This window comes from Solanum dulcamara, chromosome 4, assembly GCF_947179165.1.
Source record: "Solanum dulcamara chromosome 4, daSolDulc1.2, whole genome shotgun sequence".
Lineage (NCBI taxonomy): Eukaryota > Viridiplantae > Streptophyta > Magnoliopsida > Solanales > Solanaceae > Solanum > Solanum dulcamara.
Genome location: NC_077240.1, coordinates 58,208,936 through 58,281,024, shown reverse-complemented (window position 1 = coordinate 58,281,024; position 72,089 = coordinate 58,208,936). Strand labels below are relative to the sequence as shown.

General features: G+C 36.2%; 1 pseudogene; it reads left to right on the top strand.

Moving 5' to 3' along the window:
- Window positions 1–46,266: 46,266 nt before the first annotated feature.
- On the top strand, window positions 46,267–56,244 carry LOC129884272 (universal stress protein A-like protein; annotated as a pseudogene).
- Window positions 56,245–72,089: the final 15,845 nt, after the last annotated feature.

Below are 72,089 nucleotides of genomic sequence, written 5' to 3'. Positions count from 1 at the left end.
AGTAAAGAGAAGAGAAAGGTACGGCATATAACACTGAAGGAAGCCACAAATTGCTTCAGGTAAACCATCTCTTCTTTGATTCTGTTAGTTATACAATTGTGTCTACCATGCAAAGAAGGTATCTAGTTCTTCAGCTACATAATTGAGGTCTATCTTACCATATTATCGTATGATAATTCAAGTTTTGGTAAAATTAGTATACATAATTAAATATTAGGTGTATTGTATTATATGAAAATCATTATAGTTATGATATTGGAGGAATTAAGACTTAACCCTAGGCTTGAGTTTTAAGGAATTGATTATAGAGTTGGGTTTGTTGTGGGTTCTAGGATGAACTAGTTTACTTATAAATATTATATATTTGATAAATTGAAAACGGTCTAAGGCTGTGACACCCCAGAAATGTTTTCGCAAAGACTCGAACATTTCTTCACGTGTGGGTAGACTCGGACCGGAGGACTTGTAATTCTACACATGAATTAGGATTAATTCCTAAGTATTTGAAGTGTGTTAGATGTGTTTAGGGGTCATAAGGGATCTCTAACACCAAGTCGAGTCCAAAGAACTCCAATCGATTGAGTTTTCGGATGAGTTAGTATAAGGGTCAACTTCAAACGACCATATCTCCTAGGATATAAAGAACTGGGTGTCCCTCGACCTACCAAATTAAAGGTTTTTTAGTCTTCTTTCCAACGCCACCAAGATTGCAATTTTTGGAGTTTGGAGTGAAAGGTTATGTCCATTTCACTATAGACTAGTACTGCAGGAATTTCAGGCCTGGGCGAAATTTAGGCTTGGCGCTCCAGTGGCGCCACACGCCACTATAGCGCCAGAAAACAGCCTCAGTAGTTTGGGGCTTGACGCGACGCACCACTATTAGATGTGCAGGGTTTTAAGCCTATTTTGGCTTGGCGCTGCAGTGGCGCGACGCGCCACTATAGCGCCAGCAAGGTTTTTGCCCAATTTTTTAGATTTTTGAAGAAGGGCAACTTGGACTTTTTCCTAATTATATATACCCTATCCTTGAACGTTTTAGGACCATTTTTCAGTTCTCCCTCTCTCTAAAAATCCCTAAAATTTTCCCTCTCTTCTTCTTCTTCTTCTTCTCCAAATCCATCTCCAACAAAGGGTGCCTTCAAGAGTTTCAAGGATTCAAGCCTCCCATTGAAGGTCTAACATCAAGGTCTCTTCAAAGTCTTCAAACAAGGTATGTAAGGCTAACCTAAAATATGGATTGAGTTCTTCCATATGCCCATAGATATGTTGGTTAAGAGTTGTGAAAGAGTTGCACCTTCTAGAAAGGTTTTCTTGAAAGTTTTCCCTAAACTATGGAATGTTTTTAGATACTAATGGTTGATTGATGATTTTAATGACTTGAGTTACTAAATAGTTATTTTTCATATTATCGACTACAAATGTACCTTTGTATATAGATTTATAGGTATTGAAGATATTCTTGAGTTGAGTTTTGTTGAGAGTAAGGATTCATGTTTCATTCACATGAACCCAAGATGAGATTTCTTTTGTCATAATTGTCTTGAGGTTGAGATGGATAGTTGTGTGTATATATGTATTGATTGGAACAGAAAGAATGAATTGGATAGTTAAGAATGTCCCTTTGTTTCTATAATTTGAACATAGGACTAAATTGAAGATTGTGGAGTAGATGTTTGATAATGATGTGATGATAATATTTGACAATGATGTGATGATAATATTTGATGGTAATGTGAATGGTGGTGTTTTGATGATGGTGTAATAATGATGCGAGTGACGATGTTTTGATGATGGTGTGAGTGATGATGTGAATAGTGATTATTTAATATGTGTAGAATGATTGATGAAGAGGTATGTTGATGAGGAAGTTATGTGATGAAGTGAATTGGAGTCTAATGTGATTATGTGATATGTGAATTGCATATTTTGAGTCGGTTGGAGTCTTATGAGTATTTTTAAAAATAAAGGATCTTTTGAGAAGGAGTTTTAAGTACATGATTTGTGAGAATTTTTGCATAAACTATTTATACACTATTTTGAGTTTAAGAAATAATTATTTTCATCTATGATTTAAAAAGAGTTTAAGCATGAGTTGAGTTTGAGAAGTCTTTTAATTATTTTTGAACATGAGTATTTTTAGTATAAATGAGTTGAGCATTTTTACATAAAAAGGTCTATTTTGAGATTGTATAAATTTTAAAGAGAAGAGTTTGATGAGTTGAGATGAGTCTATTTGAAAGAAGGTCCAAGTAGGCCAGATTTGATTGAGTTGATTTGAAGGAGTCCAATGAGGTTAAATGAGTATTTTGAGTATGTTACTCACTTGATAGATATGAGCATATTGAGTCTTGGGAGGAGTATCGAACACCGAATTGGATAAGAGTAAAGTCCATACTCAAACCCAATAACTACGTCGCCAAACGTAGGAGGGGATTGAACCGTTAAAGTCGGATGCTTCCCCAAAATGTTTTTCCTGACATTATAGGACTCGATTGGATTGGATCCATGATTGGTTGATGCGTTCATACCCTGGCAAGGTATGAACGGACGCGGCAACAACGTCGGCTTGTAGTACTATCACTCGCTCATATGGTGATGGTTGTCGGTTAGAGAAACTCCCAATTGAATGGATTGTGCTTGATCTGATTACTTTGATTGTGATTGTAGATGATTGAGTTGAATTGTAAGACATTGCATAACTTAATTTGCATATTTATTGAGTTGAGCCCTTTTGAGTTGATTGTGAGTTGATTGCATTGATTGGATTGGATTAGATGAATTGTGATTTGATAGTGTGCGATTGGACTGGATTGGATTAGATGATATGTTGATTGGGTTGAATGGAAGGATATATGAATAGATTGGATCGGATCGTATATGACCGGGTTGAACCGATTGTATATGATTGGATTGAATCGAATGATATATGATTTGATTGAACTGTATTGTGTATGATTGGATTGGATTGTATGATGTGTGATTGGTCTTTGTCTAGAAATGTATTCTTACTTTAGATTTATGACGTCTTATGTGAGTCTCTCTTACCTTTCTGATTTGAGATAGTTGATCCGATGTTATTCTTCCTTGAGGTATGTTTCATTCTGTCATATTACATACTCGTACATTCCATGTACTGACGTCTATTTAGACCTGCATTGTTTCATGATGCAGAGACAGGTTTAAGAGATCGTCAATAGAAGCACCATTGAGGATTTATACACACTCAGCGTATTGGTGAGTCATTTCCTACATTCGGAGGACACCGCTTATGTATTCTTGTATCAAGTTGGCCCTTGTTATTTTAATTTGAGGTAGCCATGAATATGTCATTGGCACCAATTAGATAGTAGTGATAAAGGCTTCATAGACTAGATAGTGATGGGTCGACTGAGTATTTCTTTCCTTGAGTTATTCTGGTCAAACTATTTTTAATGACAATTATTTTAGTTGATTTATTGACCCACGGCCTTTATTCTTTGAGTTGGATGGGTGATTTCAGTTGCCCGCTAAATTATTCTTTATTTTTAAACTTTCCGCTGAATGAATGAAGGAACGGATGTGTGATCAGGCTATGTGGTTCGCTTGGGAGCCAGAAATGGTTTCTGAGTGCTGGTTACGTCTAGGGTACCCTCCCGGGGCGTAACAAAGGCATTGAACAAAGGAGGGACATTGGTGGATTAGCTTGCTTTACTTCGATTCTTCGGTTGAAGTAGGTTATGATTTTATTCTATATCATAAATAGACTCTTAATAGTGATTGCTAGTCATTGAGTAATGCGTAAAGTTTACTATGCATTTCATTGTTGTGGTTTGGATGGTTGGTATGTTGTTGTGATTTGTCTGAAATTCCAAGAACGTGAAATCTATAATCTTGAACTTGCCCTATCAAAAATGGTGACTTGAATAAAGAAGGCTTGAGGAAATATTGTTAATGAAGTGGAATGTAATAATAAAAAATGATAAATTAATTATATTTGGATCAGGTGTCACATTTCGGTACGGTATATTTGGATCGGATGTCACGTTCCGACACGGTAATATTAAAAAAAATAAATTAAAATGACTTAATGCTACCCAATCTTCAATAACTCATTTTTCAAAAGAGCGTGATGTGAAGGCCTGAGTCCTCATGTGTAATCTTGATATTGTTGACTAGTTATGAAATTGCCACATGTTAAGTGCTATTGTTGATTTTCCGCTACTACTTTATGCATATTGATTTCTATTTTGAGTCGGTCGATAATATCTACTCAGTACATGTTGTCCTGTACTGATCCCTACTTGTATTTTTCTTTGTTTTATTTTGTGGAGTGCAGCGAGTGTTCCACCGACTTCGACTAGACGTCAACTCTAGTCATTCTCCAGTTCATAAGATTTCAGGGTGAGCTATCCTTCTAGCTCGTGATGGATTCTCTCGGTCATGGCATAGCATCCTTAGTTTTCAGACACATTTTGTTATTTATTTATTCTGGTGTCTGACATTTTTAGACTTAGTTTTAGAATTTAGATGTCCTTATGTGATGACTTTCAGATTTTGGAAAACGTTACGTAATAGATTTTAGTGACTTTTATTATTTCTTACTTTAATAAGGTTTGAGCTTCCGCATTATTATCGTGGTTTATAAGTTGAATCGTTAATGTAAGTTGGGGTTTGTATCGTTGGTTCTCCCACCTAGGAGGTTAAGTATGGGTGTCACTCATGGCCCATTTTGGATCGTGACAATATATATACACTTCACTTCTTGACTTAGATCACTACTTTGTTAACTGTATTTTGGCTCCTCTAACTAACTAACTACTTTCTGAAAACAATCTAACTTCACTAACTGATTTCTTGAAGTTTAACTAACTTGCTTAGTTGATAGTTGATTTAATCTGCTCAACAATAATATGTCACTTGTAGCTGCATTTGGAAGGACCAAAATAGCCCCTTGAACTGGCTATTTGTGTATCTTTCTTAACAAATTTCTGCAAATATACCAATTGCCAACTTGACCGTGGCCTTTAGGTGTTCAGCTACACGAAGATTGAGTAATGTTTGCCTCTATTAGTAATGTTCACGACACACGCCACAATTTTCTCCAATAAATTTTTCTATAGTTGACATGATCACCAGAATTGACTCTTTTAAGTTTATGCTTGAGAACCTAAGAGGAGTGTCTTTCTACTATGAAACTTTCTCGAGAGGTTCAACGCAAAAGCACAAGAGACCATTTCAAAGCGAAGTAGAAAATAGAAAAGGCAGAGAAATTACTGAAATAATTCATAAACGGTAAATGCAAAACATAAGGAAGTGTATCTTCGCAAACGGATAAATACAGTAATCATTAGGAAGCCTAAGCAGAATTCCTTTGCGCAAATTCTTATGTTTTTAGCTGGATTTTTTTGCGGCTCAAGTTGTTGCATGTTTTGGACAGATTTTAAAGCTGACAATTCATTCGAAAACAAGCAAACAGGAAGTATTGTTACCTTGTGACTAGCATTCTGTGTAGGATGTAGTTCAGCTAAACCTGTCTTTGGGCTTTAGTGCGTGCAAAATGATTGCAGTTTAAACACGTAAACATGATCATACTATTTCCAAATTGGAATCATTCGTAAAATGTCATGCCTTTCAGTCTCCTTTTACTTCCTAAATAATTAATTTTTCTAAATTAAAATTGAGTTAAGAGCTTTGAGTTTATTATGAGTTTTATAGGCTTAAATGCTCATATGAAAGTTAAATGAAGTTACGATAAGATTCTTTAAGTACCTTAAGATCTTTATGAAAATTCTCATGTTTAAATTACCTTTCTAAAGTCAAGATAAGTGTTCAAGTTTATTCGAAAAGTATATGAGGTTCTACAAGGCATTTGCATGTTATAAGAAAGTGATTATGAGAATAAGAGTACCAATGAGCCAAGATTTGCTCAGTTTTTATTACGGCCTACTATTTGCATTCAAAGTTCATATCATACATGTTATGCATGAACTCCGAGCTATAATCAAAGGGAAAAGGGCCTATTTTCCCAGAAGACTTATGTATATTGTACAGATGGCCACAGATTCGTAATATGATGTCGGTTAGCTACCGGAAGAGACCACCATTGCTAGCATTTGATTGGGTATGTCATACATTTGCATCTATATATATATATATATATATATATATATATATATATATATTCACTACATGCGATTACATGAGCATACCATGCATATGTGATTACTATGAGGTCAGATGTCAGCCAAGGAGGCTATCAGTGTTTCAGTTTCAAGTGTTATCTCTATTAGCCTTTACGTCGTAGTTATTTATGATTTCATTTTCCGACTTACTACCATTACATTTTTATTACTACTGACGTCCTATTACCTGAGGACGCTACATTTGTGCTGCAGGTTCATACAAAGGTTCTGATCGGCTTTTGCAATAAGGGTATCGTCTCAGCTGAGGATTGGTAAGCTCCACTCATTCTGGTGTTGTTGGTTGTCTGTAGATTTTGAACCTTTGAGACTTGTCTACAGTTGTTAGAATTGTTGGAGACTCATCCCGATCAGTTGAATTGTAGTATTTGTAGAAACTTGTGGACATATTATGTTGGGTCTTCTCAACTTCCATTTATAGCCTTGTCGGTTTATTATGTATATGATTTCATTTTTCAGCCTTGTCGGCTTTCTAGTTCTTTATCCTTTACATTGGTCTTATCGATCTTTTCATTATGTCATTGATATTATCGTGACCTCACCGGTCCAGTTATCTTGTTTCAACGGTTAATTGTGATGGACTTTCCGAGCCTCGTTGTTTTCTTTTCATTATGGTTTAGGGGCTAGTTCAGTTGAATAAGGAACCAAGGGCCAGTTGTGCCTTACCTTATTTGGGGCGTGAACCGAGCTTTCGGGATAAGGTTGTGGCTTTAGGTGCTTTGTTTGTGAATTCTTTATAAGTGTTGAATTTGGTCGACATTTTGATGGGACGACATCTGTTGGTTGTTTTGTCAATTTTGATGAGTCAGGAATGTCGTTTTGAAGTGATTTGCACTTTTAGTTTGCGCCATTTTAACATTGAGTGAGTTCCGAAGGTTTGTTTGAAGCTGGAGATTTGTGCTCTAACTTTTTATTGCAGCAGTCACTAGTGTCGTCGCTTTTAGCGGTCCTTGGTCGCTTTAGCGGTATCCGCTTAAGCGGCCTAGGCTCCTCAAAAGTGAGGGACATCAGGGGAGGCGGGGTTCTCTTAAACGATCGGCCAGCCATTTTTGCGGCAGGTGCCTTCTAGGCAAGGGTCGCATATGTGACCCTTATTGGCTTTAGCGATGGCCGCTCAAGCTGCCATTTGACCGCTTTTGCGGTTGTCGCAGGGGGATTAAATCCCTTTTTCTTCCGCATTTCTTCAAGAACGAAGAACCTTTACGTTAAGCTCTGTTTGGGGTGATTTGTTCATTTCTTGTCCATTTGAAGTGATTCAAAGACAAATCTCTCCCATTTCACTTTCTTTACGTGATTCTAGCTTCAATTCCTTAATTTATTTTCATTTTCGGCATATTGTTCCTTGATTTCTTTTCTAAAACGTGTGGTATTTGGACCATTTGAGGTCCGAATTAAAATATGTTTTTGCCCAACTTTTGGGCATGTAATCCTTACTTCAAGGAGAACATAATGACAATTTTAGTTTCAAGATTCTGTAACATCGATTTGAGGGTCGATTTTGACCCACTTTCGGTTTGAATTTTATATTTGTAATAAGGATATTGTTGGACCCATTTTGACTTGCTCGTTGTGTTCTTGATAGTGTAGGAGGAGTCTGAGGCTCTATAGAAGGGAAAAGTGCTCAAGTAAAGTTCGATGGGCGATTTTCGGCCTTGAGGTTGGTTATAGCTTCCTTTTCTTTAGACTTGGCTTAGTTAGATTAATTATATTTGAGGTTGTTATAGCTCTCTTTTTTTTAGAATTGGCTTAGTTAGATTAATTATATTTAAGTAGTATTGGATGATTAGGTTGGAACATTAGGTTGTATTAGGAATTAATTATATTTGGTTAGTTATGACCATAGATTGGATTGGTTAGCATAGTTTTAGTCGGAGGGGCCTTAGTTTAGGTGATCCTTGTGATGTGTTAGTACAATATGTAGACCTTGGTCTTTGGTGGCGTGAAGCTTAAGATATCGTGTGCTTTACTTTGATTGCTTTGTTGGTTTTTTGTGTGGTAATTTTGAGCTTTTAATGCTTTATTGATGTTGAACTATTGGAACTGAGGCTGTGAGCCAGGATTGGCGGGAGTTCTATGCTAGTTCATCTACACTGTGACGGGAGATTACTCGAATGTGTGATTGGGTGTTGTGAGTTTTTGTATATATGTTTGATAGTTGTGCTGGTTTCTTGTCACGACCCAAAAACTGAGGTCATGATGGCACACATCTCAAAACCCAATCTGATGTGTAACCCTAAAAATAAAACTCATACAAGACTCCCAAAGGGGAAAGTGATTCCACGATTTAAATAAATAAAAAAAAACAATGAAGAAATTATCCCAAAACCTGGTGTCATAAGTATAAAGAGCATCTAATACAAGGTTCAAATCTGAAGATACAACATAAGTCTCTGAATGGTACAAAAGACTGAAAAATAAAGATAGACTAGTGACGATCCGAATTCTGGGACCTCACCACTAATCTGAGAATACACAATTCGCTAGAATATTAACTGCCACGTGGGGTACCCCGACTAGTATCTGCATCAAAAAGGGACACAGAAGTAGGGGTGAGTACAATTCACATGTACTCAGTAGGTTTTAGCTGACTGAGTATAAGGAATTAATCAAACCTATGAAATAAACTAAGGAACGCTTCCACCTGCATACAGAAAAATCCCACTTCGGCATCGGTGCCGCCAGTTTATATATATAGTGGCACGAGTAAAGTATAATAACAACTCATAATCACAATTAATCAAATAATTCAAGCAGCACAAATGTCAATGCAATGCAATGCAATATGATGATGCAATGATGTGGTGGTACGGTGGAATCAAGACTGTCGCACAGCCTGTCGTATACACCTGCCGAGCTGTGCTACCAAGCAGGACCCATGGGGGTCTCGCAGACCATATACCTCAATCTCATTATCCTTGCCACCTCCTCGTGGTCAAGGGATCACAATGCATCCACTACCCTGTCGGAAAACTGCCTCGGTCAGGGACTCAAGATACAAAGGTTAGGATCACAATGCATCCACTACCCTGCCGGAAAACTGCCTCGATCAGGGACTCAAGATACAAAGGTTGGGATCACAATGCATCCACTACCCTGCCGGAAAACTGCCTCGGTCAGGGACTCAAGATACAAAGGTTTAAAGGTGTTTCATTTTCTTTCTCAAAAAGAATTTCCATATTTCTCAACTTCCCATATTTCATGATGTGATGAATGAGGATGAATGCATCAAAACACATATGCATGGAAGTAATAATCAACTCACATGTGGTATAATGTTCAAAGTTCTCAAAACTTAACCTACACATGATATTCACCCTCAATAAATAGTAACGGGAAGAACACACTTTCATTTAAATATTCACCCCTTTCTCAACAATATTTCAATACTCAAGTATGCTCAAAACCCCCAACTCAATCTCTCAGGCGGCATCACAAGTCAAATAATATACTCAAGCCTCTCTCTTAGGCAAATCATAATTCACATGCTCTCAAAGCAAATAAGATAACAAATAAGGCCCCCACACGGGCTATGTAATACAAATAAACCCCGTCACGGCAACACATTAATAAATAAGTCTCCACACGGACATCATAATATATATAACATTCTCAACTCATACTACAACCCCATCCCAAAGTCTATAACATATGAATGACTAATTACCCCATCTCAATCTCAAAGAAAGATAGCTAAACCTACCTCAATTGCCGAAACCGCACTCGAATACCTCCACCGGACAAGCAACTCTCGAATTCAGCGCCCGTAATGACAACCCACTATCAACAATGAAACATACACGTCACAAGGAGTCCAATGACACCCATATTGATAGGTTTCGGAACCGGGGGTAAAATGGTCCAAAAATTAACTATTTTCGAAAAGGGTCAAATCTGGAAATTTATTGAACAATCCCATTCTATTGGTAATAAGGAACTCATGGTTGAAAAACCCATAAAAATAGAGCTCAAAACGAGTTGGAAATAACAATTTTCCTTAAATTCGGATTAGGGAAGAAACAAAGATTTTTGGGGTTTGAAACTAAAATTTAAGAGTTAAAATCGTCAAAAACTTAATGAAAAAGGAAGGTTTTAGGTCAAAAATCACTTACCCAACACTTTGCCTCGAAAATCTCTTCTCAAATCACCTCAAGGAGTTCAAGAACTCAAACAAATGTTGAAAAAAATATTGAAATGGGAAGAAAGGGGCATTTTCTGCCCAAAAAGTTACTGTTCACGCGTGTTACTGTTCACGCGTGTTACTGTTCACGCGTGTTTTGTACAAATTTACGAAAATCACCCTCAAGGTCATTACAATATCCACCACTAAAAAGGATGTTCGTCCTCGAACATAAGATAAAATAAAGTACCTGGGGTCTCAAAAAGCTGAGGGTATCGAGCCTGCATATCAGACTCTAACTCCCAAGTCGCCTCCTCAGTAGGCCGATGCTGCCACTGCACCTTGACCGAAGCGACCTCCTTGGTCCTGAGTCTACGAAGCCGCCTATCTAGAATAACTGTCGGCTCCTCCTCATAAGTCAAATCCGGACTCAACTCTACCGCATCATAAGAAATCACATGAGACTCATCCGGTATATACTTGCGAAGCATGGAAACATGAAACACCGGATGGACAGCTGACAATTTAGGGGGTAAGGCCAACTTATACGCCACTCCACCTACTCTCCTCAGGATTTCAAACGGGCCAACAAACCTTGGGCTAAGCTTGCCCTTCTTTCCGAACCTCATCACACCCTTCATGGGCGATATTTTAAGCCACACGCAATCACCCACCATGAACTCTAAGGGACGAACCCTCCTATCAGCATAACTCTTCTGACGACTCTGAGCTGTCAATAGTCGACCCTGAATCAAACGTACCCGCTCCACAGCATCCCTAAGTAAGTCAGTATCCAATGCATCAACCGCAACAGAATCAAACCATCCAATGGGTGATCGACACCTACGACCATACAATGCCTCAAATGGTGCCATTTGAATGCTGGAGTGATAACTGTTATTATAGGCAAACTCTGCTAAGGGCAAGTGTTGGTCCCATCGGGCACCAAAATCAATCACACAGGCCCTAAGCATATCCTCCAATACCTGAATAGTCCGTTCAGACTGACCATCGGTTTGGGGATGAAATGCTGAACTCATCTCTAGCCGCGTACCCAAACCACGCTGTAATGCCTTCCAAAAGTGGGAGGTGAACACTGAACCCCGATCTGATACAATAGAGATAGGCACCCCATGCAGCCTAACAATCTCACGAAGATAGATCCTAGCTAACTGATCTGCATTATAGCTAGTCTTTACCGGAAGGAAATGGGCTGATTTGGTCAATCGATCCACAATCACCCAGACAGAGTCATACTTACCCAATGCCATGGGTAATCCAGACACGAAGTTCATAGTGATACGCTCCCATTTCCACTCAGGAATGGGCATCCTTTGCATAGGACCACCCGGTTTCTGATGCTCATACTTCACTTGTTGGCAATTTAGACACTTAGCCACAAAATCAATAATGTCTCTCTTCATGCCACACCACCAATAGTGTTGTTTCAAGTCATGAAACATTTTTGCCACTCCCGGGTGAATCGAATACTTGGAACAATGAGCCTCCTCTAATATCATACGTACCCATTCACTAACCTTGGGCACACAAATGCGACCATTAATCCTCAAAACTCCTTCCAGATCAAGAGAGGCTGATTTTGCTTCACCACTCAACACTTTGTCTCGAATGGCCCTCAACTTTTCATCTTCAAACTGGTGTGTACGAATCTGGTCCATCAAAGTAGACCTAGCCTCCACAAAGGCCAAAATACCATGATGTGTAAAAATATCAAGTCGGACCAACTGTCTAGCCAATGACTGAACCTCCAACGCCAAAGGCCTCTCCACAGCTTTAAGAAAGGCCAAACTACCCATGCTAGATGCTTTGCGACTTAGGGCATCCGCTACCACATTAGCTTTTCCCGGATGATAAAGTATGGTAATGTCATAGTCTTTCAATAACTCTAACCACCTACGCTGCCGCATGTTCAGATTCGGCTGAGAAAAGATATACTTAAGGCTACGGTGGTCAGTATAGACCTCGCAATGCACTCCATAGAGATAATGCCTCCACAACTTCAGAACAAACACCACCGCTGCTAACTATAAGTCGTGGGTAGGATAGTTCTTCTCATGTACCTTCAACTGTCGAGAAGCATAAGCTATAACTCTACCTTTTTGCATCAATACACCACCCAAGCCGACTCCCGAAGCATCACAAAACACAATAAATGCCACGCCCTCCTCGGGTAAGGCTAGTATAGGTGCTGAAGTCAATAATTCCTTGAGCTTTTGAAAACTCGCCTCACACTCATCAGTCCACTAAAATGCCACGGTCTTTTGAGTTAGCCTAGTCAATGGGGCTGCAATAGAAGAGAATCCTTGAACAAACCGACGATAGTAGCCTGCCAACCCAATAAAACTCCGAATCTCGGTAACCGAAGTAGGCCTAACCCAATCACGAACCGCTGCAACTTTGGTTGGATCAACCATAATACCATCCTTGGTCACTATATGACCCAAGAATGTCACGGACTCAAGCCAAAACTCACATTTGGAGAATTTTGCATACAACTTCTCCTCTCTCAATCTCTGAAGGACTGTCCTCAGGTGCCTAACATGATCCGCCTCATTCTTGGAATAAACCAAGATGTCATCAATAAACACGATCACAAACGAGTCCAAATAAGGTCGAAATACCCGGTTCATAAACTCCATAAAAGCAGCCGGGGCATTAGTCAACCCGAAGGACATAACCACAAACTCATAATGCCCATAACGAGTCCTGAATGCAGTCTTCGGGATATCAGATTCCCGAACTCTCAACTGATGGTAACCCGACCTCAAATCAATCTTTGAGAACACCGATGCACCTTGAAGCTGGTCAAATAAATCATCAATGCGAGGGAGAGGATACTTGTTCTTGATAGTGACTTTGTTCAACTGTCGATAGTCAATACACATCCTCATAGTACCATCTTTCTTCTTCACAAATAAAACCGGTGCACCCCACGGTGATACACTAGGTCTAATAAACCCTTTCTTCAATAAATCTTCCAATTGTTCTTTCAACTCTTTCAATTCTGCCGGAGCCATCCGATAAGGAGAAATAGAGATGGGTTTAGTGTCATTCTCCAAATCAATCACAAAATCGATATCACGGTCAGGAGGAACTCCCGGCAAGTCTGTAGGAAATACATCCATAAACTCTCTCACCACCCTCGTAGTCTCTATATGAGATGACTCCGTGGTGAGATCACGTACATGAGCCAAATAAGACAAACAACCCTTATCCATCAAGCGACGAGCACGAATATAAGATATCACCCCCTTAGGATACGAACTCGGATTACCCTTCCATACTAAGCTAGGTAAACCGGGATAAGCTAAGGTCACGGTCTTTGCATAACAATCTAATATAGCATGATAAGGAGATAACCAGTCCATACCCAGTATCACATCAAAATCAAGCATGTCTAATAAAATCAAGTCTGCACGGGTCTCTCTACCCGAAAATATCACCAAACATCCCTTGTATACCCGATCCACTACTAAAGATTCACCTATTGGGGTAGAAATAGTAATAGGCACAATAAGGGACTCACTCACATAATCAATACCCACATCAAAATAAGTCGACACATAAGAATAGGTAGACCCTGGGTTAAATAATACTGAAGCAGAACGATGGCAAACTGGAACAATACCTGTAATAACTGCATCAGAGGCTTCTGCCTCATATCTACCCGGTATAGCATAGCATAACTGACGGTCACCCTTAGCCTGCGAACCACCACGAGCACCACCTCGTACTCTACCCCTAGCAACATGGGTGCCACCTCTAGTATTCTGCGAAGAACCTCGAACAGTTGGAGCATCTATTGAACGAACAACTGGTACCCCAGGCCGTCCATTAGAAAGAGCACGTTTGGGGCAATCTTGGGCCTTATGCCCAAACTCATCACACACATAACAACCTCGAGGACCTGAACTCCGTGGGGAATAACTAGAAGTGTCAAAACGACCTCCAGAGCTCGAAGAACCCTGAATAGCGGCCTGGACTGGTCTTCCCTGATAGCCATGGGTTCCTGGACCCGAATATTCTCTACCCTTGGAGGAATGATCGCTGAATTGACCCTGCCGACGGAACCTCTTGGCCCCGCCCTGTCTAGCACATCGGATACTCTCTATCATCCTGGCATGATCAATAATACTCTGAAACGTACCCCCAGACAGTACAAGAGAGGCTGTAGCCTCCTGGAGATAACCGGCGAATCCCTTCACTAGTTTCCGAATCCGCTCGAACTCAGTGGGAATACTCGACATAGCATAACGAGATAACTCATGGAAGCGAGTCTCGTACTCAGATACAGATAGGGAGCCCTGCTCCAGTCTGTCAAACTCATCCCTACGCTGATCACGAAGGCTATAAGGCACAAATCTCTCAAGGAACACCTCAGTAAACTGTTCCCAACTCATCATAGGAGAACCAATAGGTCTACGAGCAAGAACTGACCTCCACCATTCTTTGGCCACTCCCGCAAATTGATATGAAGTGTAAGCAACTCCATGTGCCTCTAAAATACCTAGGTTGAACAACCTGTCTTGGCACTCAGTCAAAAAGTCATAGGCTTTCTCTCCGGCTTTACCGTCAAACCTTGGAGGTGCCAATCGAACGAACCTCTCGAAACTCTTTTGCTCAGCTACCGACATGGCAGCATTAGCAGAAACTGGCGGAGCTGCAAATCTCGGAGGTGCAATAGAAGGCATTGAAGATGAACCAGGAGTCTGAAATCCTACACTAGGCCCCTGAACTGACGGTGTAGCACCAACTATGATAGGAGAACCTACAGTACCTGAAACAATACCAGAGGTAGGAGCACCATCCAGTCTAGCCAATAATCGAACCAGTAGCTCCTGAAGAATCGGAGCACTATCGGGAACCACAGGAGGCTGGGATGGCCTCTGCTCCTCAGTCTGCTGCTCCAAGTCATCCTCATGCTCATACATGGGCTCAGGTGATAACTCTCTAGCTCGTCCACGAGCAGGCGCCGCTCCCCTGGCTCGGCCTCGTCCTCTGACTTCACCACGTCCTCTACCTCGCCCGCGTACTGGGGCTCGAGCAGCAGGTGCAGCCTCACCCTCAATAATTGTGGCTCTAGTCCTCACCATCTGCGCAGAAGGAATAGATCAGAGGTATATAACACTTGATATGAATAAATCGCACGAAGGAAGTAAAAAAAAAGAAATTCTCCTATTAAGTATCTTGTAGCCTCTCGAAGATAAGTACGGACGTCTACGTACCGATCCGCAAGACTCTACTAGACACCCTGCTCTTTAACTTATAAGACCGGTGAACCTAGTGCTCTGATACCAATTTGTCACGACCCAAAAACTGAGGTCATGATGGCACACATCTCAAAACCCAATCTGATGTGTAACCCTAAAAATAAAACTCATACAAGACTCCCAAAGGGGAAAGTGATTCCACGATTTAAATAAATAAAAAAAAAACAATGAAGAAATTATCCCAAAACCTGGTGTCATAAGTATAAAGAGCATCTAATACAAGGTTCGAATCTGAAGATACAACATAAGTCTCTGAATGGTACAAAAGACTGAAAAATAAAGATAGACTAGTGACGATCCGAATTCTGGGACCTCACCACTAATCTGAGAATACACAATCCGCTAGAATATTAACTGCCACGTGGGGTACCCCGACTAGTATCTGCATCAAAAAGGGACACAGAAGTAGGGGTGAGTACAATTCACATGTACTCAGTAGGTTTTAGCTGACTGAGTATAAGGAATTAATCAAACCTATGAAATAAACTAAGGAACGCTTCCACCTGCATACAGAAAAATCCCACTTCGGCATCGGTGCCGCCAGTTTATATATATAGTGGCACGAGTAAAGTATAATAACAACTCATAATCACAATTAATCAAATAATTCAAGCAGCACAAATGTCAATGCAATGCAATGCAATATGATGATGCAATGATGTGGTGGTACGGTGGAATCAAGACTGTCGCACAGCCTGTCGTATACACCTGCCGAGCTGTGCTACCAAGCAGGACCCATGGGGGTCTCGCAGACCATATACCTCAATCTCATTATCCTTGCCACCTCCTCGTGGTCAAGGGATCACAATGCATCCACTACCCTGTCGGAAAACTGCCTCGGTCAGGGACTCAAGATACAAAGGTTAGGATCACAATGCATCCACTACCCTGCCGGAAAACTGCCTCGGTCAGGGACTCAAGATACAAAGGTTGGGATCACAATGCATCCACTACCCTGCCGGAAAACTGCCTCGGTCAGGGACTCAAGATACAAAGGTTTAAAGGTGTTTCATTTTCTTTCTCAAAAAGAATTTCCATATTTCTCAACTTCCCATATTTCATGATGTGATGAATGAGGATGAATGCATCAAAACACATATGCATGGAAGTAATAATCAACTCACATGTGGTATAATGTTCAAAGTTCTCAAAACTTAACCTACACATGATATTCACCCTCAATAAATAATAACGGGAAGAACACACTTTCATTTAAATATTCACCCCTTTCTCAACAATATTTCAATACTCAAGTATGCTCAAAACCCCCAACTCAATTTCTCAGGCGGCATCACAAGTCAAATAATATACTCAAGCCTCTCTCTTAGGCAAATCATAATTCACATGCTCTCAAAGCAAATAAGATAACAAATAAGGCCCCCACACGGGCTATGTAATACAAATTAACCCCGTCACGGCAACACATTAATAAATAAGTCTCCACACGGACATCATAATATATATAACATTCTCAACTCATACTACAACCCCATCCCAAAGTCTATAACATATGAATGACTAATTACCCCATCTCAATCTCAAAGAAAGATAGCTAAACCTACCTCAATTGCCGAAACCGCACTCGAATACCTCCACCGGACAAGCAACTCTCGAATTCAGCGCCCGGAATGACAACCCACTATCAACAATGAAACATACACGTCACAAGGAGTCCAATGACACCCATATTGATAGGTTTCGGAACCGGGGGTAAAATGGTCCAAAAATTAACTATTTTCGAAAAGGGTCAAATCTGGAAATTTATTGAACAATCCCATTCTATTGGTAATAAGGAACTCATGGTTGAAAAACCCATAAAAATAGAGCTCAAAACGAGTTGGAAATAACAATTTTCCTTAAATTCGGATTAGGGAAGAAACAAAGATTTTTGGGGTTTGAAACTAAAATTTAAGAGTTAAAATCGTCAAAAACTTAATGAAAAAGGAAGGTTTTAGGTCAAAAATCACTTACCCAACACTTTGCCTCGAAAATCTCTTCTCAAATCACCTCAAGGAGTTCAAGAACTCAAACAAATGTTGAAAAAAATATTGAAATGGGAAGAAAGGGGCATTTTCTGCCCAAAAAGTTACTGTTCACGCGTGTTACTGTTCACGCGTGTTACTGTTCACGCGTGTTTTGTACAAATTTACGAAAATCACCCTCAAGGTCATTACATTTCTGCATACATTTTGTTGAGACTTCTCTGATAAGGAATTGAATTGTATTAAATAGGAGTTTAATTAGAAGAATTGATAAGATTTGGGACTTATATGATTTTAAAATGGCAATACTGATAAGTCTGAGTTGTCATTTCGGTCAGCCTGTCAACTTAGTTCCGGGCTACATTATTCTATATATTCTATTGATAAGTTTGAAGTATCTCCGGGCAGTTCGTTTATATATATCTGGGTTACTGTTATTCTATTATAAGTCTGAGGTATCATTTCGGATGACCTGTTGACATACACCCGGGTTTCTAATATTTCACGGTTAAGTCTAGGGCATTCATTCCAGGCGGCTCAAAGGTTCTTTTGAATTTCTTACTTCTCTTCATTTAGCATTTGCATATCATCACTGTGTGACTTGAATATTGAATGTGTTTGTGTGGCTCGTATTTGTGTGTATCATTGTTTCCAGCTATTAGTATTAATGTTTGTTCTTTGTAGTATTATTGTTATCACTTAGATCTTATCCTTATACTTGTATCACTAGTATCATCGTGTTGCTTTTTATACCGCTAGTATCATCGTGTTTCTTTTTATATACTTGATCTTTCTAAGCTCGGTCGGTATATAATGCCTATTGAGAATTCCGTGTTTTAGTACTCATATTACAATTCCGCATCTTTTTCTGATGTAACTCCCAGTATGAGCCACCCTCCGTGAGCGTTGGATCTCCCTTGGCCGTCACATGTTCGGATCGTGGTGAGATCCTAACGTCCAGAGACTTGCTACTTTTCCACTTTTGTACTGACTTGTATTTTTGTATTTTGCTTAGTCAGTTCTCTTGTATATATAGTTTTTCTATACTTAGTAGCTCCTGTATATGTGACATCATGTCCGAAGATTTGATCTTATGTTAGTTTATCTTCTTGGTCACTTTCGAGCTTTTTTTGTATGTTTTGTATCGAACTACAGATTTATGACATGACCTGTTTCTTATATGATATTCCTGTCTGTCGCTTATTGTTATTATTATTATTATAATTTGATTTATTGTCTTCCGCAAGTTGTCTTTTTGAATTTAGGCCTGTCAATTTGGGGGTGTTCCGAATCGTAATGGGCGAAAAAGGAAATAAAGTAATTACAATTACTGTCAATCAAACCTCACGTTAATACTTCATATCGCAACCAATTTTCTCTCTCTAACATCTCTCTAGAAACAAAGCTCTCAACTAAGGGCACTATTGTCATCAAGACGAAAATGGGAGGGGAACCACCTCCCGACGTAGGAAAATTTCGTTCGAAAGATAGGAACGAAGATAACGACGACATGAATGCAACGCAAGTCGTAGCATCGGAAAATTCCACCCGTAGCCCCTCCAAAGTGCAAAATCAGTCGGCGATCACTGTAGCACTGTCGGAGGAGCAACTCGCCTGGGTTCATCACATCAACGATTTGGAGAAAGCTGGGCGGATTCGAATCGAACAAACAATTGGGGAATCATCAGCATTGCAAGAACTACACAATATGCAAAAATCAAATCGGTTGAATCATCCAGGGTCGAGATATTCACTGGCGGCTGAAGAGGCGAAGTTAACTGCGCCGCCGCAGTTTCCATCACTCGTTCAACCTAGTTCCGGCCATGTTCGAGAGGATATGAGCACTGGGGATTGTTCCCCAGACGATGGCGCACATAATGGGACAAGTTTCACCGGCGTAGCTATCGCCGGTGATAATATCGACGCCGGCGCCGGAACTCCGGCAAGCTTAAAGGACCAAACTCAATGTCAAAATACTCAGCTGGACATGGAGCACCTCACAGGCATAAACAACCAGCTCGAATATCAATTTGGAATCTCAAATTTCAATTTGACCACTGACCGCGATTTTGGCACCGGAGCTCAGGCAACAATTTCATCTCAAAATCAATGCCAACTCACTAAGTTGGATAAGGAGAACCTATCAGGTATCCAAAACCAGCTCGAATATCTACCAAAAGCTTCGAATTTTAATTTGAATTCTGAACGTGAAGAGGGCGCCGGAGCTCCGGCGAGACAACTGGTTCAAGGCATAGTTCAACAGGTTCATGACAGTGTTGAGAAGCTTCCTAGCTATGTGGCAAGCCTCGAATCACTACCAATCGAGTCAAATTTGAAAAGTCGTCAAGACGACAACCACAGTGGGGTCGCCGGAGTTCCGGCGAGACAAATGATGAGGGGCCAATATCAAAATGTTCCTAAGGCTGTTGTGAGGCTTCCTACACAAACTACAGACCCCAAATTAGCTCCGAAAAGTTCAAATCCAAAAAGTCGTCAAGACTTGCTTGAGGAAGATAGTCACAGTCACAGTGATGTTAGAACTGAGGAGATTACATTGGCAAATTATCAATCTCAGTACCTTGCCAATGGTATTCAATCCCAAAATAATCAAACGAATCAAATGCCAAAAGGATTGAACCACCCCCACAGCAGCAGCTCAACCACAGGAGCACAAGGTAAGTCCTCTCACTCTCTTGAACTCAATATGCAGGGTCAGTATATGCAAATACAGTCTAAGCATATTGAGAATCCTAATAATCTTGTGCAATGTTTGAATAATAATGTGGTGCCTAATGTTAATGAGTCTATCCATCACATTGGTAAGCATAGTGCAGATGGGCATCCCTCTAATCCTATAATTGTTGATGCTAACTTGTTGAACTCCAGGGGAGCCTGTGCACTCCCTGGTACTGCTCCTAGTATGGTCATGCAGGTTACTGAGCATACAAATCCCCAGCCTAATACCAACTCTCAAAACAGGGCCAACAACATGATGCAAATGCATAAGCCTGTAAGTATTCAAAATAGCTTCCCTAAAGTCTCCTCCAATTTTGATAGGCTTAACCCCATTAACCAGGGGCCCAAACCTGTTAGTAACTAGCCCCAGCCAATAGAAAGCATGACTAAAAATCCCCCAAAGAACCAGTTCCCTAATAGAAAGGAACAGGTCCCTCAGCCAGCCCCATATACAGTCATCCAAACCTTTGCTTCCAAACTGAGGCTGAACCAAGCAAAAAATGATATCCCTCTTAATTTGTCTGCTCCTATTTACACCACCAGACAAGGCCTACCAGCTGTCATTTATGACAAAGAGGATTTCATGGTGAAATTGGCTGAAAAGTGTAAATATACCCTTGTTGGAAAATTCAGCAACACTATGCCTAAGGTGGAGCTAATAAGGAGAAGCTTCATTCTCCAAACTCAATTGGTAGGGGGTGTTAAAATTGCCCATTTCAATGCCAGACATGTGTATATTGACTTGGACAATGAATTGGACTACACAACTGTGTGGACCAAGCAAAGAATGACCATTGAAGGCCAATCCATGAGAATACAAACATGGACTCCAACTTTTAGGCCTGAGGAGGAGACTCCCATTGTCCTAGTCTGGGTTGCCCTTCCTGAACTCCCCTGGCACTGTTATGATAAGGAGTTCCTGACCACTCTCCTTGCTCCTGTGGGGAAAGTACTCTTCATGGATGCAGCCTCTATTCAGAAGACTAGGGGAAGTACTGCTAAGGTAAGAGTGCAGGTCAACCTTACACAAGAAAGACCCCATCATGTATGGCTTGGGCATGACAAAAGTGATCCTACAATAGGAAGATGGCAGGAACTTTTATATGAGAGTGTACCTGAGTACTGCATGTATTGCAAGCATCAGGGGCACAAGGTGCATGTGTGTAATATCAAGAGAAGAGATGAAGAACAAATGAAAAAGAAAAGTTCTGAAAATACAACAAAAAATACAAGTCAAACTCAGGGAGAGAGCAAAGAGCACAACCAACCTCAACCTGACAACTTACAGGTGCACCAAAATCCTTTGACATCCAATATACCACAACAGTCACAGAACAATAAGACTAGCAAGGAGGACAATGCTTGGCAAACTCAGAGAAGGAAACAGAACAAAGGACACATTAATGGCCAGCTGAACCAAGAAATAAGAGCTGCAGGAGTATTAACCAAAGGTAAGTATGTTGCAGTGCAGCAAAGCAAAGTAAATCCAGGTAAAACTACTACTTCTATCTCTATTCCAAATGTTCATGTTGATCTTGCTATGCAAGACCAACCCACTAACCAAATTGCAGGGAACACACACATTCAAAAGAACTCAATAGTGAGGAGTTCATCAACAATGCAGGAAAGCACTCCAAATCAGAGACAAGGTATTGACTTATCTCTCCCACAAACCCCACCCCCCCATATTGAATGCACAAGTACTATCTTAACAGGTATTGCTCAAGGGAACAATGTTGCAAGGAACTCAGGTATTGACTTATCACTCCCAATACCCCTGAACCTCCCAAAGATTAATATTGTTGCTGCTGATCTGGTAGTTGAAGGAGGAAAGGCTGGAAGTGTACAGGAGAACCCCACTAACATGCAGGATGGGGAAACCAATAGGGGAGGGGTACCCCCTCATGCTATGCATGAGAGTATTGTTGAACTTACCATGCAAGCTAGCAAAGGTGCCATGGCCAAAGATCTGGGATCTCATCCCAGTACTAGTGGTAAAAGTACTACTGTTCAGAAGAATAAGCTGAGTAAGAAAATAAGAGAAGCCATCAAAAAGAAAATAAAAGAAATGAACTCAACTGATAAATGTCAAACTCCCAAAATGGACAGTGTGATAGTACAGCAAGGGGAGCAGGGGTGTCAACAAATTGTCTTAGATGATGACCAGGTGGGGATGAATATCATTCCTCTCCAAGCCCACTGCATTCCTACATCTCCCAGAAATCCAGCTGAAATCATCACTGAGAGAGCTACTGATCTACCTCAGCTCACCTACACCCTCAACATACAAGAAGATGAGTATGCTGTGTGTGAGTCTGAGAATGAGGAAGATTCTGATGACCAGCCTCTGGAAGATGAAGAGGACAGTGATTATCAACCAATGACTGACTCTGAGGATGAGGATGCTGTGAGAAGAGACTTATGGGACAAGATGTTGCAGTTCTCCAGTAAGGAGAAGCCTTGGTGCACCATTGGAGACTTCAATGTTATTACAGATGTTGAAGAAAAGATGGGGGGCCAGCCATATAATGTGAACAAGAGCTTTGAGTTTATTAGTGTGATAGAAGCATGTGGACTCACTGATCTGGGGTTCTGTGGGCAGAAGTTCACCTGGTGCAACAATAGGGACAAAGATGCTAGAATTTGGAAAAGACTTGACAGGGCCATGGTTAATGATTCTTGGTTAGAAGTCATGTCTGTAACAACTGTCAGTCACTTAGCCTCCACAGGATCTGACCATTGCCCTCTATTGATGGAAAGCAGGGCAAAACAAGGTAATGTTATCAAGTATTTCAAATTTCTAAACTGCTGGACAGACAATGACAATTTCCTTAGCACTGTAAAAGCATGTTGGGATAATCCTGTGGAAGGAAATCCAATGGGAACCTTCCAACAAAAGCTGAAAAGAGTGTCTAATACTCTTAGTAAGTGGTCAAGAAATGAGTTTGGGGACATCTTTGCTTCAGTAAAAGAATATGAAGAGCAGGTGAGACAAGCTGAAGAGAAAATAATCAGTGACAATACTGAAGAGAACAGGTCCAAGCTACATCAGATCAATGCTCAGTACATCAGATATCTGAAGATGGAGAAGGCTATCTTAAAGCAGAAAAGTCAACTTCATTGGTTCAAAGATGGAGATGCCAATACCAGCTATTTTCATGCTATTATCAGAGGAAGAAGAAGAAGGTTATTCATCCATCAGATTAGTGATGAACAAGGCAATACTATTCAAGGTGAAGACAATATTGCAAGAGCTGCCACAGCACACTTTGAAAAAATATTCACTGGAGAAGAGAGACTGATCAGGGAAGATGTTCTTAAGTGCATTCCAAGGATGGTTACAGAGGAGCAGAATGAGAGCCTGCAAGCCTTACCTACTATGGATGAGCTGAAGAAAGTTGTATTTTCTATGAGCCCTACATCAGCTGCTGGACCAGATGGAATGAATGGGAAATTCTTTCATTCATGCTGGGATATCATCTGTGAAGACCTACTGAGATTAGTCCAGTATTTCTTCAATGGACATGGTATTCCCAAGTTTATTTCTCATGCATGCTTAGCTCTACTTCCTAAGAATGAGCATCCCAACAGCCTATCAGAATACAGGCCTATTTCTCTCAGCAACTTCACTAACAAGATCATTTCTAAGTTGATAAGCATCAGAATTGCTCCTATAGTGCCTCAGCTAATCTCAGATAACCAATCTGGATTTGTTAAAGGTAGGAGTATTGCTGAGAACATAATGTTAGCTCAAGAAATCATCCACAATATTAAGAGACCAAAGGCTGGGGATAATGTGGTGATAAAGCTGGATATGGCCAAGGCCTATGATAGGGTCTCTTGGTCATTCATTTGTAGGGTCATGAGGAAAATGGGGTTTGGAGAAGTGTTGATTGATATGGTTTGGAGGATTATGTCAAACAATTGGTACTCAGTCATCATTAATGGTGCAAGGCATGGCTTCTTCCACTCTACAAGAGGACTCAAGCAAGGAGACCCCCTATCCCCTACCTTATTCATCATTGGAGCTGAAGTTCTGTCTAGGCTTCTCAACAATCTTCATCACCATCATTTATACACAGGTTTCCAGATGGAAAGAAGAGGTCCTCAAGTAAATCACTTGAGCTTTGCAGATGATGTGATCATTTTCACATCTACCAGCAACTTCTCACTTACACTGATTACCAAAACTCTTAAACTGTATGAAGCTATTTCAGGACAACTTATCAATAAAGATAAGAGTCAAATCATGATGCCACTGAATACTCCCTCTGGTGTGGTGGATAGGGTCAGCATGATCACAGGATACAAATGCACTCATGGCCCAATCACTTACCTAGGCTGCCCCCTATATATAGAAAGACAAAGGATCATATACTTCTCTAGTATGGTCTCTAAGGTTCTAAGCAGGATTAGGGGATGGCAGACTAAAATGTTAAGCTATGGAGGTAGAGTCACCTTGGTGAAAACAGTGCTGCAATCCATTCCTATACACCTGCTGTCAGCTATCAATCCTACCAAGACCACCATGAATCAGATCAGAAGACTAATTGCTGACTTCTTTTGGGGATGGGATACTGAAAGAAGAAAATATCACTGGGCCTCTTGGGATACTCTCAGTTATCCTTATGAGGAGGGTGGTATAGGTGTTAAAACATTAGAGGATGTGTGCTTATCCTTCCAATACAAACAGTGGTGGACTTTCAGATCAAAGAAGACACTATGGGGGGAATTCCTTAAAGCAAAATACTGCCAAAGGGCTCATCCAGTCATTAAAAAGTGGAACACAGGACAGTCCCTAATGTGGAAGCATATGATGAGCAACAAAAAGGATATAGAACCTCATATACAGTGGTGGATTAAGTCTGGAACAAGCAGCTTTTGGTGGGATGATTGGCTAGGGGTAGGTCCCTTAGCTTACCACAATGAAAGTCTCCCCAGATTGAATAACTCTATTGTATCAGAATTCATGGAAAATGGAGGATGGAATGAAGAGAAAGTAAGAAAACATGCACCCCCTCAGCTGGTGCACAGAATTCTCAGCACTCCCATCAGCTACAATCTAAATATGCAGGATCAAGCTTACTGGAAGCCTAACTCTCATGGTAATTTCACTTGTTCATCAGCCTGGGAGTTGGTAAGGAAGAAAAAGACAAGATCAACCACTAACAGCAACATATGGCACAATAGTATTCCTTTCAAGGCCTCTTTTCTGCTTTGGAGAGCTTTCAGACTTAAACTCCCCACAAATGACAGAATAGTAGCATTTGGACATGCTCCTGCAGCATGCTCCTGTTGTTATAGAGCAGGTCTTGATGATATAGAGCATATCTTTGTATCAGGTTACTTTGCACAACACATATGGAAGCACTTCTCAGGGTACTGGGGTCTGCAACACAGCAACATTCATCTAAAAAACCTATTGATGAGGTGGTGGCTAATCAAAACTAACAATGAGCTACATAAGTTAGTAATGCAGGCCACCCCCATTTTTGTGTGTTGGAATCTATGGAAGAATAGATGTGCCTGCAAGTATGGGGGCAAGAAGTCTAATGCAACTAGAGTAATATTCTCAATATCCAAAGATCTATATATGCTTATCTCCACTGTGTATCCATATATTGATTTGCCAAGTAATTGGGCAGATTTGGTTACCATGGTTGAAAAAAGCCAACATGAATTGAGAATAACCAAAGTATGCTGGACTAAACCACAGCCTACAATGATCAAACTAAACACAGATGGGAGTGCCCTTAACAATCCAGGGAAGATAGGGGCAGGGGGCATTCTAAGGGACCATAATGGAGTGTTAATATATGCTTTTGCATCTCCACTAGGTTGTGGTTCTAATAACCAAGCTGAAGTGCAGGCTGCAATTATTGGTATTCAGTGGTGCCTACAACATGGATACAGCAGGGTAGCCCTTGAAGTGGATTCTGAACTTCTAATCAAGTGGCTCAAACAAGAGGCTAAACCTCCATGGAACATTGTTGCTTATACTATTGAATTGCAGGTATTGGTTAGCAAACTGGAGAATTTCCAGTTCAGTCATATCTTTAGGGAAGCTAATTACACTGCAGATTCACTCTCAAAGGAAAGCCACATGAAAAGCTATACACAACACTACTACAGCTTTCAGCAGCTTCCAAGAGAGACCAAGGGACATTACAAAATGGACAAAGCTGGCATGGCTAGCTTCAGGAGAACCAAGATGAAGAAGATCAATCAACCACATTGAAGGAACTTCTTCATACATTGAGTTATTAACTGATATTAATAATGATAATTAGGTCCATTGAAAAAGGGAGAGTCCCCCTAATTTACTGCTCTTATAGGATAATCTCCTTACCAATAGATTTAGGATTTAGCAGGATGGTACAGGGCAGCAGGTGCAGGGTGTGGAGTAGCATGTGGACTTGTCCAATGCCCCCCAAACTTTGCAGGATGTTAGAATATATTATTTTGACAAGTCCCAAGAAGTTTCATCCCAAACGGATAATTGGAGGCGTTAGGCGAGCGACATGGAAACATTCAGCTGCCTTAAGCCTAAAGAGAGGGTCTTTAGTAATTTGGACCCTCCAACTTGGGAAAAAAGTCTTCAAACTTTGCAGGACTGAAGGAGAGGATATATATGCTAACTCCATAAATTTTCAACTCAAATGGATAATTGGAGACGTTAGTCGAGCGACTTGGAAAATGATAACACTCTCCAAAGCTCTTACTGAGGTCCCTTCTTTATTGCTAGTCTGTGTATATTATGTTTTGTTTGGGCTTGTTTGCTGTATTATTGCAGGTGTATGGAGTAATATATTAGCATTCCTCAACAACAAATACATAGACAAGAGCACAAAAACAACTTCCAAACACCCTGCAACCTCTAAGCTTCAGCAGGGCAGCAGGTGCAGGGTGAGGAGTAACATGTGGACCTGTCCAATGGCCCCCAATCTTTGCAGGATGGTAGAATATAATATTTTGACAAGTCCCAAAAAGTTTCAGCCCAAACGAATAATCGGAGGCGTTAGGCGAGCGACATGGAAACATTCAGCTGCCTTAAGCATAAAGAGAGGGTCTTTAGTAATTTGGATCCTCCAACTTGGGAAACAAGCCTTCACATTTTGCAGGACTAAAGGAGAGGATATATATACTACCTTCATAAAGTTTCAGCTCAAACGGAGAATTGGAAACGTTAGTCGAGCGACTTGGAAAATGATAACAGTCTCCAAGGCTCTTAATGAGGTCCTATCTCTATTGCTAGTCTGTGTATATTATGTCTTGTTTGGGTTTGTTTGCTGTATTACTGCAGGTGTTTGGAGTGATATAGCAGCACTCTTCAACAACAAATACATAGAGAAGAGCACAAATACATCCTCCAAACCCCCTGCAGCCTCTAAGCCTCAGCAGGGCAGCAGGTGCAGGGTGAGGGGTATCATGTGGGCCTGTCCAAAGGCTCCCAAAATTTGCAGGATTGTAGCTTATGTTTTTTTGACAAGGCCCAAGAAATTTCAGCCGAAACGGACAATTAGAAACGTTAGGCGAGCGAGCTTGAAACAATCAGCTGTCTTAAAATTAAAAAGGAAGAATTTTGCTAAATTGAAGCTCCATCTTGGGAAACAAGCCTTCAAACTTTGCATGGATAAAGGAGAGAATATATATGCAAACTTCAGAAAGTTCCAGCTCAAACGGATAAGAGGAGACGTTAGTCGAGCGATATGGAAAATGCTAACAGGCTCCAAAACTCTTTTTGAGATCCTTTCTCTTCTATTAACCTGTACAGGTCCTTGCTTGTCTTTGGTTATTTGCTGTGTAATTGCAGGTTGTTGGAGATATACACCAGCATGCTCTAACAACAAATACATGGAGGACAACACTGCTACAGGACTCTCCATGACTGAAACAAAAGGAGTGTGCAGAAATGGAGCCCCCTATTGTTTTTGGTACTTGTTTGGTTGTATGTATTCCTTTGTTTGTTTTTGTTTAGGTGCAATAACTAATGGGGAGCCACACACAAGCAACTTGAACCAGATCACAAGAGAAGATCCTCTGTTCTGTGAAGCATGCTCCAACACAAAATTGGAGCTGCACACAAACCTTCAGCAGTTTCTCCACTCCATCCATGAACTCTCTAAAAGCTCAACACTTGCAGCAGCCCATTGTGCAACCCCTGTCCTGCTGGCTCCTGGTTGTTGTGTAGCTGCAGGTACATCAACAACTGGAGAGCTATTCCATCAGAAATTGGAGAGCTATTCCAAGAAGTCTAACCACCTCAAAACAAAGACCAACAAGCAGCCTAGGGAACCTGCAGCCATCACTAAGAGTCCTACACAAGGACTGTGCAGAGCAGCAACTTCCTTCTGGATTTTGTGGTTGTTTGGTTGTTTGTATTTGGCTGTTAGTTTTTGCTTAGGGACATCAAAAACTGGGGAGCTATTCCATCAGAAATTGGAGTTGATCACCAGGAATTCACAGACACAATCCCATAACATCCAATCCAGTATTTGGCCTTGTTCTTCTCCATCTTTTTGGACATGGCCTTTGTCCACTTATGCAGGCCCTCTTTGGAACTGCTATGAGGGATGCAATGTCCTGGGGCTTCTATGGAGCAACACACTCAGTTGGTCAACCACACTCTCTATTATCAACACACCCCAGCAACAACTCCACCAACATGCAGCAGACAAGGAACAAATACAACCTAATAGTACTACTATTGGTTACAGCAGCATGCAGATTTCTTGGGTTGTGTGGTTTGTTGGTTTTGATTGTCTGTGCAGGTACTCCAAGAATTTGAACCTGATCACAACAAAGGACATCCATTCTTGGGTAACTGACACCAACAAGCAACCTAATCACAAAGGAAGCAACAAGAAGATGCACACTTGTTTGAGATCTTTTCTATTAACCTCAGCTCCTTTCTTGCTGGTTCTTGTTTGTTGTGTAGATGCAGATGTCAGGATGGACTCATCAACATGTCTTCCCAACACCTACATAGAACACATCACAACTACAACCACCAAAACAAATACCAAAACAATTACTAAGAGGCCTCCACAAGGACTATGCAGAAATGCAACTTCCTTCTGGTTTTTGTGTTTGTTTGGCTGTTTGTCTTTGGCTGATTGTTTTTTTTTCTTAGGGACATCCACACTCTCTAACATCAACACACCACAGCAAACACTCTACCAACTGGCAGCACACAAGGAACATGGGTACAGCAGCCTGCAGATCCCCTTGGTTGTGAGGTGCAGTCGTTTTGATTTATGCAGGTACCCCAGCTGCAGCTTCCTACTTGAAGCTGCATTGAGCCCCAAGAGCAGTCACCCCAGCAACAACTCCATCCACCTGCAGCAGACAAGAAACATATACAAGTTTGTTTGTTTTGTTTTTCTGTACAGGTACTCCAAGAAGTCTAACCACCTCATAACAAAGACCAACAAGCAGCCTAGGGAGACTGCAGCCATCAGAACCTGCAGATTGGCAGCCTTGGATGCATTCCATCAACAGCTGCAACAACTACACCAACTTGAAGCAGACAAGGAACAAATACAAGCTAACAGTGGAACCCAGAAGGAACTCCAACACCCTCAGAGACAACATCCAAGAACCAACAACAATATCATGAGTAGCTGTAGAATGATACACCTCCATCAACTCCATATACATACTGTGGAAACACAACACCAAACAACTACTCAGCCACACACCAAACAACAACTCAACCACAGAGCTGAAGCTGAAAGTGCAGAATTGAAAGATGAAGTTCAACAGCATCAGTAACAACAGAGGCCAAAACCAACACACCCACGTACAACAACCTCCAGACTTGGTTGCTTGTGCATGTTGCTGGTTTTGTCTGTCTGTGCAGATTTTCTTGGTACGACAAGACTAAAAAGAGCAAAGATGAAAAGAATTTCCCATCCCATGCGAGATAGAAGTTTCGTATACTTGTTCTTCTTCAATGTAGCTATGTCTGGTACGTAGCATAGTTGGAATAGGACTAGTGTAGGTTACTTTTCTTTTTTCTCATGGAAGGGGAGAGTCTCCCTCATTTATGCTTTCATAGTTGAATTGTACCGGGAGGAGTCCTCTCACAGGTTTACTGCTTTCTAGTTATAGTTAGTCTCTTTTTGTATCGGGGATGAGTTAGCCGACCATAATAGGTTAGCCGACTTATGAACCACCATAAGATCGGAGGTAAGGTTTATGTCCCCCTCCTTGTATTTTTATTTTGATTATTTATGTTAAGGCTTGGGGGTGTTGCTTAACCCCTGACTGTGCACGAGAGGTGGGAGCCTCGTGTAGGGTCTGTTCCCATAAAAAAAAAAAAAAAAAAAAAAAAAAAAAAAAAAAACCTCACGTAAACATAACAAAAAATTTGAAAATTAATAAATATTTTTTTCTCTAATATGATTATTATGATTTAAGATTTAGTAGATGTTTGATCGTTAAAACATTATAATGCTATTAATTTAGAATAATAGTTTTTAAAATTAAAAAAAATATTTTAAAGATTAGATTCATATTTAAACATATTTTTTAAAAATAAAGTTGAAACTAGATTAATATTATTGGATCGGTGCAAATAATATTCCTTACTAGTATTATTACTCTTTTATATAAGAGGGAAAGACTAAAGAGGGAATGAGAGAAGCTTAGGGTCAAGAGGTTACTTTGGTAATTTACCAAATTTCTGTGCCAATTATTCTCCTGGTAGTGTGAAACTGCAGCTTCGTCTTTTTGGGCTTTTCCATGGATGGCCACGTCTTTTCATAAATTTCTTTCATTGGAACTTCAGTTCATTTTGGTTGCATAATTTTATTACTTACTTTATTTTATTTTACTTGACTTCTATGTTATAGATACACATTTCATCTGTTTGATTAGTATTATTTTATGTAGTCACTTAACAATAAGAATAGTATGAGAATAAAAGTAATAAAATTATTTTAATTTAAGGACAGATCGCGTAATATATTATTTGAAAAGTACATTATATTACAAATTTAATTGACTTTCGAGATTTTACTTGTACTAAATAAAGTGAGTAACTTATATTATTTGAAAATTACGTTAATTAAAAATATTATAAGTCATAATAATTAACAATTTAAAATATTCTAAAAATTTAGTTGACTTTTAAATTTTTACATGTGCCATATAAATTGGGACATAATAAGTGGTATATATTATTTGAAAATTACATTTAAAAATACTATAAATCACAATAATTAACAACTTAAAATATTTAAAAATTATTTAAAATTCTTAAAGAGAATGTGATCAGCTTAGGAGCAGTCGATGAATTGACCAATTTTTCCTTCTGCTTCATTTTCCTCTATTTATATTTCGTGCTTTCTCCATTTACTTTTGTTTTTAGTATGTATAGTATTTTAAACGAAAAAAAGATATTATAAATTATAATAATTAATAATTTAAAATATTTTTGAGAAATATTATAAATTCCATTGGCTCTCAAAAATTCGCATGTGCCAAATAAATTGAGACAGAGTGAGTGATATATATTATTATAAATTACGTAAAATCTAATACAAATCGTAATAATTTATAACTTAAAAATATTTAAAAATTTGATTGACTCTCCTACGTCTATCCATACCGCATAAATTGAGACAAATTGAGTGATATATACAGGGACTTACATACATATATATATATATATATATAGGAAACTATGTGATCAGAAGGTCACGAGTTTAAACCTTGGAAACAACCTCTGACAAAAATACAAGATAAGACTGCGTACAATAGACCCTTGTTGTGAGGCCCTTTCCCGGACCCTGTATAGCGGGAAGCTTTAGTGGCTTAGGGTCATCCGGTCATTTGATCGATTTACCCTTCTCCTTTAATTTCTTCTATTTTATATACTTAATATTCCTTTTATATTAATTTATTTGTCTTATTTTTTTCTGTTATATTGTGTAAAGTTACAAAAAATAGTATTATAATATGTTATTTAAAAATTGCGTTAAGAGTACTATATATCACAATAACTAACAACTTAAAATATTTGAAAGCTATATATCACAATAATTAAAAACCTAAAATATTTCAAATATATATTAAAAAATTGATTAACTCTCAAATTTCACATGTGCCACATAGACTAGGACATAGGGAGTAACATATATTATTTAAAAATTACTTTTTGATTAACTTTCAAAATTTCAACTGTGCTACATAAATTAGGATAGAAGAATAACATATATTATTTGAAAATTAAGTTATGATATTACAAATCACAATAATTAATAAACAACTTTAAAATATATTTAAAAAAACATATTAAATTTGACTAACTCTCAAATTTTCACATGAGTCACGTGCACGAGAGAGAGAAACCTATATTATTTGAAAATTACGTTAATTAAGAATATTATAAATGACAATAATTAACAACTTAAAATATTTAAAAAAACATATGAAAAATTGTTGACTCTCAAAATTTCAAATGTGCCACATAAATTACGACAAAGCGAGTAACATATATTATTTAAAAATTATATTAGAAGTACTGTAATATTTAAAAATTATATAAAAATTTGATTAACTCTTCTAATTCTATTCGTGTCCACATAAAATGAGATAAATAAAATACTATATATTAGGCCCGTCTTTGCATGTGCTTTTATATCTAGTATATTACTCTATTATTTAAGAGAGAATGTGAGGAGCTTGGGGTCAAGCTAACTGCTTAGTCATCCAAGCTCCACACATAGTTAAATTTTTTATTTTGTATTTTAATGATAAATTATCTGATCATTTACATTATTTATAATTAGTAATTTTATTTTAATTTATGAAAAAATAGTATTATAATATGTTATTTAAAAACTACGTAATTACTGTAAGAGTACTATGTATTAACAATTTAAAATATTTAAAAAATATATTAAAAATTTGATCAGCTCTCAAATTTCAGATGTGTCACATAAATTGAGACAGATGAAGTAACATTTATCATTTGAAAATTACGTTTTGATTAACTTTCAAAGTTTCAACTGTGCAACATAAATTGGGACAGTGGAATGACATATATTATTTGAAAAGTACGTTAGGAGAATTATAAATCACAATAATTTATTAACAATTTAAAAATATTTAAAAAAACATATTAAATTTGATCAACTCTCAAATTTTCACATATACCACATGCGCGAGAGAGAGGAACATATATTATTTAAAAATTACGTTAATTAAGAGTATTATAAATGATAATAATTAATAATTTAAAATATTTTTAAAAAACATATGAAAATTTGATTGACTCTCAAAGTTTCACATGTGTCACATAAATTGCGACAAAATGAGTAATTTATATTACTTAAAAATTATGTTAAAAGTACTATAATATTTAAAAATTATATAGAAATTTGATTGACTCTCCTAATATTATTTGTACCACATAAATTTAAATAAATTGAAGAATATATATAATGATATTTTCGTAATTTTATACCGTGTAATATCTGTCTACTATTGTGTCTTAATTTGGAGGCTTATAGAGTAACACGTGTAAATATTGCTCTTCCGTAAGGAACTTAGTGGAAGCTGTTCACTTCTACCTCTCTGTATTTCTTTCCCATTCACGTCCTTGCCTTTCCGGTTTCTCGTATTAAGTGAATTGACCGGCTTGCGCTTTTCTTCGACTTTCTTTATAAAAATAGTATTAAAAATTAACTTAAAATATTAAAAATATGATTTACTATCGAAATTCACTCGTAGTATATAATTAAAACAGTGAAAGTAACATATATTATTTGAAAAAATTCCGTTAAAAGTATTAGAAATCGCAATAATTAATAACTTAAGATATTTGAAAAGCATATTTAAATGTAATTAACTCTCAAAATTTCACACATGCCACATAAATTGGGATTGGTTAACTCTTGAAATTTCACCCGTACTACATAATTAGGACTGAGGAAGTAACATGTATTATTTAAAAATGACGTTAAGAGTACTATAAATTACAATAATTAATAATTTAAAATATTTGAAAAACATATAAAATGTGATTAACTCTCGAAATTTCATATGTGCCACATAAATTGAAACAGATGAAGTAACATATATTATTTAAAATTACGTTAAGAGTACTATAAATCATAACTTAAAATATTAAAAACATATTAGCAATTTGGTTAACTCTCGAAATTTCATAAGTGCCACATAAATTGGGATAGGAGAAATAACATATATTATTTAAAATTTTGCGTTAATTAAGAGTAATATAAGTCATAAAAAAAGGCAGTCCGGTGCACTAAAGCTCCCGATATGCGCAGGATCCGGAGAAGGGCCCGACCACAAGGATCTATTGTACGCAGCCTTACCTTGCATTTCTGTCAGAGGCTGTTTCCAAGGTCATGGCACATGTGAAATTTTGAAAGTCATACTAATTAACAAATTAAAATATTTAAAAAAATACTAAAAATTTAATTGACTTTCAAAATTTCACATGTGTCACATAAGTTGAAACAGAGGAAGTAACATATATTATTTGAAAATTACATTAAAAGACCATACTAAAATTAACTTTCAAAATTTCACATGTGCCACATAAGTGGGTACAGAGTGAGTAACATATATTATTCAAAAATTAATTTAAAAGTATTATTTATTACAATAATTAAAAACTTAAAATATTTTAAAATTATATAAAAATTTGATTGATTCTCCTAATGTTATTTGTGCTACATAAATTTAAATAAATTAAATAATATATATTGAATCCGTACAAACAGGAACTCATATATATCTAGTATATCTGTATATGTATATATATATATAGGATGAAAGAATGAAAGGGAGCGTAAAAGAGAAAATTATGTGATCGATTGGAATGGCAAGTTAGGATAAAGATGTCCAGAACTAGACATTTGACACATCGGAAGCAACCGTGGCAAGCTTTTGCATGTCCAAATGACACTTCTTGCTTTTTGCATGCATATCTGCCACGTCAAAGTTATTCATTCAATATCAAATTCTCATCACCAAATAAAATTAAATGAATAAACTCTACGATAGTACTCTTGGTAAATTTATATATTTTTTTAATTAAATTTAAATTTTTTAATATTAACTTATTTATTTAGATGTAAGATTATTAAAAAATTTCATATGTAAAAATATTATAAATTAAAATAATTGTGAATTTTAAAAATGTAAAAAATTTAAATATCCTTAGTGAAAACTTTTAGGGATGGTTTGGTTTGGATACAAGTTATGATAAAATTATTTATGATGAGGAAAATTATGCTGCGATAAATTATGCTGGAAGTAGTTTTTATTGCTTATTTGGTATGTCATATTCAAAATTATATTCATTGCATAAACCTAAGAATAAGTTGTTTGTTTACAAAAATATCCTCTACCTTATTTAGTTTTTTTTTACATTTACTTTGCAAGCTTTAGTCATTTATTCTTAAAAATAAAATTTCCATATTATTTAGCTTAAAAATTAAACTTCCATTTAAAGTTTATTAGAGTAAAATAAATTTTATTATTAAAATTATCTATATTTTAAAGTTATTTACATTTTAATTGATATATAAAATATAATTTTTAAGTTAGTAATAAACTATTTAATTAAAATATGTAATTTAATGGTGAGGTGATCGTTTTAAGAGAAATCAAAATATAAATAAACATAAAACTTAGATAAATAAATTTAACTTATAATATATTCATAAATAGAATGTTATTATAAAATGCAATTTTTAATAAAAAAAATATATCATCGTAAAAACAACGATTAATTGAGATTGTGAATGTTATTATAAATGTTGTTAAAATTATGTTAATATACATGAATGTAAAAAGTGGTGTATAAAAAAAATTAAGGGGATATTTTTGTTATTTTACGCACTTTATCCCAAAATAATTATCCTGGAATTACTATTTCATCCTCAGAAAAAGATAATTTATCACAGTACTAATTGTTAATGCTAAAATAAGGATGGAATATCCTTTACATGCAAACATGAAATTAAAGAACACTTAAAAATAATTTTAAAATTAACCCCTTTTATCCGTCAAACCAAACGACTCTAATATATATGGGCTTATCCGTGTTCACTGTTTCGTGGTTGAGCCAGCTGTATTTTAACTCTAAGATATATAGTTTGTTTGAGAGTTTCGTTCAGTATTTTAAGAAAAAGCAAAGAGATTAAAGTGAACAAAGGAGAAAGCAGGATATATATAACAAAGAGAAAAGGGACGAACCGATCGAACGCGCAAAAGAGATGGACAGAGAGAAAATATGGAGGTGGAGATTGTTGGAAAAATGATAATCTCGGTCGAGATAATATTCACGTTAAATAATAATAACAAGAGAGTAACAACGATATCAAATATTATAAAGGGGTAAATATATAATAATAGTGATGACAACTTGATAGTATCAAAATATGACTACTCTTTTATAAGAACACCACTCTTTTATTTCACAATATTTTCTCACAAACTAAGAAATAGTTTGTAGATTACTCTCTATTCTCTCTATTGCTTTCTCTATTTTGGTGTATTTTCAGATGTTTAATTGCTACTCTATTTATAGAGTTTTTGAACCTCTTGATTGACATAAATGTGGCAACTAATTTCTACAAAGTTAGGAAGTCATGGTCGTGGACAACAAGGAGGTAGAGTACATGTAGCTTATCAAGGTACCTATGAAATCAGGTATGACAAATCTAAAATTGAGTTCTATAACTGTCATAAACTTGGACATTACACTTAAGAATGTCGTAGCAATGTTGAAGAGAAATCTAACCTTGTTGATAACAACAAAGACGAAGATGAGTCAACATTGTTAATGGCACTTAAAGAAGAATATACAAATGATTGTAGTTCATGGTATCTTGACAATGGAGAAAGTAATCACATGTGTGGACATAAAGACAAATTTGTGGAGATAAAAAAAGATGGTGAAAGGTAATATGTCTTTTGGAGATACATCTCAAAGGTCCAAATTGAAGGGATAGATACAATTTTGATATATTGTAAAGATGGTGGCCATATATTGATTAATAAGGTTTACTATGTGCCAAAATTGAAAAGTAATATTTTGAGTTTGGGCCAACTTCTTGAAAAAGGATATGATATTCATATGAAAAATATGCATCTCTGGCTTATAGATTCAAGTAACAACTTAATTGCTAAAGTGAATATGGCAAATAATAGGTTGTTTCCTTTGAATATTAAGACCATTGATGCAAAGTGTTTGAATACTAATGTACAAGATGACTCATGGTGTTGGCACATGCGATTTGAGCAGTTGAACTTTGAACCACTCAGATCAATGGGCGATAAGAAAATGGTTGATGGGATTCCATAAATCAACCATCCCAATCAGTTGTGTGAAGCTTGTCTTCTTGAAAAACACTCAAGGAGGAGTTTTCCTAAAAAGTTCACGTCAAGTGAAACCAAGACACTCCAGCTTGTACACGCTGATGTGTGTGGTCCAATTGATCCACCTTCTTTTGGCAAAAGTAAATACTCCTTTCTCTTTATTGATGATTTCATTGCAAAGACTTTGGTATATTTCTTGAAGTAAAAATCAAAAACTTTTGTTTCTTTTAAAAATTTTAAAGCACTTGTAGAAAAAGAAAGTGGCTACGAAATAAAAGCATTAAGGTTAGACAAAGGAGGTGAATTCACTTCAAAAGAATTTAATGACTTTTGTCAATCTCATGAAATTCGTCACCCTCTAACGGTACCTTACTTGCCCCAGCCAAATGGAGTTGTAGAAAGAAAGAATAGAACAATTCTTAATATGGCTAGATGTATGTTGAAAGCTAAAAGTATGCCAAAAGAATTTTGGGCCGACGCTGTTTCTTGTGCAGTTTATTTGAGCAACAGGTCTCCAACAAGAAATGTGCGAGATCAAACGCCTCAAAAGACATGGAGTGGAAGAAAGCCAAGTGTCAAGCACTTGAGAATCTTTGGAAGCATAGTCTATACTCATGTTCCACATCAAGGAAGAGCTAAACTTGACGATCGAAGTGTCAAGTATATGTTTATTGGATATGAAGCGAATTCAAAAGGCTACACATTATACAACCCAAACAATAATAAGGTGGTGGTGAGTCGTGATGTTGAATTTGATGAAGAAGCGGCATGAAATTGGGAGACTCAGGAAGAAAGAATATATGATTTTCTTTCATACTTTGCAGATGAAGAAGAATAGGAAATCATCGCACCTACACATGATGTTATCCCACCTGCTTCACCAGCAAATATTGCATTTCCGTATATTCAAGAGAGTTCAAGTGAAAGGATGCATAGAATGCAAAGTATCCAAGAACTCTATGATAACACAGAAAAAGTTACTAATTTTAATTTTTTGTGTTGTCTCTTTGCTGATAGTGAACCAATGAATTTTGATAAAACTGTTACAGACAAAAGGTGGAAACAAGCCATGGAGGAGGAAATTTAGTCAATCGATAAGAACAACACTTGGGAATTAGCAACTCTTCCCAAGAATCATCGAGCAATTGGAGTTAAAAGGGTATACAAGGCAAAGAAAAATGATCATGGAGAAGTAGAAAGATACAAGGAAATACTTATGGCTAAAGGCTACAAATAAAGGCATGACATTGACTACGAGGAAGTCTATGCACCCGTCGCCCGCATGGAGACGATTCGTATGCTGATTTCTTTGGCAGCGCAAATAAGGTAGAAAATCCATCAACTAGATGTCAAATCGACATTCTTGAATGGAGTTCTTGAAGAAGAGGTCTATGTTGAGAAATTATTGGGCTTTATGATAAAAAAATCATGAAAATAAGGTGTTTAGGTTGAATAAAGCCTTATATGGATTGAAGCAAGCTCCAAGAGCATGGAATAGTTGCATTGGCAAGTACTTTCATGACAATGAATTTACTCGTTATCTCCATGAATATGCTCTTTACATTAAAGTTCATACTAATGGAGATATTCTGCTTGTTTGTCTTTATGTTGATGATCTTATTCTAACGGGTAATAACTCAGTTTTGTTTGAAGCTTTCAAGAAAGCTATGTCCCTTGAGTTCGAGATGACGAACATGGACTCATGTCATAGTACTTGGGCCTAGCAGTGAAACAAATGGAGGAAGACATCTTTATATCTCAAGAAAGTTATACAAAGGAGATTTTGAAGAAGTTCAACATGTTCGATTGAAACCCTGTGAACACCTCAATGGAAAGTGGAATAAAATTGTCAAAGTTTGATGATGGTGAAAAGGTAGACTCCACTTTTTTCAAAAGTCTCGTGGGGAGTCTAAGGTACTTGACATGTACGAGATCATATATATTCTTTGCAGTTGGAGTAGTAAGTCGCTTCATTGAAACTCCTACCTCCACTCACTTGAAGGCCACTAAAAGAATTCTTCGTTATCTAAAAGGTACGATCGACCTTGAGCTATTTTATTCTTCTTCTAATGATTTTAACCTTGTGGGATATTGTGATAGTGATTATGAGGGAGATGTTGATGATAGAAAAAGCACATTTGATTTTGTTTTTTTCTTGGGTGATTGTGTTCTTTCTTGGAGTTTAAATAAACAATCCATTGTTACTCTCTGGACTTGTGAAGCTGAATACGTGGCAACAACATCATGTACATGCCATGCTATTTTGTTGAGGAGATTATTGAAGAAACTCAATCTGCCACAAATTGAAGCCAAAATGATTTGTGTTGATAACAAATCTGCGCAAGCACTTGCCAAGAATTCAGTGTATCATGATCGGAGCAAGCATATAGACACAAGATATCATTTTATCCGAGAATGCATTGTGAAGAAAGAAGTAGAACTCAAGTATGTGAAATCTCATGATCAAGTTGCGGATATCTTTACAAAGCCTCTCAAATTTGAAGATTTTCAGAGATTGAGATCAAGCCTTGGAATAAAGAAGAAAAATCAAAATTAAGGGAGAGATTTGTGAAAATCAAATGTTGGTGGGATTGAAAGCCACATTTGTTGAAATTAATAGTCAAATTTTGGTGAAAGTTGGTAGCTAAACTTTGTAGAAATTGGCTTCCACATTTGTTCAAATTGTTAGTCAAATATTGGCTTCTGAATGATTGGTGGCTTTTATCTTCATTGTTGAATTTGTTAATATAGCTTCTTCCTCTTCCACGGCCACCACGACCACCACGACTGCCACGGCCTTGCCATTGTCTATTTCCTCTATAACTTTTTACACCTTCTAGATCTTTGAAGGATGTCTGAGTTTTAAGAAGTTGCTCTAGTGGCTCTTCTTTTCTCCTTTTCATATTTTCTTCGTACCTTCCAATTGCTCTACTATTATAGAGTCTAAATCTTTAGACTTCTCAATAGTACACACCACATAATCAAATTTAGGTGTTAAAGAGCGAAGGATCTTTTCTACCACATGCACATTATCTACTTCCTTCCCGCACCTTCTTAGTTGATTCACAACAACTATCAATATTGAGTATAAATCTGAAATGGATTTGAATTTTTTCATTTTTAAAACTTCAAAATCAGACCTTAGAGTTTGAAGTTTTATCTTCTTTACTTTATCAACTCCTTGGAGAGAATTTTGTAAAATCTCCCAAGCTTATTTTGAGGTGGTTGTATCAGCCACCTTCTCAAACATGCCATCATCCAAACACTGGTGGATAAGAATGAGGTCTTGTTGATCTTTTTTTCTTGTCTTTAACAAGACTTCCTTTTTATTTTGGGACAAAGTTTCCTCATTAGCGGGTTGTGTATACCCTTTGTCAATAATGTCCCAAATATCTTGAGAGTCAAGAATGGCTTTCATTCGTAGACACCATTTTTCATAATTTTCTTTTGTAAGACGGGGGTATTGAAAGGATGGTGGACTATTATTTTTCATGGATATGATACTACGGTGTTGGAAAAATGATAATCTCACTCAGGATAATATTCATGTTAAATAGCAATAACAAGTGAGTAACAACGCCACCAAATATTAGAAATGGGTAAATATGATACAATAATAGTGATGACAACTTGGTAGTATCAAAATATGACTACTCTTTTATAAGAACAACACTCTTTTATTTCACACAACTCACTAAAATATTACTCCCACAATATTTTCTCACAAACTAACAAATAGTTTGTGGATTACTCTCTATTCTCTCTAATGCTTTCTCTATGTTGGTGAGTTTTTAAATGTTCAATTGCTACTCTATTTATAGAGTTTTTAAACCTCTTGATAGACATAAATGTGGCAACCAATTTCTACAAAGTTAGGTTGTCAACTTTCACCAATATTTGACTAAAAATTTGAACAAATGTGGAAGCCAATTTCTAAAAAAATTGACTATTAATTTCAAAAAATATGGCTATCAATCCCACCAACATTTGATTTCCAAAAAGACAAGTGCAGCTAATGCTCCGGCAAGTCCAACTAATAATACTCTGGCTACTACTCCGAAGAAGAAGATGATTGTTGGGTTTTAAAGGTGTGAATGGGAAATGAAAGATTGTGGCTTTTCCAAAGGGTTATGACCGTTCTGAAAGGTTGTGACTTTCCAAAAGGTTGTGACTTTTTTGAAGGGTTATGACTTTTTCGATAAGCCACAATAAACACATGTTTACACTACTCTTTGTTGTCTATAAATAGAGGATTTTCCTCTCATTTTTAAACATTGAATTTCTCCCTCTTCTGCATATATTTCTTACAAATAAAATTGAGTCATTGTATGATTTTGTTGCTAGCTTTTGAGTTCGCTGAAATTATTGAAGTTTGAGGTACCTCTACTTCTTTAATAGTTTATCCATTTTATCCATTTTATCTTGGGAGGAAATAATCCATAACTTGGGTATAGTGAGGGGATTAAAATCCTTAAGGACACACAGTGAATTCTGTGGACTCAGATACTATTTTTTTGTTTTCATCTTTATAGTTTCTGGTTTATTAACCTTAATATAGGAGGAATAACAAACTCAATTTTTTTTTATTTTCTCTTGTATCTTATGGTTCTGGAGAGTAAAACCTTTATGGTTTTCTACTTTATTTGAATCTAATACTGATTTGAAGAGTATAAAAAATTCATCAGTATTCAAGATTCATTCGGTTAATGATTGGAAGAACATAAAAACTTTATCGTTAAACTAGAAACAAGTTGTATATTTCTGATTCATCTTATATTCTGTTTGGAGGGTTGGAGACTAAAATTGGAAGACTTTCTACTCCAGTGATTAACTTGATTCGAAGAAATAAAATCTTCATCAAGTTAATTGAGTTTTTATTTTTCTCGGTTTGAAGAATACAAAAACTTTATTAAGTTGAACAAAAATTTCTATTTGGTTATTCTGCTGTTTAACACTTATTTTGTTTTGTCAAACAGAATGGGAGGTACAAATGTATCAAGTTTTGAAGCAAACACAATGCCTTCAACCAGTAGAACACCAGTTTCTACAGCAATGGCTACTGCAGAAAAGCCTAGAAAGTTTACTAGTATTGACTTCAAACGTTGGCAGCGGAAGATGTTCTTCTATCTGACTACACTCAGTCTACAATGGTTTATAAATGAAGATGTTCCTATGGTAGAGAAAGGAATTCCTGACAATGAAAAGTTTATTGTGACTGAGGCATGGACACATTCTGATTTCCTTTGCAAGAACTACATACTCAATGGATTGGAAGATGGCTTGTATAACGTCTTTAGTATTTGTAAAACCTCTAAAGAACTCTGGTATGCTCTTGTGAAGAAATACAAAACTGAAGATACAAGCTTAAAGAAGTTTGTGGCTGTAAAGTTTTTGGACTATAAGATGGTTGATAGCAAGACTGTGATGTCTCAAGTCCAAGAACTATAAGTCATTATTCATGTTCTAATCAAATTCAATAGTTTTATTATTAAAATTGTTAAATGTGTTATTGATTTTAAATTATCCATTGAAGGTATGATCATAAACAGAACATTTCAAGTAGCGGCATTAATCGAGAAATTGCCTCCTTCATAGAAAGACTTCAAAAATTATTTGAAGCACAAGCAAAAGAAGATGACTCTTGAAGTCTTGATTATTCGTCTTAGGATCGAGGAAGACAACAAGGCTGCCAAAAAGAAGGCTAGAGGAAGCTCAAAAATTATGGGAGAAAATATTGTTGAGGATGGTCCAAACAAATCAAAAAAAGGAAGTAACCTTCTGGACCGAAGAACTATCCTAGTAAAAAGAAGTTCAAAGGAGACTGCCATAACTGTGAAAAAATTGGACATAAGGCTGTGGAATGTCGTGCTCCCAAGAAGGAAAAGAAGAAAGGTGAAGCCAACATGGTTGATACAAATGGGGATATTGAAAAATTATGTGTAATGCTGACCGAATGCAACCTGGTAGAAAATCTCAAATAATGGTGGCTTGATTCAGTAGCCACGTCACATATTTGTGCAGTCCGAGAAGCCTTTGCTAATTATTCTCCTGCTGTACTTGATGAGACTATCTATATGAGAAATTCTACAATGGCTAAGGTTAAAGGATATGGTAGAGTATTTCTGAAAATGACATACGGCTAGGTGGTGACGCTGAACAAAGTTTGTCATGTTCCAAAAATAAGAAAGAACTTAGTTTCTGCTGGTGTTCTTATCAAAAATGGATTCAAGTGCGTTCTAGTTTCAGACAAAGTATTGTTAGTAAGAATGAAATGTATTTAGGAAAATGCTACCTCACCGAGGGCCTTTTCAAACTAAATATAATGGTTGTTGATAATAATAAAGTTCAAGCTTCTTCTTATTTACTTGAGTCAAATAATTTATGACATTCACGTTTAGGACATGTCAATTATAAAATCTTGCGAAAACTGATCAACTTAAATGTATTGCCTAACTTTGAGTGCAATAAATCAAAATGTCAAGTATGTGTTGAATCTAAGTATGCTAAGCATCCTTATAAATCTGTTGAAAGGAATTCTAGTCCCTTAGAATTGATTCAGACAATTATGATATGAAGTCAACACCAACTCATGGTGGAAAAAGTATTTTATAACTTTTATTAACGATTGCACTAGATATTGTTATGTCTATTTGTTGAATAGGAAGGATGAAGCAATAGATACATTTAGACAATACAAAATTGAAGTTGAAAATCAGTTGAATAAAAAGATAAAAATGATAAGAAGTGATAGAGGTGGAGAGTATGAATCTCCTTTTGTAGAAATATATTTGGAAAATAAAATTATCCATCAAACTACTGTCCCTTACTCACCTCAATCAAATGGAATTGCATAAAGAAAAAATTAAACTTTAAAGGAAATAATGAATGCCTTACTTATAAGTTCAGGTTTACTACAAAGGTTGTGGGGGGAAGCCATCCTTACAGCAAATCGAATACTCAATAGAGTTCCCCACAACAAAACACAGGCTATTCCATATGAGAAATGGAAAGGAAGAAAACCAAACTTAAAATATTTCAAAGTGTGGGGGTGTCTAGCCAAAGTCCAAGTTCCTAAACCTAAGAGGGTCACAATAAGACCTAAGACTGTGGACTATGTTTTCATTGGATATGCTACAAATAATAAAGCATGTTGATTTTTGGTTCATAAGTTCGAACATCCGGATATTCATGACAATACAGTAATAGAATAAGATAATGCTAAATTTTTTAAACATATCTATCTGTATAAAACTAGATTTGAAGTATCTGGTGAAGGTCTAAATGACCTCAGAAGAACCAAAGGAGAATGTACCTAATAAAGAGAATCCAAGGCACAGTAAACGTCAAAGGATATCTACTTCATTTGGATATGATTTTGTAACATTTCTTCTTGAACATGAGCCTCAAACATTCAAAAAAGCTATGTCCATTGTGGACCCATGTTTTTGGAAAGAGGTTTTCAATAGTGAGATTAATTCAATCTTGAGCAACCATACTTGGAAATTGGTTGATCTTCCATCAGGAAACAAACCTTTGCGTTCAAAATGGATTTTCAAAAGAAAAATAAAAGCTGATGGAACTATTGACAAATATAAGGCAAGACTTGTCGTAAAAGGATTTAGAAAGAAATAAGGCCTTGATTATTTTGATACATACTCACTTGTAACTAGGATTACATCCATTCGGATGTTAATTGCACTAGCTGTAGTATATGGCCTTGAAATTTATCAAATGGATGTAAATATAACTTTCTTAAATGGAGAATTGGAGGAAGAAATTTACATGGAACAACCCGGGGCATTGTGGTTTATGCTAAAGAAAATAAAGTTTGTAAACTTGTTAAGTCACTTTATGGACTAAAATAAGCACCCAAACAATGGCATGCGAAGTTTGACCAAACCATATTGACAAATGGATTTAAGATTAGTGAGTGTGATAAATGTGTTTACATTAAAAACACTCCAAACAAAGTTGTCATTGTTTATTTATATGTGGATGATATGCTAATAATGAGTAACGACATTGCAAACATAAATGCTACTAAGCGTATGCTTTCTAGTAAATTTGATATGAAAGATCTAGGAGTTGCCGATTTGATATTGGGAACTAAAATTCACAAAACTCCTCAAGGTTTAGAATTGTCTCAAACTCATTATATTCAAAAGGTACTTGAAAAATACAAGTACTTAAACTTCAAAAGTGCAAAAATACCAATTTATGTGAACCTTGATCTTGCTAAGAATAAAGGTGAAAGTCAAGCTCAATTGGATTATGCAAGAGTGTTGGGAAGTTTGATGTACATCATAAAATATACACGACCAGACATAGCTTGTGCTATAAGTAAATTGAGTCGATACACAAGTAATCCCAACCAAAATTATTGGATGGCAATGAAACGAATTTTGGGGTATTTAGAACACACTCAAAACTTTTCTTTGCATTACAATAAGTATCCACTAGTTGTTGAAGGATATAGTGATGAAAATTGGATTACTGGGTCAACTGAAACTAAGTTCACAAGTGAATACGTTTTCACCATTGGTGGAGGAGCGATATCTTGAAAATTTTCCAAACAAACATGTATAGCCCGCTCTACAATGGAGTTTGAGTTTATAGACTTAGACAAGGACGATGAAGAAACAGAATGGCTTCAGAATTTCTTAGAAGATATTTCATTTTGGCCCAAACCAATGGCTCCTATATGCATACATTGTGATAGTCAAGCTGCAATAGGAAGAGTTGGGAGCGTTATGTATAACGGTAAGTCTCATCACATACAATGAAGACATAATACCGTTAGGTAACTATTCTCTAGTGGAATTATCATAATTGATTATGTAAAGTCAAAGAATAATGTGTTGGATCCACTTACAAAAGGCCTAATTAGAGAGGGAGTTGAGCGATCATCAAAGAGAATGGGACTATGACTGAGGATAAATTATCGTGGCGGTAACTCTACCTAAAATACTGGAGATCCCAAGATCTAGGTTCAAGGATATCAAACAAAGTCATTGATGACGATTCAACAATGTTAAAATAATTTTTATGATCCATTCTCATGATGCGACAATGTTCAGTAACAAGGATAAGGTATTAGGACCTTCTAATGATATCTAAGTTTGATACAGAGCATATCAAATAGTATTTCTACAAAATAACACATTTAGATATCACCTATTTAAGTGTGAAGTGTAAGCCGCTTCAAGGAGAATCCAGTAAAGGTAATTCTCTACGCCCTTATGAACCAAGAAGTGTTCATGGATGAAACGAACAAAAAAATGAGAACCAAAAGTAGTTGAATGGTTGATTGTGTGACTTATGTTGTCTAGGTATACACCAAAGCTCAAAGGTTCAAAGATATCAAATCTATCGATTGACCAAGTATATTCGATATATGTTCACTACGGAAAGTGCAAAGAAAAATCTACTTATCCACAGTTTTTCATGCATATATTTTATCAATAGCCTTTTTCCCATTTATGTGGGGATTGTTGAGCTTTAAAGGTGTGAATGAGAAATGAAAGGTCGTGACCTTTTCGAAAGGTTGTGACTTTTCTAAAGGGTTGTGATCGTTCCGAAAGGTTGTGACTTTTCCAAAAAAAAAGTTGTGACTTTTTTGAAGAGTTGCGACTTTTTTGAAAGGTTGTGACTTTTGTAAAGGATTGTGACTTTTTTGATAAGCCACAATAAACACCTGTTCACACTACCCTTTATTGTCTATAAATAGAGGATTTTCCTCCCATTTGTAAATATTAAATTTCTCCCTCTTCTGCATATATTTTCTTACAAACAAAATTGAATCTCTATGTGATTTTGTTGCTGGCTTTTGAGTTCGTTGAAACTATTGAAATTTGAGGTACTGCTACTTCTTTAACAGTTTATCCATTTTATCTTGGGAGGAAATAATCCATAACCTCGGGTACAATGAGGGAATTAAATTCCTTAAGGACATACAGTGAATTCTATGGACTCAGATACTATTTTTTTATTTTCATCTTTATAGCTTCTGGTTTACTAATCTTAATACAGTAGGAATAACAATGATAATGGTGGCTATCGATGAGAGCGAAGAGAGTTTCTATGCTCTCAACTGGGCATTGGCTCATTTTCTCAACAATCCTTCTAATATTATCACTTTGATCAATGTCCAACTTCCTTTTAGCCCCATGGTTTATCCTGCTAGACCTAGTATACTTTCTCACTTAGATTTAAATCTCTCATTTTCTTGTTTGATTTTTTCTAAAAGAATATTTTTTCCTATATTTAGTTAACTTTTCAATTTCAATATTTTAAGTGATAAATTTAAGATAACGAGATTTAGGATAGTTCACATTATTTATTGAAAAAAGAATTTACACATTTAATTTTTAAAGAAAAACTTTGTATGAATTTAAAGTAAAATATTTAAATTGGGACAAAAGTAGTAATAAGGTGAACTTGTGATTACTAATTGGTTTATATTAATAGTTGTGTTTGCAGCGCCTACTCTGGTTGAATCGGTAAAAAAAGCACAACATGAGAATGCAACCAGAATACTCTCTTGGGCACTCCATCTCTGCAAACAAAAGATGGTACATACATTTGACAATTTTTGGATGTTTATATATTTTTGTGGATCAAGCCTGGTCTTGTAATTAATGTTATGATTGTTTTAGGTGAAGGCGGAGACTCTAATCCTTGAAGGGTATCCAAAAGATAAGATATGTCAAGCTGCACATGAATTGCACGTTGACTTTCTAGTAGTCGGTAGTTGAGGACTCGGCAAGATTAAAAGGTAAATTTTTGTTTCCCTAATTTTGACCCGAGACATTACATGATTGGAATATGAGTGGAAATTGACCTTATCAGTGTCCTATGTGAATATTGAACAAGTTCAATTTTTTTAATAAAAAAGTTAGTTCACCAATAAAGTAACCATGTTTAATTTGTATGTCATTAGTGATATGTTTTGTGGAATGTAAGTGGAGATACGCAAGGATTTTTACCAAATAAAGTGTTGGATATCAGGGGGAGGTTAATCGGATTGATTAAAGTAATAGTAGTAATTTCGATTGGAGTGTCCTGTGACACTTGACATTGTGTGGAGACATTCGAAGAGGCGCATGATTGTTGTTGCGCAACTGTTCTCTCATACGCTTTATTTTTCTTACCACCATTAAAGTTGTTGGAATTGGAGTTTTGGTTAGGGAACTTTCTAAATAGGTTTTTCTTATGGTTAAGGTTTTCAATTACTGCATTATGTTCAAGCCTGGAATTAATTCCTAAGTAAATAACTAAATACCCAATATATTACACCATTAGTTTCTTGTAGCATGTGTCAATAAATAATATTATACTAAATTATGAATGTGCGTGTTTTATTTTTAGCATAAAAATTTGTCTTTCTTTGTTATCAGAGTTATTCACAAAAAAATATTCAGCACTATTTGAACTTCTTAAATAAAATGACTCCCCAAGTAAATCAATAAAATCTTTAGACATCTACAACTTTAATACTTCACTATATATACTATGAAAGCTTTTAAAGAATACGTAAGAAAATAGATTGCTCGTGAGTAGTGAGTAGCGATGGTAAAGTGAGTTCATATTTTGCTAGTCCATTCCATCTGTTGATATTTTAATGGATAGAGTGAGTGATTTTTTAGATGGGTTTAAATCTATATTCAACCTATAAAAATATGGGTATTGATAGATAAAATATGAGTAAAATATAGGCTAGCCAAATGGGTTAAGCTTTCAACTTTTATTCACTCAAAATTTATGATATCATCAAAAATATTGTAATTTCCTTCCTTATTAAAAGATTGAAAATGTGAAGTCTTTGGCCCTCGAAGTCGGGTTTCGAATCGGGAGTCAAGATCTAATCCTAAATTAGGTATCGATATCGGGTTTTGGATCTGTCATCAAGATTGGGGGTCGGGGTCAAATCTTGATTTGAAAGTCAAGTTCGAGGTTGGGTATCGGAATCGTGTCTCATATCGGGTGCAGAAATCGAATCCTGATTCAAAAGCCTGGGTCGGGTCCCGATTTAAAAATCTAATCCCGCATCAGATGTCAGGTTTAATTTTATGATAAAATTAAATTAAATAAAATATTTTCAATATTTTTTATCTAACAAAAGACAAAAATATTTTCACCATATTAAATTTTAGAGCAGAGGACGATTTACTCATTAAAATATAGGTAAACTAGGATTTTATCCAACCAATTCATTACCCAACTCATTTTTACCCATATATGAACAATTTCATATTGAGCTTCAACCTGATTGTTAAAGCCAGAAATAGAGAAAAGATACAGAGGAAAGAAGAAGAAAAGAAAAGAAGAAGAAGAGAGAAGAAGAAGAGAGAGAGGAGAGATGCGAAAGAGAGAAGAGAAATTATCTTCTCAGATTGTGTTATTTCATTCATCAGAGTACATACTAATACACATACACATAGCTAATTAGTGTAACAACCAATCAGTTACAATCACCGCACCTAACTAACCAACTAATTAGTTTTTAACAGAATTTTAATCAAAAGACTAAAAGCCCTCAACTTCTTAACTTCTAACACTCCCCTTCAAGCTAGGTGGTGTAAAGATGTTCAACACCCCTAGATTGGACAAAAGATATTCATGCTGGGCTTTAGACAATTATTTTGTTAGTATGTCTGCTGGTTATTCTTGAGTCGGAAGGTAGTGTACTTGAATTAAGCCTTGTTGCAGCCTTTCTCTAATGAAGTGACAATCTATTTCTATATGCTTTGTTCTTTTATGATACACAGGATTGGCAGCAATCTGAATCGCAGCTTTGCTATTACTATACACCAGCACTGGCATCTCTACTTCAGCCTCTATTTCTTTCAGCAATCCAGCAGCCAGACCAACTCTAACACAGTTGAGGCCATGCTTCTATATTCAGCTTCAATTGAGCTTCTTGACACTGTGGACTGCTTCTTGGACTTCCATGATATTAGTGACTTTCCAATCTTTATTATGTACCCAGTGAATGATTTCTTGGTTAGAGGGCAAGTAGCCTAGTCTGCATCACAATATGCACTAACCTGATTGTATGAGTGGCTTGAGAGTAGTATGTCCTATCCAGGTTGTCTCTTTAGATACCTGACTACTCTTAGTGCAACATCCATGTGAGATTTTTTTAGTTGATTTAGGAATTGACTCAATGTCTGAGTGCTGAAGGATATGTCTGGCCTTGTCATGTTGAGATACAGTAGCTTACCTATAAGCCTTTGTTATGCTAATTGATCTGTCAAGGGATTATATGATTCCTCTTGATTCTTGTTCACATGTTCATCATACTGTTTGGATGTCAATTTAATATTTACATCCATTGGGGTGCTTGCTGGTTTGGCTGCTGTCATTCCCACTCCTGCTATTAGTTAAAGTGTATACTTCCTCTGATGCATAAGTATTCCTTCTGTGGTCCTTGTAAATTCAATTCCAAGGAAGTACTTGAGCTCCCCTAAGTCTTTCATCTTAAATGCCTTTTGTAAGGCCTTCTTAGTTTCTTCTATTAACTTCAAGCTGCTTCCAGTGATCAGCATGTCATCTACATACACAAGTACTATTGCCACTCCTTCTGATGATTTATTGATGAATAAAGAGTAGTCATATTGACTCTGTTTAAAATTTTAATCTTAGGAGAGCTTCAGTGAGTTTTTGATTCCACTATCTTGGAGCTTGCTTAAGGCCATACAACGACTTTGTCAGTGTGCACACATTCTCCCCTTGACTTACAAAACCTTGAGGGAGCTGCATGTATATTTCATCCGTTAAGTCTCTATGAAGAAAAGCATTAAAGACATCCATCTGATGGATATGCCATTGTTTGGATGCTGTAATGGACAAAATAGTCCTCACTGTTACCATTTTAACCACTGGAGAAAATGTCTCTATGTAATCAATTCCTTCCTGCTGGCTGTACCTCTTTGCAACTAACCTGGCCTTGAACTTTTCTATCTCTCCTGTAGATTTATATTTGACTTTGTAAATCCACCTGCACCCAATAGCCTTCTTGCCTGCAGGTAGTGGTGTAATCTCCTAGGTGTTATTGCTCTCCAAGGCCTGAATCTCTACTTGCATGGCCTCAATCCATCTAGGATCTTTGATTGCTTTTGCATAGGTGGTAGGTTCAGTCACAGTGAATGTAGCTGCAATGTAGCATTGATAAGATGGGGATAGATGAGAATAAGTGACATAGTTAGAAAGAGGATAAGGGACATCCTTAAGTGCATTGAATGAGACAAAGTCCTTCAGTCAGATAGGGGGTTGTTTAGACCTTGTAGACTTTCTAGCAATCTGTGGAACCACTGCAATGGGAGGCACCTCAGGGACCATGGGATCATACTGCAGCTGTACTTTAGGTAAAGTCTGAGTTACCTCAGGTTGCTCAACATCTATATGTATAGAGTTCGGATTAGTACTTGGAGATATAGCAGCCTGATCAGTACTTAGTGTGATCACAGGATCCAGTGTAGTGAAATCTTGCTGTGGATCTACAAACAGCTGCTGAAGTATGGACCTTTCATCTATGGAAAATAGGAAGATATCTTCCCTAAAAAGAACATCCCTACTAACAAAGAATGACTTATTGAGCAAATCAAATAATATGTATCCGTTATGCACTTCAGAGTAGCCCATATGGACAACAAACCTTGATCTGGGCATGAGTTTATCATGTTTAGTGAGATTTTTTATAAAAGCCAAGCAGCCAATTGACCTCAAGTGAGACAGGACTGGTTTTACACCATATAGTCTTTCATAAGGAGATTTGAACTCTAGCACACTACTAGGAAGTCTGTTAATAAGATACATTGCAGCTATGCCATATTGACCCCAGAACTTAATAGGAATTTTACCTTGAAATCTTAGTGCTCTTGTGACTTCAAGTAAATGTCTATGTTTCCTTTCAGCAACACCATTTTGTTGAGGAGTGTAAGGGAAGGAGTTTTGATATATAACACCTAGTTCTTTAAACAGACTATCACAAACTGAGTTAACAAACTCTGTACCATTATCAGTTCTTATATCCTTGACAACTTTCCCAAACTAGTTCTGAACATACTTCAGAAATATTGGAAGTGATACACAAACATCTGATTTTTATTTATGCAAGAATAACCAAGTCATCCTTGAAAAATAATCAACTATTGTAAGAAAGTATTTGTTGCCATCAAAGGTGGCTGTATTGTAAGATCCCCAAAGGTCAACATGTAACAATTCAAAGCAGTTGCTATTTTTGATACTACTAGAAGGAAAAATAGACCTGGTTTGCTTTGCTATTGGACAAACTAGACACTAAGAAACTTGACACATAGTGTGTTTAGTCATAGTAAACATTTTAGCAAGTACCGTTAAAGAGACATGTCCAAGCCTTTGATGCCATAACTCCATGTCTGTAGTTGAATCCTTGACTTTGGGATGAACTGAATCAACAACAAGAGCAGACTCCTTACTGTTGCTTTGAGATAATTTCCTTCACAGCAGATATAGGCCCCCTTCTTCTCTACCAACTTCCTTCACCTTCCCAGTTTAAAGCTCCTGGAAAACATAAAAGTCAGGGAAGAAGGAGACTGAGCATCCTAATTTCTTTGTTATTTTGCTGACAGACATAAGATTATATTTGAACTCTGGTATATAAAACACATTAGTAATAAGACTTTGAGTTGGCAGACTACATGAACCAATGTGTGTTACTTGTGTGGTACCTCCATTTGGTTAGGTTACCTCCTTAGGAATATCTAGCTTTAATACAGACTCCTTTCTTAGCATATCTAATTTTGATATCATGTGATTTGTTGCACCTGTATCTACAATCTAGACATCACTATTTTCAATGACCAACAATGCTTTACCTGTAACATTTGCCGTATTGCCATCAGATGCACAGTAACTCTTGATTGTGTTTGTTGATTCAGTATTTTCAGGATTTGATCATACTGTTCTTTTGTGAATGTTCAGCCTTGAAGTAATTGTTTGACATCCTTTTCAGCTTGACTAGTAATGGTAGCAGGTGTACTAGCCTCAACTAAGATTGTATCTGTATGATGCTGTGCTTTGATGTTCCTTTCCCACACTGATTTTTCATGTACATTGGTGTTCAAACCATAAAAGAAATGAGCATGAGAAGGATGCTGAGTGAAATTGACAGAGTCAATATATGTAGTGTTTGTACTTTGTATCTTTCTTTTTAACTTAATGTCTGGTGGATATCCAACAACTTTGTAACAGTACTCTTTAGTGTGACCTCTACACTTACAAAAGTCACAGATTAGCAGTGTATTTTTCTTGAACTTATGATTTGCACCTGAGCTATTCCCACTTTTAGAGTACATTGCTGCTGACTCTAAGATAGAAGAATTTAGGCCCAAAGTATTGATGCCTGTAACAACAGACTTTTGACTTTCTTCTCCTACTACCATAGCATAGGCCTGATTAACAGTTGGTAGTGGATCTATCATGAGTATTTGGCTCCTAGCCTGATGATACAAATCATTAAGCCCCATTAAGAATTGGTATAACCTTTTCTATTCGTGTGAGCAACAAAACATCTGGATTTCTCACAGTTACAACCAGGTGCAGGCACTAGTACCTCAAATTCATCCCACAGAGCTTTTAGCTTTGTGTAATATGCAGAAACTGAAGTTTTCCCCTGCTGGAGAGTTACAATTTCTTTGTGCAAACTATAGGTCCTTGAACCATCCACTCTATCAAATTTTTCTTGTAGATCAGTCCACACATCCATTGTACTTGAAGCAAATGCAATTCCACTGAGCAGACATTTTGACACTGAATTCATCAGCCATGATAAGACGATGGCATTTACCCTTTCCTATTGACTCCATAGTTCCTCACCATACATCTCCTTTATGCATGTACCATCAACTAGCCCTAATTTGTTCCTTCCTAGTAGAGCTAGTTTGATCGGTCAGTTCCACAGTGTGTAGTTCTCCACACCAAGAAGTTGAAATGAAATAATACTGATTCCACTTACATTTGTAGGACTTAAGAAAAGTGGATGGTTGTAGTCAATACCTTTCCCAGACATGGAGTTGTTACTCGAATTTAGCTGAACTTGTTGACCTATGATTTCTTCACCTGTCATATTTCAAAAATTTCTTCCTGATTTCTGTAGTTGTAGGGACGATCTGAGCTTAGACCTGCAAACCGACCTAAAAAAACTTGATAAATCTATGAATCTAACTAGATTCTTTGACTCAAAATTGGAACACCTATCACAACAAATCACTGTGATACGGGCTCTGATACCATGAACAATTTCATATTGAACTTCAACCTGCTTGTCAAAGCCATAAACAGAGAAAAGATATAGAGGAAAGAAGAAGAAAAGAGAAGAAGAAGAAGAGAGAAGAAGAAGAGAGAGATGAGAGATGCGGAAGAGAGAAGAGAAATTATCTTCTCAGATTGTGTTATTTCATTCATCAGAGTACATACTAATACACATACACATAGCTAATTAGTGTAACAACCAATCAGTTACAATCACCTCACCTAACTAACCAACTAATTAGTTTTTAACAGAATTTTAATCAAAAGACTACAAAGCCCTCAACTTCTTAACTTCTAACAATATAAAATATGAGTGGGTTAAATTATTACCCATTTTATGTTGACCCATTTTCAACCCGCCTAAATTTCATTCAACCTTACCATTTACAACCACTACTCGTGAGATCGATGCTAACCTGGTCTTTTCTGTAATCTTCAAAGCTTCTAGTGGCAAGCCAAAGATATTTCACTGGGGAAGTGCCCACTATAAAGCTTGTGATCGACAATAATTTGGAATTTTCTAAATTTGTAACCAGATCCGGTTTCTGAAATATGTTTTAGAGCTTCCACAGTTCTCTGCGTATATAGAAGCTATACATTACGTTTGTAGAATATCATAATATCATATGCAAATCTTAGGTGTGTAATCTTCACTTCTTTACATACTCCTATATGACAATAAAGAATTTCGAACCAGGAAAGGCTACGCAAAAGCAGTTTGTGTGCCACCTACTAGAAACAGGTAGAGCACATGATCAGCAAGTCTATTGCAAGGAATTTAGAGATGCACTTTTATAAAATGTTGAAACATAAAATAAATATGAATCGACTGGGTATAACAGGATTACTTACTTTTGGAAGAAGATCAAAAGGTAGCGTTCAGTTGCTTCTATCATTCTTCCAGTTCTGAAAAATTCCAATACTGCACCACATACATTCATGTTGAAATACTAACATCCCAAGCAGTCTTAAAAAACACTCTAGCCCTAGACTTTTATTTTACATTGATACTGAACATGGCCTCCTTAACTTCCTCTACAGTTAAAGGCCGTTATAAAGAAAGAGCCTAGGTCCATGAGTGAAAAAACCTGCATATGCCTTGTTTTATGCTTTTTTTTAATGAAGTTAATTGCTCTTTATTAGAATGTTTCTAATAATTCACTCAGTGCTTAAGTTTGTTTTGCAGGGCTTTCTCGGAAAGTGTGAGCGACTATTGTGCTCATCATGTGCATTGTCCCATTCTCATTGTGAATCCATCCAAGGAAAACCCCAAAAGCTGCTAAGTAAGATATATGATACACATCATTTAGTTGATGAATAAACACAAGTTTATTGAAGATTCTCAAAACTTATGTAATATGAGGGAGCGTTATTAATTATCAATAAATTAAGGTTGTATATGTTGTCTTAACAGCAGAGACAGTAGGTCTCTTTGGGGAAGCTATTTATAATATATAGTCGGGATACTGAATTAGGGAAGTAGTACAATCTGAATATTTGATCTTACGGTAAGTTGCAGCTCATGTGGTTTGTTATTGGTTAAATAATAAAATTAGTAATTCTACTGAATTAGTGAATTTGTATGCACTTTGTGCGATTAAAAATGGATATTTTAACATAAATGCATTTTTTAGATTAAATATTATTTTTTTGGGATATTTAAAGGGTAAAATATACCATTGTACTATTGGAAATAATTTAAATATATCTTCATTGTACTTTTGGGCTAAATATACCCCTCATGTTATACTTTCGGTTCAAATATATTCCTCTCATTATACTTTGGTACAAATTTGCCCTTAATTTTAACGGAAGAACATTTGAAAAGTTCAAAATAAAATACTCATTTTTTTATTTTAAATATCTGATTTGTTTAGGAATAAATAAAATTTTTAAATACTAATTTGAGTTTTTTTTCTTAGAAATGACAATCTAATATTAATACATGATATTTCTAAGTACTAATTAAAAAAAAATTCTTGCAAAATGATAAGATAGAAAATACTGCAAAATTATTTTGCAGCATTTTTATGTCTTATCATTTTATGAAAAAAAGATTCAAATTAGAATTTAGAAAATTTCATGCATTAATACTTAAAATTATGCAATGCATTTTGTATTGTCATTTTTAAGGAAAAAAAACTCAAATAAGTACTTGAAATTTTTATTTATTCGTAAAAAAGTAGATATTTAAAATTGAGAATGAATTATTTAATTTTGAGCTTTTCAAGTGTTATTCTGTTAAAATTAAGGGAGAATTTGTACCAAAGTATAATGAGAGGGTTATATATTTGAACCGAAAGTATAATAGGAGGGGTATATTTAGCTCGAAAGTATAACGATGAGTATTTTAACTATTTCCAATAGTACAGGGGTGTATTTGACCCCTTTTTGTACTTTTTTTTATTACAATCTATAGCGTAATTTACCATGAAATCATCTATTGTTCTCCTCATCTCTCTCTTTCTCCTCCAACCCCTCTTCTCCCTCTTCCTCCAACCCTCGCTTCAACTAATTAAATGCTCTTTGCTTAAATATTTTTGATTTTTTATGGAGTTCATTTCAAGATTCTTTCCTTTCTTAATAATATCAATTTTTTCAATTTTTATAATTTTTTCTTTCAGTTTGATTTATTGTTCTCTGTTTTGGACAAAAAAAGGGATTTCCGTCCTATTTTCTTTATTCAGTTTTTTTTGTATTATTGCATCTTCTTAGAAGATATGGATAGTGGATTAAAGATTTTGTATTGATTAATTTTGATGTTGTAAAACTCTATTTTGATTCAATATAATCTTCTAATTATTTCTTCCAGAAGAAGCTACAAGATAGAGAAAACCCGCTCTGATATCAATTGTTAAAATGTACGCGTTCACTAAACTTCTGAGACAAGGTCCCTTATCAGAAAACAGTTTAAGAACCTAAAAAATAGAAACATAAAATCAAACACAAGATTTTACTTGGAAACTCCTTGCTCAAGGGAAAAAAACTACGACCTGTCTCATAAAATTCCACCTCCAATCTCCACAAAACAACTAAGCCAAAGATTTAGATTACAAGCTCTTGCAATCTAAGAATTGCACTCATAATCCCTTCTATCTCTTTGTAAAACTCTCTTACACTAAGATCTGAAGCAATAACTCTATTGCTTGCTAAATCTCTAGACTCCTAGCTGACTTAGGCTTCAAGTAGTCTCCATAACTAACTCTAATTATTTTGACAAGATGAACAACGGAAACAAACAATGAACTGGTCTAACTTTCTTTATAAATTAGGAGTAAACCTTACAAGATTAATACCAAGAAATCACAACTCTAAAACAAGAACAAAATAACTGATAACTCTATGAGGTCCTTTATCTTCTTCAAGAGGAGATTCTTGAGAGCATGATTTTCCCCTTTTCAGTGATTCCAAAAAACCGAGTGAAAATAGTTGTAAAGAATATATATATATATATATATATATATATATATATATATAAATAAATGATATACATTGTGTTAAGTGATTTTTATTGGGTAGACAACGTCCTCCTGCACAAAGACTCGAGGGTGCACATAATAGACCTGCAGATTTGACAAGATCTATTTTGTACTATTGTCTGCTGTCATTTTGAATCTTCAAGTCCTCAAAGGAATCAGATCCCTTACCTGTTCTCTTAGTTTATTAAATCATCAAAACCACAATCAATATTAAGCATTATCAATTTTTCCTTTTTGATGATAACAAACCCCATTACAACATTCTCTAATTTTTTCCTTTATCACCTACAGAACAGAACCAGAAGCAGTTCCCCCTATCACATGTGTTCCCTCTATTACCAAATTCGCCTAATCCCCCTATCACTAATGTCTTCCCCTCATCTTATAATATTCTCCCTTTTGACATCATAAAAAAAGGAAAAATAGTAAACTAAGATCAAGACATGCATATTTTTAGAAAGGTCATAGTTACTAAGGGCAGCACAAACACAAGTTAATCAGTAATGAGTCAAGAAGTTAATAGGAGAAACAAAGATATTCATTCAACACAAGTTAAGACTAATATTCAATACATTACAAAATAACTGTAAATGTAAACCATTGTGATTAGTTCAAGAAGGGTAGGGAAATTTCAGAAGATGACACTAGGAGGATGAGGGTTTTTGAGTGAGAGACTTGAGGATAAGGACACTTGATCAGCATAACTTTCATGATGTTGAAGCAATTTTTCTTTGAGACTGGTGACCTATGCAGTCAGGCTAGCATTTTCTTCTTTAAATGCTTGCAATTTAGAAGAACCTGTTCCCTTTGATTATGTTGTAGCTAGTTATGCTTTAAGCCTTGAAATCTTAGCATCTTTAGCACTTAATAGTGCTGTCATACCTTCAAGTTCATGCTTCAATAGTTCTGCTAGATCAAAGTTTGAGTATTCAAACTTTGTTTAGCCATTTTAGGATCTGAAGACAAGGAGTGAGGGATGGAATCTCTTAAAGAGGTAGATTTTCTTAGATCAAAGTAAGATTTATATTTTTGAGAATTTGAGAAGCTTATGGCAGGGTGTCAGGCCCCTTCTAAACGCTTATGCCGATTTGCATTTTAATTGAAGGGACAACGGTCAGAAGATAAATCACTGACATGTGGCAATCACAATAGTTCACACAAGGAATTTATAAGGCAATGTAAAGAATACTAACCTTGACACAGAACTAGAACCCTCTCCACATTTTTAGTAGCTCCTTGATGTAATTTTGTTGACAGATAGAGGTTCTATTTGGTGTCTTCTTGATCTGCAATCCTAAAAAGAAACTTAACTCTACCATCATACTCATTCAAACTAACTTCCCATGAGATTTGCGAACTCTTCACACAGGGATTTAGAGGTAGCTCCAAAGATAATATCATCAACATACACCTGTACAAAAAGTAGTTCCTTGCCTCTAAATTTCAGGAATAAAGTGTTGTCAATCCTTCCTCTTTTGAAGCCATTTTCAAGAAGAAACTTTGATAATCTTTCGTACCAGGCCCTAGGAGCCTGTTTCAGTCCATACAGAGCTTTGTCCAATTTTAGAACATGATTTGATTGATCAACATCCTCAAAACTAGGAGGCTGTTTCACATATACTTCTTCCTTCAGATAGCCATTTAGAAAGGCACTTTTTACATATATTTGGAACAACTTGAATTTGATAAAGGAAGCAAAAGTAATAAGAATTCTGATGGCTTCCATCCTTTCTATAGGAGCAAATATCTCATCATAATCTATTCCTTCCTCTTGATTATATCCCTGTGCTACCCGTCTTGACTTGTTTCTTATAATGACTCCATTTTCAGCTACTTTGTTCCTAAACACCTACCATGTCCTAATAATAGTTCTATTAGAGGGTCTAGGAACTAGATGCCATACTTTAATCCTCTCAAACTGATGCAATTCTTCTTGCATAGAATTCACTCAGTCAACAACCTTCAATGTTTCCTTGATATTTTTTGGTTCAATATTTAAAATAAATGCTGAGAATGCTGCTAGATTTGTAGTTTTGGATCTAGTTTATATTTCAGAATTCAATGAAGAAATTAGATTAGCAAGTGGATGAGATTTCTAGTGTTTCCACCCTATTTTGGATGTTGAGGGTGGAGGAAGTTGCTCAACTTCCTCATTTTCATTCCCAAGGTTATCATCTTCACGAGAGTGTTGAGCAGACTAGGTCCTTCTTGAAGTTTAACATCTTTCTTTGTTTCTTTATCTTGTTCAGGTTCAACCACATCAGTAACAGGATGCACATTACCTATGGTGAATTCATTAAGAGTATTTATCTAGATTTGTAATAGTTCTTCCAAATTGTTATCATCTCTGTTCTTAAGATCTTTGATTTCACCATTTTCATTAAAAATCACATGAACACATGGTCTACCCTAGGCAAGTAGACTTCTCAGCCAACGTAGGGGGTTATGTTGGATTTTATGTAATAGCTCACATGGTCTTAATGTCGGTTATAGTCAACTTTCCACAAATGAACGTTTCAAATTCTATTTACATGATTACTCATACATATATATATATCCACATATGTATGATTTAAATGATATCTACTTGATTACTCATGCATGCACTCATTTATTTACTTTACCTTATAAATGTCCTAAATGTTTTACTTTGTAATGCATGCCTACATACTTAGTACATTCAAAGTACTAACGCATACTTTTTTGCCTATATGATATCACCATGTAGGGATCGGTGCTCCTCCTCATTCTCCTCTACGTGGCTAGTTGAGATTTCATTTGAAGGCTACTTTTGGTGAGTTCCCATATTTTGGAAACAATACTCCTTTATCTTTCTAGCATATGATATGTTGAGATATTTAGACACTTACTATGACATATATTTTTATTATGATTGAGGGTGAGCTAGAGACTTGTCTTAGCCCCGTTATCCATTCTTTCGAATCGTGGTACCCAATTCACTTCTAACTTTTGAAGATCATTTCAAAATGGCCTTGGTACTAAGGTAAAATTGAGCACCACCTTCCATCCCATAACACCCTCTAAAAGCGTTGTATATGATATTCCAATTCTCGATGAAAATGATATCGCTTCTATATTTTGGGCATAACTTTTAATATGATGTCCAAATTAGGTAATTCAAATTTCAGAATAACTCAAACTTTATTACCTACAACTTTTGTGATACCATATTTTAAGTTTCAGAGTTAATTTGGTAAAATAATTTAATTGTTGCAAAACATGGTGCTGTGACAAAATTGAGTATTTGTAGAAGAAAAATCATATCTCACTGTAGGATGCTCCAAATTAGTTGATTCTTAAATGACATGAAAGTAGACTTCTAGAGCAACAATTCATATTAGAGACAACAAATCCTAATAAGGAAGGTATCTTTTTCAAATGCAACTCCGAAAAAAGGTATTCCATTAAAAGAAGGTTAATCTCACCAATCATGGAAAGATCTAAATCCATTTGACATCACTCATGACATCAATAGTCCTTAATTTGACATTACCCATGACATCACAATCTTCCATTAATTTTTTATATTTTTCTTTATAATTATTTTAATAATTGTTAGGTCTCTCCTTCCCACCTATAAATACCCACCTTATTTCATCATTTTGTTCATCAAGCTTTGTCAAGCAACACTTCTCTCTATACACTCCTTTACTTATTCTCAAAATATAGTTTTATTTATTAGTAGTATAGAAATACTATTCCTCTGATTTATATACTCCGGATAGTACACAAAATGCTCCGGCAAGGAGAAAATGATAGAATTCAACAGTGTTTATTAAGTCCTTCGATTCTGAGTACCACTTCAGATTCCAGGTATGTAAGGCTTCAATGAGAGTATTCCTTCCACTCTCATGCCTAAAGTATTTTGATTATATGGTAGATTATGTTTATTTTCTTTAAGTTTTACTCTAAGTTATGTGGGTGTTTATTCATGGGTTCTTCCACCCATGTAGTCTAAAAATCTTTCAACTAAATCTCTTGATTTCAAATAAGATTTTCTTATGGGTAATTCTTTATTTTACTTAACAGTATGAATCATGGTTAAAATAATGATTATTGGTCTATTTTGATGCAACATGATTTTATATGTATGAATTGATGGTTTGTAAGTAATTTCTCTATTTATCTCTTTAAAGGTTCTTAAAATTTATGATGGGTTGTTTAAAGCATGATTTTTAATTAATGGATTTTAAAGTATTTATGCATAATTTTAGTTAAATACATGTTTGAAAGTTGAAGTGATTTGAACCCACCTAGTTTTTCTATATTTTCAATAAAATTTTACTTGAAAGCGTCTAAATGAATATTTATGAAAGCAAAGTCTATAATCAAAAGAGAGTCTTATGAAATAAAAGAATGATGAAATGATATAAATGATGGATTCTTTATGCAATAAGGACAATTCTTGAATATTTGAATAATAAAATGTTTAATGAGCTATTCTACCGAATGTGATAATTTGAATTCTCAAGCTATATACTATGACTATTTTGAAGTTTTAAACTATTCTGTGAGATTGACTTAGCACCAAATGAGGCATTGAGGTGAGATTCAATAAGGTAATCCTAGTAGCAACCCCTTGTCTTATTAACTATGTGCCAACATAGGAGCCCTTATAGACTTAGGCTAATGGATCCATGAAAGTCCTTAAAGTTAAAGTTAAACAAATGAATGAAGTTGACGGAGTTCTACCCGGTAAGTTGTCTCCCCGACCAATGTAGGGGGTTATGTTGAATTCCATGTAATAGCTTGCATGGTCTTAAATATCGGTTATGGTCATCTTCCCACAAAATAAATGTTTTAAAGGATATCTATATGATTGATTATGCATGCATTGCATTATGTTTCATATTACATAAATGTTTTAATGTTTCATCAATGTTCATGCATGCTTACATACTTAGTACATTCAAAGTACTAATGCATACTTTTTTTCCTACATGATATCACTATGTAGGGACCGGTGATCCTCTTTGTTCTCCTCCATGTAGCTAGTTGAGATTTTGTTTGAAGACTACTTTTGGTGAGTTCCCATATTCTAGGAACAATACTCCTTTATCTTTCTATCTTATGATATGTTGAGATTTTTAGACACTTACTATGACATTTCTTTCTATTATGATTGAGGTGAGCTAGGGACTTGTCTTAACCTCGTTAAATCTAAAAGTTAGAGGTATTGTTGGACATAAGTAAGTTGAAAATTTACTATTATAATTTCTGCTTGTTTATTTATTGTCATTACCTATGAAAGGCTAAAAGAATTCTAAGAGGCTTTTTAGGTATTTTTGGGTTCCTCATTCGCCATGTCATGTCTATATCCTAGGCTTGGGTCATGAAAAACTTGGTATCAGAGCCTAAGGTTTTGAATGGTTCTCAAAGTCCAACATACCACATCAAATAGTATCTTGTTCATAGGTGTGAAGCATGCCATAACTATGAATAGGAGACTATAGAACATTTAGAAAAGTTTTCATTTCTTTTAATTTCATGTCGTGACTTAGAATGTCCTAAGTTTTCCTTTAACTAATGACTCATTTCGTGTTCTCTAGATAATTACTCATGGAAGAGCACCTCCAAGAGTAAAGGTTGATGATGAGAACCAAACTCCTCCGGTTCCCAATGCCCCACATCATAAGAAAGGGGTAACCCATGCCGAGTTTCGCAATATCATTACATTGTTGACTCAAGTCGTAGCCAACCAAGGGCATCAAGGTGTTCCTCCTTCCCAAATGCAAAATCCGACCTCTAGAATTTGGGATTTCCAAAGGATGAATCTACTTGAGTTCGATGGTTCTAAACTAGATGAGGACCCTATGGAGTTCATTGATGAGGTATACCAGATTGTGGCTATTATGGGTATGACCAAATGAGAAGGCCGAGCTAATGGCCTATCAACTCAAAGGTGTGGATCGAGTGTGGTATGAATAATGAGTTGTTGAGAGGGATGAAGAAATGGGGCTAATAGGATAGGAAAAGTTCAAAGGTGCCTTTCTAGACCACTTCTTCCCATTGTAGCTAAGGGAGGCTAAAATCTAAGAGTTCATCAACCTTTGTCAAGGGAGTATGAGCGTGAGGGAGTATGCTCTCAAATTTACTAAATTGTCAAAGTATGCTCCCTTTATGGTCTCCGACCCAAGAGATAGGATGAGCAAGTTTATTTCCGGTGTCTCAAGCTTGGTGTCCAAGGAGTGAAAATGGCCATGTTGGTCAAGGAGATGGACATCTCTCTGTAAATGAATTACGTAGAACAAATTGAAGAAAAAAAATTGAGAGAGAGATCAAGGGGGTTCAAAAAGGCTAGAGTAGATGGTGGAGGATTTAACCTTCAAAGGTCCAGTTATGATAACAATGGAAAAGGAAAAAGTGGCAACGGTTTGTGGGACAAGGTTCCACCAACACTCTCCTCCAAGGTCCAATAAGGACAAGGGTCCTAAACCAATGGTTTTAAGAGAGAATATTATTGCTCAAACTTTCCCCGCTTGCAAAAAGTATGGAAGGACTCACAAAGAGGAATGCTTAGTCTTCTCCAATGCATGATTTAAGTATGGAAAACTGGGCCACCATGATAGGGATTGTAGAGATGGTGGTGGTAGGCCTCAAGGCCAAATTACTCATGGTCAACAAGCCCAAGGAGGATTCTAATGCACCAACCACTTTTACAACTTGCATGGTAGATGAGAGGTTGAGGACGCACCCAATGTCATTACCGGTATGTTAAAGGTTTTTGCTTTTGATGTATATGCACTATTAGATTCGGGTGCAAATTTATAGTTTGTTACTCTATTCCTTGCTAATATATTTTATGTTCCACCCAAAATGTTATTAGAGCCCTATTTGGTGTCTACCCCCATTGGTGAGTCAATTATTGCTAGAAAGGTCTATAGGGGTTGTCCAGTGTCTATCTTGCATAAAGTTATTCCTTATGATCTCATTGAGATTGACATGGTAGATTTTGATGTCATTCTTAGGATAGATTTGTTACATGCATCTTATGCTTCCATAGATTGTAGGACTCATCGAGTCAAGTTCTAATTTCTAAATGAGTCCATTATTGAATGAGAGGGTCGTGATTCGGTGGTGAAGGGTAAGTTCATTTCTTATCTTAACACTCGAAAAATAATTTCTAAGTGTTGTATTTACCACATTGTGAGGGTTAGGGAAGTCGACTCTAAAATTCCTCCTCTTGATTCAGTTCCAATAGTCAATGAGTTCCCCGATGACCTTCCCGGTGTCCCTCCCAAAAGGGAAGTTGATTTTGATATCGATCTCCTCTCCAATACCCAACCTATCTCTATTCCTTCTTATCGGATGGACCCAACGGAATTGAAAGAGTTGAAGGAATAATTAAAGGACTTGTTAGAAAAGGGGTTCATAAGACCAAGTATTTCGCTATGGGGTGTTCCTGTGTTATTTGTGAGAAAGAAGGATGGGTCGCTTTGAATGTACATAGACTACCGGCAATTAAATAAGATGACCATTAAGAACAAGTACCCACTCCTTAGAATAAGTGACTTGTTTGATCAATTACAAGGGGCAAGTCACTTCTCCAAGATCGACCTTCGGTCCGACTATCACCAACTACGGGTGAGGGAGTGTGACATTCCCAAAACAGCTTTCCGAACAAGGTATGGTCACTTCGAGTTTATGGTGATGAGTTTTGGATTGACGAATGCACCGAGGACGTTCTTGGACTTGATAAATAGGGTGTTCAAACCTTACCTTGATACTTTTGTGGTGGTCTTCATTGATGATATTTTGATTTAATCTCGGGGTGAGGAAGAACATAAAAATCAATAGAGAGTTGTGCTTCAAACGTTGAGGGATATGCAATTGCTTACAAAATTTAGTAAGTGTGAATTTTGGTTGAAGGAGGTGGCATTTCTTGGTCACATAGTGTCCGGTGATGGGATCAAGGTTGATCCTAAGAAAATGGAGGCAATCAAGAATTAGACTAGACCGTTGTCTCCTTTAGACATTAGGAGCTTCTTGGGTCTAGTCGGGTACTATAAAAGGTTCGTCGAAGGGTTTTCTTCCATTTCATCTCCTATGATAAAATTGACCCAAAAGAAAGCCAAATTCATATGGATAGATGAGCATGAGAAAAGTTTCCATACCTTGAAAGATTGACTTACCTCCGCTCCTATTTTGACTCTACTAGAAGGATTAGAAGGGTTTGTAGTTTATTGTGATGCTTCAAAGATTGGTTTAAGTTGTGTCTTAATGCAAAACGACAAGGTCATAGCCTATGCTTCTATACAATTAAAGATGTATGAGCATAACTATCCTACCTATGACCTTGAATTGGTGGCCGTGGTTTTTTCTCTAAAGATTTGGAGGCATTACCTCTATGGGGTGAATGTGGATGTATATACCGATCATAAAAATCTTCAATATGTGTTCACCCAAAAGGACCTTAATTTAAGGCAAACGAGGTGGCTAGAACTCCTTAAGGACTATAACATGAGTGTGAACTATCATTGGGTAAAGCCAATATGGTTGCTGATACACTTAGTAGAGTGTCTATGGGGAGTGTGGCCCATGTGAATGAAGGGAAGAGGGAGTTGATGAAAGATGTTCACCGGTTGGCTAGATTAGGGGTGAAGTTGTATGGTACTGATGATGGTAGTATGGTTGTTCAAAATAGGTCTAAATCCTCTTTGGTGGTGGATGTTAAATCAAAGTAACATCTTGACCCAAAGTTTATCGAGTTGAAGAAGTTGGTGAAGGAAAGGAAGATAGAGGTCTTTTCCCAAGAGGGAGATGGGGTGCTATAATACCAAGGTCGGCTATGTGTTCTAGATGTTGATGGCCTAAAGAGTTTGATCTTGATGGAGGCTCATAATTCTACATACTCCATTCATCCCGGTTCGACGAAAATGTACTGAGACTTAAAAAAGTTCTATTGGTGGAGTGGAATAAAGAAGGACATAGCAAGGTTTGTGTTTGAATGCCCGAATTTCCAACAAGTGAAGGTCGATCATCAAAGGTCGGGTGGCCTAGCCCAAAACATTGAAATCCCTACTTGGAAGTGGGAAGATGTGAATATGGATTTTGTAGTGGGTTTGTCTCATACCCGGAAGCGTCATGATTTGATTTGGGTAATTATTGATAGAATGACTAAGTCGGCTCACTTTCTACCGGTTAAGACTTCCTATAGTACCAAAGACTATGTCAAGTTGTATATTCAGGAGTTGGTAAGGTTGAATGGTGTGCCGTTATCCATTATTTCAGATCGTGGTACCCAATTCACTTCTCATTTTTGGAAATCATTTTAAAAGGGCCTCGTCACTAAGGTAAAATTGAGCATCACATTTCATCCTCAAACGGATGGGCAAGACAAAAGGACAATTCAAACACTAGAAGATATGTTAAGGGCTTGTGTGTTGGAGTTTAAAGGAAATTGGGATGATCATCTACTGCTCATCGAGTTTGCCTATAATAATAGTTACCACTCAAGTATTGAGATGGTGTCGTTTGAGTCTTTGTATGAGAGTTAATGTATATCCTTGGTTGGTTGGTTTGAAGTAGGTGAGATGACCTTGTTAGGCCCCGATTTAGTACTTGATGCTTTAGAGAAGGTGAAGATCATTAGAGAAAGGTTGAAGAAGGCTCAAAGTCATCAAAAGTCCTATTCCGATACTAGAAGAAGGGATCTTGAGTTTAATTTGGATGATTGGGTGTATCTAAAAGTTTCACCCATGAAGGGTGTGGTTCGGTTTGGTAAGAAAGGAAAATTGAGCCCTAGGTATGTAGGGCCTTATAGAATCGTGAGACGTGTTGGCAAGGTTGCATATGAGTTAGAGTTGCCATTGGAAATGGCCATGGTTCATCCGGTGTTCTATGTATCTATGTTGAGAAAATGTGTGGGTGATCCTAGTTCCATTATTCCGTTGAGAGTAGTGAATGTTGAAGAAAACTTGACCTATGAAGAAGTTCCAATTGAAATTTTGGACCAGCAAGTTAAGAGATTGAGGAACAAAGAAGTTGCATCTGTTAAAGTCCTTTGGAGGAATCAACAAATTAAAAGTGCTACATGGGAAGCGGAAGTGGATATGATTAAGTGATACCCTCGTTTTTCCCCTCTACCCAAATCTAAGGTATTAAGTTGTCCTTGCTCAATTACTTGAAATCCTTGCATTTCAACTTTACTTGTCATATGCTTTCAAAATTATGAAATATGTTTCGAACGATATTTTCAATTGCACTATTGCATTAATGATGGATTGTTGGTTTACTCTCTACTCTACTCAAGCTAAGTCTTTCCTCAATCAAGGACGAATGTTCCCAAGGGGGAGATAATGTAACACCCCCTAAAAATGTTGTATATGATATTCCAATTCTCGGTGAAAATAATATTCCTTATGTATTTTTGGCATAACCTTTAATATGATAGTCCAAATTAGGTGATTCAAATTTCTGAACAACCCAAACATCATTACCTACAACTTTTGTGAAGACCATATTTTATGTTTCGGAGGTTAAGTTGGTCAAATAAATTAATTGTTGCAAAATATGGTGCTGTGACGAAATGAAGTATTTGTAGAAGAAAAATCATATCTCACTATAGGATGCTCCAAATTGGTTGATTCTTAAATGAGAGGAAAGTATACTTCTAGACCAATGATTCATATTAGAGATAATAAATCCTAATAAGGAAGATATCTTTTTCAAATGCAGCTCTGAAAAATAGTATTCCATTAAAAGAAGGTTCATTTCACCAACCATGGAAAGATCTAAATCCATTTGACATCACTCATGACATCAATAGTCCTCAATTTGATATTACCCATGACATCACAATCTTCCATTAAAATTTTATATTTTTCTTTATAATTATTTTAATAATTGTTAGGTCTCTTCTTCACACCTATAAATACCATCTTATTTCATCATTTTGTTCATCAAGCTTTGTCAAGCAACACTTCTCTCTATACACTCCTTTACTCATTCTCAAAATATAGTTTTAGTTATTAGTAGTGTAGAAATATTATTCCTCTAATTCATATACTCCGGGTAGTACACAAAACGCTCCAGCGAGGAGAAAATGCTAGGATTAAAGAGTGTTTATTAAGTCCTTCAATTCTGAGTAACGCTTCAGATTCCAAGTATGTAAGGCGTTAATGAGAGTATTCCTTCCACTCTCATGCATAAAGTATTTTGATTATATGGTAAATTATGTTTATTTTCTTTAAGTTTTACTCTAAGTTATATGGGTGTTTATCCATGAGTTCTTCCACCCATGTAGTTCAAAAATCTTTCAACTAAATCTCTTGATTTCAAACAAGATTTTCTTATGGGTAATTCTTATTTCTATTTAATAGCATGAATCATGATTAAACTAATGATTATTGATCTGTTTTGATGCAGAATAATTTTTTATGTATGAGTTGATGGTTTGCAAGTAATTTCTCTATCTATCTCTTTAAAGATTTTTGAAATTTATGGTGGATTGTTTAAAGCATAATTTTTAATTAATGGATTTCAAAGAATAATTTTTAGATCCCCGGTTGGTTGGTTTGAAGTAGGTGAAGATCATTTGACAAAGGTTGAGGACGGCTCAAAGTCAACAAAATTTCTATTCCGACACTAGAAGAAGGGATCTTGAGTTTAATGTGGATGATTGGGTGTATCTGAAGGTTTCACCCATGAAGGGTGTGGTTTGGTTTGGTAAGAAAGGAAAATTGAGCCCTAGGTATGTAGGGCCTTATAGAATCGTGAGATGTGTTGGTAAGGTTGCGTATGAGTTGGAGTTGCCATTGGAAATAGCCATGGTTCATCCGGTATTCCATCTGTCTATGTTGAGAAAATATGTAGGTGATCCTTGTTCCATTGTTCCTTTAGGAGTAGTGAATGTTGAAGAAAACTTGACCTATGAAGAAGTTCTGGTTGAAAATTTGAACCGCAAGTTAAGATATTGAGGAACAAGGAAGTTGCATCTGTTAAAGTCGTTTGGAGGAGTTAACAAGTAGAAAGTACTACATGGGAAGCAAAATCAAATATGATTAAGAGATACCCTCTTCTTTTTTCCTTTACTCAAGCCTAAGGTATTAAGTTGTTCTTACTCAATTACTTGAAATCCTTGCATTTCAATTTTTCTTGTCATATGCATGAAAAAGTATGAAATATGTTTCGTATGATATTTTAAATTGCACTATTGCATTAATGATGGGTTGTTGGTTTACACTATACTCTATTCAAGCTAAGTCTTGTCCCATTCGAGGATGAATTTTCCTAAGAGGGAGATAATGTAAACCCCCTAAAAATGTTGTATATGGTGTTTCAATTTTCAATGAAAATGATACTGCTTCTTTATTTTGGGCATAACTTTTCATAGGTGATGCAAATTTCTAAATAACCCGAAAATCATTACCTACAACTTTTATGAGACCATAACTTAAGTTTCTAAGGCTAAGTAGGTCAAATAAATTAATTTTTGTAAGATCTGGTGCTGTGACGAAATGGAGTATTTGTAAAAACAAAATTATATCTCACTGTAGGATGCTCCAAATTAGTTGATTCTTAAACGACATGAAAAAAGACTTCTATTTCTACAATTCATATGAGACATCAAATCCTAATTAAGAAGTTTTCTTGTTCAAACATAGCTCCGAAAAAGGGTATTCCGTAAAAAGAAGATTTATCTTACCAACCATAGAAGATCTAGATCCATTTGACATCAATAATCCTCCATTTTACATCATCCATGATATCACAATCCTCCATTAAATTTTCAGATTTTTCTTTGTAATTATTGTTAGGTCTCTTCTTCCCACCTATAAATACCCATCTTATTTCATCATTTTGTTTATCAAACTTTCTCAAGCAACACTTCTCTCTATATACTTTTTACTCATTCTCAAAATATAATTTTAGCTCTTAGTAGTGTAGAAATACTATTTTGGTGATTCATATACTCCGGATAGTACACTAAACGCTCCGATGAGGAGAAAAAGCTAGGATTCAAGAGTGTTTATTAAGTCCTTCGATTCTGAGTAAAGCTTTAGATTTTACGTATGTAAGGCTTCAATGAGAGTATTCCTTCCACTCTTATGCCTAAAGTATTTTGATTATATGATAAATTATGTTTATTTTCTTTAAGCTTTACTTTAAGGTATGTGGGTGTTTATCCATGGGTTCTTCCACCCATGGAGTCCAAAACTCTTTCAACTAAATCTCTTGATTTCAAATAAAATTTTCTTATGGGTAATTCTTATTTCTACTTAATAACATGACTCATAGTTAAACTAATGATTATTGGTCTATTTTGATGTAAAATGATTTCGTATGTGTGAATTGATGGTTTTCAAGTATTTTCTCTATTTAGCTCTTTAAATGTTCTTGAAATTCATGGTGGTTGTTTAAATCATGATTTTTAATTAATGGATTTCAAAATATTTATGCATATTCATTTACATACATGTTTGAAAGTTGAAGTAATTTGAACCCACTCAGTTTTACTATATTTTCAATGAAGTTTGACTTAAAAGTTTTGACTCAAATGAATATTTATGAAAGCAATGTCTATGATTAAAATAGAGTTGAATTAAATAAAAGAATGATGAAATGATATGAATGATGAATTTTTTATGCAGTAAGGACAATTCTTGCATATTTGAATAACTAAATAT